The sequence below is a fragment of the Amborella trichopoda genome, chromosome 10 (assembly GCF_054954075.1).
Source record: "Amborella trichopoda isolate Santa Cruz 75 chromosome 10, AtrichopodaSantaCruz75HAP2 v2.0, whole genome shotgun sequence".
Lineage (NCBI taxonomy): Eukaryota > Viridiplantae > Streptophyta > Magnoliopsida > Amborellales > Amborellaceae > Amborella > Amborella trichopoda.
In genome coordinates this window covers 41,857,847-41,929,354 of record NC_142345.1, presented here as the reverse complement: position 1 = coordinate 41,929,354, position 71,508 = coordinate 41,857,847, and the positions used below count along the sequence as shown (strand labels likewise).

At 36.5% G+C, this 71,508-nt stretch overlaps 6 protein-coding genes and 2 pseudogenes across 16 annotated transcripts in view; 6 read left to right on the top strand and 2 right to left on the bottom strand.

Moving 5' to 3' along the window:
- LOC18447637 (Pentatricopeptide repeat (PPR) superfamily protein) overlaps positions 1-8,249 on the bottom strand; it is an 11,806-nt gene extending 3,557 nt beyond the window's left edge. For 4 of the 9 annotated variants that reach the window (XM_088849041.1, XM_088849043.1, XM_020675469.2 and 1 more), the window contains exons 1-4: positions 8,145-8,249; positions 7,772-7,835; positions 3,273-4,870; positions 3,077-3,122 (exon numbers count right to left, since the gene is read on the bottom strand). In XM_088849041.1, coding sequence (XP_088705167.1) covers positions 3,388-4,818 — 1,431 coding nt within the window. In that variant the 5' untranslated portion in view covers positions 4,819-4,870; positions 7,772-7,835; positions 8,145-8,249 and the 3' untranslated portion in view covers positions 3,077-3,122; positions 3,273-3,387. Of the gene's footprint in view, positions 1-3,076; positions 4,871-7,771; positions 7,836-8,144 lie in introns of all 9 variants that reach the window. The other 5 variants (XM_088849042.1, XM_088849044.1, XM_020675470.2 and 2 more) reach the window with 3 other exon arrangements.
- Positions 8,250-13,457: 5,208 nt separating this feature from the next.
- On the top strand, positions 13,458-14,943 carry LOC18447638 (senescence-specific cysteine protease SAG39). Its single transcript, XM_006857732.4, has 2 exons — positions 13,458-13,952; positions 14,108-14,943. The coding sequence occupies exons 1-2, from the start codon at positions 13,508-13,510 to the stop codon at positions 14,689-14,691; spliced, it is 1,029 nt and encodes a 342-aa protein (XP_006857794.1). The 5' UTR covers positions 13,458-13,507; the 3' UTR covers positions 14,692-14,943.
- A 7,451-nt stretch (positions 14,944-22,394) lies between these two features.
- Positions 22,395-23,762, top strand: LOC18447639 (senescence-specific cysteine protease SAG39). Its single transcript, XM_006857733.2, has 2 exons — positions 22,395-22,886; positions 23,055-23,762. Exons 1-2 carry the CDS (start codon positions 22,442-22,444, stop codon positions 23,636-23,638), a joined length of 1,029 nt encoding a protein of 342 aa, XP_006857795.1. The 5' UTR covers positions 22,395-22,441; the 3' UTR covers positions 23,639-23,762.
- Positions 23,763-28,158: 4,396 nt separating this feature from the next.
- Positions 28,159-29,538, top strand: LOC18447640 (senescence-specific cysteine protease SAG39). The gene is made up of 2 exons (XM_006857734.3): positions 28,159-28,662; positions 28,831-29,538. Exons 1-2 carry the CDS (start codon positions 28,161-28,163, stop codon positions 29,412-29,414), a joined length of 1,086 nt encoding a protein of 361 aa, XP_006857796.3. The 5' UTR covers positions 28,159-28,160; the 3' UTR covers positions 29,415-29,538.
- A 4,294-nt stretch (positions 29,539-33,832) lies between these two features.
- On the top strand, positions 33,833-35,514 carry LOC18447641 (senescence-specific cysteine protease SAG39). The gene is made up of 2 exons (XM_006857735.4): positions 33,833-34,292; positions 34,885-35,514. Exons 1-2 carry the CDS (start codon positions 33,842-33,844, stop codon positions 35,475-35,477), a joined length of 1,044 nt encoding a protein of 347 aa, XP_006857797.3. The 5' UTR covers positions 33,833-33,841; the 3' UTR covers positions 35,478-35,514.
- A 2,772-nt stretch (positions 35,515-38,286) lies between these two features.
- Positions 38,287-40,060, top strand: LOC18447643 (senescence-specific cysteine protease SAG39-like; annotated as a pseudogene).
- A 5,014-nt stretch (positions 40,061-45,074) lies between these two features.
- On the top strand, positions 45,075-47,473 carry LOC18447644 (senescence-specific cysteine protease SAG39 pseudogene; annotated as a pseudogene).
- Positions 47,474-50,996: 3,523 nt separating this feature from the next.
- WYR (inner centromere protein, ARK-binding region protein) lies at positions 50,997-62,145 on the bottom strand. Of its 3 annotated transcripts, none has more exons than XR_016042179.1 (9): positions 61,805-62,145; positions 57,577-59,960; positions 55,759-56,812; positions 53,810-54,159; positions 53,461-53,661; positions 52,756-52,931; positions 52,022-52,113; positions 51,504-51,650; positions 50,997-51,171 (listed from the first exon to the last, which is right to left on the bottom strand). XR_016042179.1 is itself a non-coding variant. In XM_088849040.1 (8 exons), exons 1-8 carry the CDS (start codon positions 61,986-61,988, stop codon positions 51,583-51,585), a joined length of 4,509 nt encoding a protein of 1,502 aa, XP_088705166.1. In that variant the 5' UTR covers positions 61,989-62,145; the 3' UTR covers positions 51,337-51,582. The 3 variants fall into 3 exon arrangements, 1 of the variants encoding a protein (XP_088705166.1); XR_016042180.1 differs by having other exon boundaries at positions 51,532-51,650; XM_088849040.1 differs by lacking the exon at positions 50,997-51,171 and having other exon boundaries at positions 51,337-51,650.
- Between the last annotated feature and the right edge of the window lie 9,363 nt (positions 62,146-71,508).

Below are 71,508 nucleotides of genomic sequence, written 5' to 3'. Positions count from 1 at the left end.
CAGTCTATAAGCAATTCTAAAGACAAGTAGATGGGAGGCACTACAAAAAGTACATTCCACTACCAACTTAAGATTATGATGCACAATACTTGAGATAAATGCAATGCATGCAAGAGTAATGAGAATATGAGATCACTGAAGACAACAAGAAGGCGGAATATATAACATACATGCATAGTTACCGGGATCTCCCAACTCAGTGGTGATCCTAGCAATCCTACCCTCCTGGTGCTGGACCTTCGGTGCATATCCCTTCCAAATGGGGGGAACATGATCTCAATCCCTTAAGGATCAGTCGATATGAATCACGCTCATGCTAGATTGATCTTTATTAGAAACAAGTCTTAAATGCATGCCTATTAAAAAGAGAAAGAAATTATGTTGCAAAAACATGTTCCGTATATTTCTCAAAGAGAAAAGAGGTACTTTTACGATATTGGTCTCTAATCTTTAGAATTTATCATGTGTTCCCAGAAAGTTGGAATCTAGCTCCCCAATATGTTGGGATCGAGACCCCTAAAATTCAAAGTGTAAAAGACAATTATCCCGACCATAGGGAGCTTCTAGCCTATCATGATCCCACCCAATCCCACTCCCACTCCCACTCCCACTCCCACTCCAGATCTCACTCCCAATTCCAACAACAATGACATGAACAGGGTTTAAGGGTTACATTAGAATCTATTGAAGAGATAGATGGCATTCTAAGACGCTGAATCAATCACAGGCTCCGATAGTGCTCCACAAACACAGCAGAGACCCAGGATCATTAATATGAGAGCCTATAACATGCTTCATGTGCAACTGTAAGGCTAAATATATCCAGGGTAACTGATTTGAGTTCCAAGTTCTAACATTTTATGCCCACTGTTACCCAGCTAAAGAACAAACCATCTCTCTGCAATGTGGGCTTTGGTTTTAGACGAAAGCAAAGCCCCAGACAAACCTTTCTCTTTCACAGATTTACACAATGCGAGCTATAGTTTACATATGGAATACAAGCAGGAGAAACATAGTAAGGGGGTTAAGGTAACAGATGGTTCCTCTAAACTGTAGTCAATTTGGAAGGGCGTAAATCCTGAAAGAATAGATTTTAGGAGATAGTTAAGTTTAAGTGAGTTGATGAAGAAAGGATAAGGGTTTGAGTAGACATCAAATGCGAGGAAGCCTCATGCAGATTTAGGGAAACATGTTTTGATTCGAAAGCCTGGTTCAGGGATCACTTGATCATTTGAGAGAGAGAGTAGCAAGGTGCTCAGTTGTCCCTATTTTAGGACGGATCTTGGGGATGGGGAGTTTGCTTGGTTGCCAGGTGTTCGATTGTCCCTATTTTAGGAGGGATCTTGGGGATGGGGAGTTTGCTAGCATGTGTCAACTTTTCAGCAGTCACAACTCATTTTATAATTCCACATGGTAAATCCAATAGAAATGTTTTTTCTTGAGAAGTTGAGATAGCAATAATTTATTCTTAGATCCTTCTATAGTTTTTTTTGGCATATGGATCATGGGAAATCCCCTTATATCATTTCTTTTGAGCAGTTTATTTTTACATCATTTCAAGTGTCCCTGCTTAATCAAGAGCTCATGTTTTCCATGTGAAGCAACAATTGATAGGGCCTTATTTCTAACCATCTTTAGCATGACAAGGTCCAAGTCTTTAACATTTGTTATATGTTTTAGGTTTAGAAGAAATCATAGACTGACCCATCTATCTCCTTCTTCGATGTCCTTTTGCCGGATGTTGGGGGATTTCTGTTAGAAATCTTTAAGGTGAGATGGGTGATGCGATCTTCAAGCTCCTCTTTGGCAACAGAAATCCTCCCATACCTTACTGCTGAGGACATGAACAATGGATTATCTGTTTCTTTATTATCATCCACGACATCCGAAAGGAGTAAAGCTACATGTTATTTCAACTTGATAGAAAGGGAATTCAACTTGTGCTTACTTCTTAGCCTCTAGCATTGTATGATTTCTAACGACTTAGAGCTCGGGACCTCATCAGACTTTGGGGGATGGTGAAGAACTTGGACTATTAGATTGTGTTCACCAGGAGACATATTCGGCCAACTTTCTGAAGCTCAATTTTTTTGATGATAGCTTTCTCAAGGATCATAGAGCAGGTGAGTTTGGAGGCATCAAAGATCGTTAGAGGACACAATGAAGAACAAAACATACAATACGATGATGATGGAGGCAATAGCACTATTTACTAGTTTGAGAGTTCTCATAAGTATGTGTTCTGTACACTATTGTTGGTATAAAGCACTACCCAGTGTCAATAAATAAGTCCAAAAATAATCCACATGTCCCTGAATACTGGTTGACTTTTGGAGGGGAACAACTAACTCAGCAGCTCCAGCAGGATTACCTTCCACATGTTCTCGAAGATACTAATGACGCTACTTCTTGGATAGCCAAGAAAAGGTGCAGTTAAAGCTCTTCGCTTGAGTTTCCTTTCTGTTGGCTAAAATAGGTCTCTTGTTCCATTTATTTTCAAGCTTTTTTATTTTCCTTTGTTTTGCACTCAATCTATATGTCTCTATCACCACACACCTTTACTTCTTTGTACAAATTCATCCATACAGAAACAAAAAATTATGATGCAAGTCTGTCAAGCATCTATTTCTAATAATCATGAGAGTTCCCCAAAGATATTATCGCTGCTAAATAGTAGAGAGACTGTCAATATCAAATACCGATCGAACATAATATTGCCTCTGATATAATATCAATGATCCACCCCTTTAATGCAAAGAAAACCATCTCAATTAGGAATGATATAATTCGAGAAAAAAATAAGTACATAAGACAAATGAGAGGAAAAAAAGGCCCATGGAGTTAAGAAATACACACCTTGAATACAAACGATAATCTTCTAGATCATTAAAAAACATTATATAAAAAAAAAAAACGATTAAATGATTTATAATTCAAAACAATAAAAAAAAAAAGTGAAGAAACAATCTTATTTAAGAACATATCACATATATCTTAAGTTCAAGTTGACTTGTTATAATTCTATCCAAAACTTAAAACTCTAAAATAATAAGCGAAAATGATTTTCTTCTCTTACCTTATTGTTGGATGTATATCACATAAATTCTTGCAACTGGAAAATGCTATAAAAAAAGTAAGAAATAGGATTAGAGCTCAACATCGAATTACTCAACAGACGCCATTAGTATGCCAATGCATACAGGATGGATGTTTGCATCCATAGAAAATAAAATACATGATCGAAAATGAAATTTTCATGCTATAGCTCTCACCACGACTATTCAGCCATGAACTATGATGGTGCATCTCTCATCTCATCCAGCACAGGTTATATCCTTAAATAATACCACCATTAATGGATTGTCCCTCTCTCAACAGAATTTCCACTTAAGTAACCATAACAGGTTTCACCTTTTTCACATATTCGTATCTTTTACGAATCCCTTCTTCAATCCTCATACAGAGTTCACTAGGCATGAAAGCATCTTCACTAGCCAAGAGAAGTGCATCCCTTACCAACTTGTACGTATAAGCTCTAGGAATAGATCCTCTCTCAACCATTTCAACAAGAAAATCACGAGCTTCAAGAACCCTTCCTCCTTCACATAACGCATGAATAATTGGGGTATATGAACTCGATGTGGGTACACCATGATCCCTTGAAATCATATCACGAAGCATCTTAATGGACTTATCAATATCATTGACTGCACTGTAAAACCTAATGAATGAGTTGTAAGTAATTTTATTTGGGGAACATTTTTGAAGCATGTCATTGAGAAGCTCAAGTGCCCTACCTATCCGATATGTTTTGCAGAGGCCATCGATCAAGCAATTGTAGGTCACGACATCTGGTTTAAACCCTTTGAACACCATTAAACGAAAGAGATGGTTAGCTTCCCAAAGCCGCCTCCTAATAGCTTTGCTACAACCAGTTTGCATTGCATATTTACAGTAGAAATTGATCATGATTGTGTAAGTGAATGTATCTGGTGGGCACCTAGATCCAGGCAATTCCATTTGACCCATCAAAAACTTAGCTTTTTTGAAATTGCACACCCTACAAAGCACACATATGATGGCATTATAAGCTACTACATCAGGCTTGCAGTGAAATTGCTTCATCCTATAAAATGCACCCAATGCCTCATTAACAAGCCCCTCTTCTCCAAGAATTTTGATAACACAAGTCACTGTTACAGTGTTAACAAGCCCGGCCCCCTTTCGATGCATTTCGTGGAGAAATTTCCACAATATCTTCAAACTGTTCCCTTTTGCTAAAGTGCAGGCCATCTCTCTACAAGTGATCTCAGTATGTTGAAATCCACCTTCTGATTCTAGCCAAAAGAAGAATGCCAAAGCTTTATTGACACCTTCTTCAACCTTTTTAGGGTTTCGATAAGCTGCAGGTCCTCTAATGCGAAGACCTAGTTTCGAATCTTCAGTTTCTTGGTATAGATTCCTCTGTCTCAAAGGAGCTCTTCTTCTAAAACCCTTTTGACAACCCAGGGACCTCTCACTCTGAAAGAAATACCTAGGAATGGCTCTCAGTACCTCAGAAACAAGGTCCACACTCCATTGATTCAGACGTAGAGCATCAAGGCCCTGATTCTGAACAAGGACTTCTATTACAGGTGCAACAATGCCTGGCAAAGTGGAGAGAGGCTCTGTGAATTCGGACTGAGTTGAAGGAGTTACAAAGTGATAGGAGCTTGTGAATCGAGAAAGGGCTATGGAGTTCAGAGAGACGGGGAGGTCCCATGAAACCCTAAATTTTGATCGACTGCAGCTCCATATAAAAGTTATGTTACCCATCATGAATATGAGTTTTTAACAGTCAAGTTTCCCATTCAAGACGATGAGCATTCACCTGTGAAGACATTGAAATTTCTTCATGAAATTGACCAGAACACCATGAATGATGCATCCATTTCTAAGATGAAAATAGAGAAAATAGAACATGAAAATCTTAGCAGCAGGTCAAAAACAAGCATTCGCTGATTTTCTCAGAGGAGAGGACACCAGTAAAAACAAATAAGGATTCAACCTAGTAGTGGTTTTTGGGTCTAAAAAAGATCCTGGTTAAAATCTAAAATAGAGATTATGCACTGAAAATGTGAAATACAGTGGACGTTTTTTTACCTATGAGTTGAGAAGTACACGAACTTCATGATATGCAGCCGACATGCATTAAAGAAGGAAAAATAATGCAAATTGGACATAATTCAGGAAAATGTATTCTCCCTACTTATTGTAGTAGGGACGCAGCTCTCAGCACCATCCAAATGGATGGATGGTGCTGATTTGGCACACATTTTGAACATGGAAACCAGGGCTTACATGTGCCCAGTTGCCCTTCTATCTTCTTCTCTGTCTCTCTAGCTTATCTCTCACTTTATTCCTCTCTCTACGATGCCATCAACCCACATTTTTTCTCTGCGCTGGGATCGAATCAATTGGGTCAATCTGGTAAGCAGTGAGCTTCTAGGTAAAGCTTGAGTTCAGAGGGCAAACTACGAGTTCAAAGATTTAGGTTTCAAAGCCAATGAGAAGGGGTTTAATGAGAAGGTAAGGAGAAAGATTTAGAGAGAGAAGGGTTTGTTGGGAGAAGACAAAGACGGTCGTGGCTTTTGAATCTGGCGGTGCCGAACCCATTGCTAGATAGAGAGAGGAGTATAATTTGCAAGAGGGTTTAGAGTGAGAAGGTTTGCATTAAGTGGAGGGACTCTATGAGATATGTGAGAAATGGGGGAAGTCCAAATCTGTTAAGAGATTTAAAGTTTAGAGAGTAAAGAAGAAGAAGAAAAAGAGAAAAATCTAGAAAGACAAATTGCTTAGCCTGAAACTTTCACGACTCCTTTGTTGTGATGCTTTGAAATCTATAGAAAGAGGAAGAAGAACAAGAGACAGAAAGCCGCTTTGAAATCTACTGCGAGGAACAAGAATGATAGAAAAACTTATTAGCCTGAAATTTCACTGATATTTTCCAAGAAAAACCTAATTTTCTTGTTCTAACAAGTTTCTTTTTCTTAACAAATTTTAAAATCCTGTATTTCTTAACTTTCTATGTACAAACCAAAAATCAAACAATTGAAGCTTCCAGAGCAATCCACAAGCATTAAAAGATAAATCTCTTTCATTTAGCAGAGAACCATAAAGGTAAATCTTGACCAGCACATCTCTCTCTCTCTCTTACTAGAGAGATAATCCCTCCATGGAAGCAGTAGAAATCAGCGATTTGGGAGCTAGAACATTGCCCAAAAGCGTGAATTTGCCCATTTTCCATGACTCCTTTCTCTTTGATGGTGAAGCCATTCCTCAACTTGGTGCGCCAATTTCGAGAGATAGAACCGGTGGGTTTTGGCTCTCCTTTATCTCTGCAAGCCTTTGGCCCTCTTTGTTTCTTCATCGAACAGAAGTAATGTCCACCATCTCTCTCTCTAGAACAAAGTCTCTCTCAGCGAGTCTCTCTCTATGGGCTCGTTGGGCTCGTTTGGTTCATGCATAATAATCAAATAGAGGGACTCACACAATATACTAATTAACTCATAAGAAAGCCCTAAATTACATGAATCAAACTCAATGAAAACAATTAAACACCCAACCGTCTTTGGCTACCTCTTTTTTTCTTCATAGAACAGAAGTAATGCCCACCATCTCTCTCTAGAATGAAGTCTCTCTCAGGGAGTCTCTCTCTATGGGTTTGTTAGGCTCGTTTGGTTCATGCGTAATAATCAACTAGAGAGAATTACACAATATACTAAATAACTCATAAATACTAAATAACTCATAAAAAAGCCCCAAATTACATGAATCAAACTCAATGAAAACAATTAAACACCCAACCGTCTTTGGCTAAGACTACAATGATTACCCACAAAACAAATCAACCAACAAGACGTAAAATCAATGCCCTAAACCTCCAAAAACCAGATATCCCGCACTGTGAAGACTCAACCATTTAGGGACATAAAGATAAAAACCCAAACCACCAAAACCCAATTAACTTGACTTGATATGTCACCACCAAAACCAACAAAAAAGTCAAACAGGACGCCTGCCAAGGGCGAGCACCAACCCAACCTAATTAACAAAAACCAGTTGGAATTGGACGAACTGAATATTTTGAGCAACTTGACTTGATATGTCACTACAAAGAAATGTGGAATCATCTTTGTTGAATATATTTGCAGTCAAACAGATTATATACTTTAGTTGTTTCAAGAAATTATTCTTTGAAACAAAAAAAAACAAAAATCTTAATGAGTATTCACCAAACATTCTTAAAGTTATAGAGGCTGACACTCTGGCCTAGATTGGGAGGCCAAAACAATTTTTACAGCAAATCAGAGCGAGAGAAAACATCACATGGATAGGATGTATTGTGTACAGAAACAAAAGCACTAGTCTTAAAAGAAACAAAACTGTTATTTTATACACTTCTCAAAAATGCTTATAGACAAATCTTCAAGATAATGAAACAGAGGAATCACTAGCATGACAAATCTACCCGCAAACTAACATGTTTATACGTTAACAATCTAGAAGAAATAAAAACAGAAAACAATACTTCAAACAAAGATAGGTAACATATGCTCAAACATATTGAACCAAATCATCCTCAAACAATAATCAATTAAAATGTCAAGAAAACACAGTCAAACGAAGACTAAATGAGGGCAAATGGCATGGATCTGGGACTGATACAGCAGGGTAAAAATTACAATTCAAAGGGTAAGAAAATGCGATGAATCCCTAATTACAAACTTACTTGTGTGCAAAGAGATTGAACAAGCCAACTTAGTGTGTATATGTCCAAAAAAACATACAAAACCCTGTAAAAATTAAAAGAGAGATAATGGGGAACAGTAAGAGAGATAGCTGAGTAAAACCCAGAATGAGAGAGCCGGGGCTTAGAGAGAGGGAGGCGTTTGGTTAGAGAGAGAATGGGAGGGAGAAGCGATCGTGGGCTTAGAGAGAGAGAGAGAGTTTGTGGTATGAGAGAGAGGGCTAATAGAGAGCATAGGCCGTGGCCTGGTTAGAGAGAGAATGGGAGGGAGAAGAGATCGTGGGCCTAGAGAGAGAGACTGGTATAAGGGAGAGGGTTTAGTGAGAGAGGGACCATGGCCTGAAGAAGTGGTTACCTTGCTAGAGAGAGCACGGGCGTATGAAGGAATGGGTTAGAGAGAGAGAGAGAGAGAGAGAGAGATTTTGTAGGCTATGAATTTAAAACGAGCGACGGAGTTTTTGCTGGGTGGAAAATAGACAGTGGAAATGGAAAAAATTAATTTTTTTTTTTGAGGAAATGGGATCATAGAAATGCAAGTCACATTTTGATGATTTTGATTTTGTTGGTTTTAGATATCTGAGTAGATTTGGGTAATATCTAAGATGTTATAAATCCATGCCCCAAAATCTCTAAGAAGCCTTAAAGAGTGTGGTTTAGCTTAAACAATCCAACTAAGATACACTTTCAAATTTTATCATAAAATATAATTTTGGTGAAAAAAGTTCTAATCTATTTCCATATCTAATTATAAAATTTTAAAATTTAAAAATAGTTAAAATCAAGTAGATATATAAACATATGGAAATCTTGAAAATGAACGGTCTAGAAAATGTATTGCACGATGCACTATTTTTAGAATTCAAAATCTTTTTCTTTGTCATATTTATACATCTCGATGATCAATTAGAAGTTTTTCCAACATTAAAGCAATATTTTCCGATGGATTTTTAGATGCATCTGTAATTCTACATTTTAAGTTGGCAGCGTTATATAAATTCTTCACTTATTTAAAATTGGGATTGTATAGTATGATACTATTTATTTATATTATAAGGAGGTCACAATCGGTACTAGCCATTAGATATTAAAATTAGATGGCTTGGATTGTATCACAAAGGTCAAATTTTTTTTTTTAAAATTAAATTTTAGTCAATAATACACTTACATCTATTTGATTTGAAATCAGATGGACAAAAATAATTGTGAACTCCTTGTATTAAAAAATAAACAATCTCTTTATATACTTTTCCTTTAGAATTTTACAGCCACACACTCTCTCTCTTATTGCCTAAAATGGTAATGAGTCACGTGCCTCTGTTTTCCTCCCTTATATGTGGTGTTGAGTTATTTGTGCTCTTTTATTTCCTATCATGGTAACGAGCCACGTGAAATGAAATTGACTCCCATGCGGCCCCTAGGCAACCTGAATTCTTCTTTCATTAAATAACTTAAATCACGAACCATAAGGCGCACTTTCAGAAAGTATTGAAAAATATTATTTCAGTACCGAAAATAATGACCTAAAAAATTATTTTTATCTCTAATTGTAAAATTCAAATCTTTAAAAATAGTGTAGATAAAGTACATCTGAGAAAATTGAAAAATATTGAAAATTGACCATCTAAATAATACATTACAAGATACACTATTTCTAAGATTTAAAGTACTTTTTTTTTATTTTTATTTTTACTTTTTATGTTTATGTATCTCAAGGTCAAGATGATCGGATTTAAGAGTTTTTCCAGCACCGAAACAACTTCTTCTGGTGAATTTATGAGGTACCTTAATTTGATTGTTTAGATATCAACCTTATATAAACATTTTTCATAATTAAAATAAAATAGAATATAAATTAAAAATATACATAATATAGAGAGAGACAATTAGTGACTTACATGCCCATTATAATTATAACAGATCTCTTTATTAAGCACATTCACATTTATTTATGGGAAAGTATAGAATGAGACCATTTACCTTTGGTACAAGGTGTTCATATTAATCTTGACTTGGATGTAAAATTGGGTGGTTGTAATTATTCCATTGACCAAGCTTAAACTTCGAAAGAAATTTTCTCGAACTTTGTGAACATAAGAGCCATCAAATTTCACATTGGATAGTTGTAAGTAATTGTGACAATCTTGTTTCAAAGGTAAACGATATCATTGTATACCATCCCTTTATTTATTTCAAGAGTTAATTGCGGACGGACCCTAAAAATGTAAGAAAATATAGGATGGTCCCATTTTAGCCAAAAATTATCACAAAAGTTGGTCAACGCATGGGTTTTCTCCCAAGTTTGCCCCTATGGTCCGATGCTGAAATTATTATACCGCTGTTTTTTTTTAAAACTTAAGTTGCGGTCCGAGGTTGAAATTCTCAGACCACTTTATTTTTTCAAAAACTTAAGTTGCGGTCCGAGGCTCAAATTCTCGAACTGCTTCATTTTATTCTTAGACTGATTTTTTTTTTTCAAAAGTTAAGTTGTGGTCCAATGTTCATATTCCTAGAGTACTTTAAAAACTTAAGTTGCAACAAATCTAAGCCTTATTCTCACTCATGGAAGAGGTCCGAGAATTTGACATGCATATACGGATGTTTTTTTCGTGAGCAGCCCTTGGTGCCCGCCTTCTTCTGGTTTTCTGAGGTGGTGTTTGATTTGTCTCGTTAGGCTTGTGAACAGCCCTGGCTTGGCGACCTACTTATCGTCTTAAGGACTTGAGTTTGTTTCGGCCGTGGTGGACTATCCATGGCTGGGAAGTCGAGGGTTCTGCAGAGTCTGAGTCATTGATAGGAAGGTCCTCCTTTGGGAGATCCTCTTGTAACGATGGAGCAGTGACTTGGAGATTACTTATTAGGATGTTGTAAAATTCTTGATATTCCCGTATTTTCTTTTATAATACATCATGAAAACTGGTGCATTCTGACAGGTAATGGCCAGAGAGAGAAAGAGGGGAGGAGTGAGAAAGAGGAAGAGGAGAGAGAAAAGGGGAATGAGAGAGAAAGCGGGGAGGAGAGAGAGTAGGGAGAAGACAAAATTACCTTACTGAGGGGTACCGATCCTTTTCTTCTCTTTCCTATCTCTCTCTTCAAGACACCCCCACGAACTTAAGCAGGAAATTGAAGTTTTATTCAATGGTCGAAGGTTGAACCGAAAGGTCCAATACAATTTAGCTTTTCATGTTTATATAGAATTGGGCCCAAACATCGATGGACGCCCAAAAATACCTAAAATTAAAGATAATTACAATTTAATTGAATTAAAAAAAATTCTAAAAATAGGTGCAAAAAGATTGTTTTGCCCCACTAAGCCTTATTCAAATTACCAGAAAGAATGAAATGCATTCCATTTGTGAGAACATGCATGACACAAGGTCTTGACAAAAAAAGTGGATCGAGAATTTGAACCTCGAACTGCAAGTCAACTTCGAAAAAAAAACGCTCTGAGAATTCGAAGCTTGGACCAAAACTTAAGTTTTGAAAAAATGAAACGGTCCGAGAATTTGAACCTCGGACCGCAACTTAAGTTTTTGAAAAAATAAAGTAGTATGAGCATTTGAACATGTGACTGCAACTTAAGTTTTTCAAAAAATAAAGTAGTCTAGGAATTTAAAACTTGGACCGTAACTTAAGTTTTGAAAAAATAAAGCGGTCTTAGAATTTCAACCTTGGATCGCAACTTGAGTTTTGAAAAAAAATTAAGGCGGTCTGATAATTTCAACCGTGGACCGCAAGGTTTTGAAAAAATAATACGGTCCGAGAATTCAACCTTGGACCGCTGGGGCAAACTTGGAAGAAAAAAAAAAAACCGCACATTGACCGTCCTTTCTAGTAATTTTTGGCTAAAAAGTGAGCATTCCGTATTTTCCTTTTTTTAGGATCCGTACGTAATTTCAAATTGTAACGAATAAGAGAGGAAGCAGACTGGGTGAAAGAGAGTATGACATGCCTACTTTTAGAGAGATGAATAAGTCATCCACATTTATTATTTTTAATCGCTACAGCTCTTAAGGGAAATGCTCAAATTTATTATTTCGTTTCAGGGCATTAAAAGGAATTCAAATATTGCATAAATAACATGATGCTAAGAAAGTTCAAATATTGCATAAATAACTTGATGCTCAGAATTTATGATACATTGAATCTCTCATTTTTTTTGAACGGTACATGGAATCTCTTGTTTTTTTTGAACAGTGCATTCAATCTCTTATTTTAAAGTTACTAATGTTATGGATGCTGATATGGCTTCAGAAATTAGAATGTCTTTGCAGGAGTATAAAGGAGATAGGGTAAAGGAACAATAAAAATCCATGAAATAAAGCCATTAAAGATAAATCTAATTAACCTGGCTAAAAATATTGCAAATATGAAAATTTGGTTGTAGAAAGACAAACAAAAACGGCGACCAAATAAAAATTTAATGGAAAATACTTGCGCCTGAAGAAAAACAACATTTAAAAGTACGCAAGTGATTTGAACCCTAGATATGGTCAAAATGAGTCTATTTAACTGTGAATCTAGATCATTTATTTAGTGAATTTCAAGATCTTAACCTTTACAAATTCAAAATCATTTTTTTTCCTTTTTAACATTGTTCATCTAATGATAATAAAATCATCTAAAAAAATTGGAAAAAAAAAAAATCCTTCTAAGATCTAGATCTACGCATTTTATCAAAATAGATGACCTAATGTAGAGCTACGGATGCACCTCAAAAATCCATCGGAAAAGGTAGTTTTAATGTTGACAAGCCCTTTGATTGATCATCTCGACATCGATATGTATGACCATGAAAAATAAAAAGATTTTAAGTCTAAAAAATAGTGCATTTTAAAACATATTATCTACACCATCCATTTTCAAGATTTTCATATGTTTATATATCTACTTGATTTTAACTATTTTTTAAATTTAAAATTCTATAATTAGATATAAAAATAGATTTTGAGATAATCCTAAGAACATTTTACATCAAAATTATATACGATGATAAAATTTGAAGGTGGACCTTACCTCTACAGCTACAAATGCATCTGTATGCCAACTGCACCCTATAATACTTAAAAATAGAATGTTTATATAACTTGTTACAATTTCAACTTTGTCTGATGTTCCAAACATCAGACTGCTTGTTAATTTTTATTTTTGTTATTTTTAATATTCATAAGGCCATCTAATATCGTAGAGCTGTTTGATATTTGAAACATTGATACTATTTAGAGGTATATACCTTAGTTTGATTGTTTGGGGCCATTTGTTTGAAAACACACTAGAAAGTAGCACAATTAACATTGCATGAAAGGCGCAGCTGAGTGTGGCATGCCCACAAATAATCGTCTAGAATGATACTACATAAGAGAGACAAAGAAACAATGTTAAAAGGGCAGCATGTTAAGCTAAAAAAATTAGCATAAATCAGGCACACTAGAGGCCAAATTTGTGGTAAGATGCACCAGAAACCAAGTACTATAACGAGATGCAGGCCAAACGGATTAACGTAAACGGGGGAGAGAATAGTGAGACAAAGTGAATGGAACAGAGAGAGAGAGAGAGGGTATGTCACAATCTTTAAGGTAGTTGTGTTGGGACGCAGCCGGTGAGTTTTAATGGACTGTAGGAAGTTATCTATGCATATATAAGCACAACAGATTAGGCTGACGCTTCATTGATTGAATACACGTTGCCTGATCACTTCAGAAAGAAAGACATTCACTAGCAATGGCTCCTAGAGTTGCTTCACCACTCTCTTGCTTGTGCTTGGCCTTGTTTCTCATGGGCCTCTGGCTGCCGTCCGCAACTCCTCGCAGGCTAGAGGAGGAATCCTTATCGTCAATGTCGGCGAGGTTTGAGCAATGGATGGCTCTTCATGGCCGCCTGTACAAGGATGCCCAAGAGAAGGAGCAACGCTCCCAGATATTCGAGGAAAATCTCAAATTCATAGACTCTGTGAATGCGGAGGGGCGACTGTACAAACTGAGCACGAACAAGTTTGCAGACCTCACCAACGATGAATTCAAGGCCATGCATATGGGCTTCAAGGGTCATGAATGTGCCACGAGGGAATCTGATGCTCCCTTCATGTATGCCAATGTTTCGGCCCCGGCCAGCATGGATTGGAGGAAGAAAGGCGCTGTCACTCCTGTCAAAGATCAAGGCCAATGCGGTTAACTATTAATTTCCTTATTAGCTTTATCTTTCTTCTTTGGCATGCTTTGACAGATTAGCATAATGGTGTAGCTAAACTATTTAGTCAAGAAGCTTAATTTTTCAATTTCCAGTGTTACAACATGTAATTGTATGTCTCCTTCATGGACTCAGGTTGTTGTTGGGCGTTTTCGGCTGTTGCCGCCATGGAGGGCATACATGAAATCAAAACCGGCAAGCTGGTGTCTCTATCCGAACAAGAAGTAGTAGACTGCGACACTAAAGGAGAAGATCAGGGCTGCAATGGGGGTCTCATGGATGATGCATTCAAATTCATCATTAACAACCACGGCCTCACCACCGAGGCTAAATACCCTTACAAGGCTGTTGATGGCACGTGCAAGAAAGCATCCTCGATCGCTGCTACTATCACAGGTTACGAGGATGTTCCCACAAACAATGAGAAGGCCCTGCTCAAGGCTGTTGCCAGCCAGCCCGTCTCAGTTGCCATCGACGCCAGTGGGTATGAATTCCAGTTCTACTCTAGGGGTGTCTTCACCGGCAACTGTGGTACAGAACTAGACCATGGCGTGACAGCCGTGGGCTATGGAACCTCTGGTGGGACTAAATATTGGCTAGTGAAGAACTCATGGGGCAAGCAATGGGGGGAGGCAGGGTACATAATGATGCAGCGCGATGTTGCTTCAAAAGAGGGCCTCTGTGGTATAGCAATGCAAGCATCCTACCCCACAGCCTAATGTGAACTTCTCCTTCCATTATCTATAATATTTGTATATGTTCTGTTCATTTTCCCTTTCTTGTTACAATCAAGAGGATGTGTACTCTAATGTGGATGATGTAGTTTTCCCTGCAAGTACTTGAATTGTCTGCATGTAACTCAGTTCATTCCATGAAGAACAATACAATATAGTCGCTGTTTGTCTGCCATCGAGTCCACATTATCTTGCACATATTAAGCGATGAGTTTTTCGATTTTTGTCCATAATTTAGTTTGTAACTCCTGTATTAATGCGAGCACTGGTTAGTTTAATCCAGCGTTCGAAAAGTCGGCCCAGTAGTTTCTACTCAGCCATGTTATTCAGGCTCGGGCCCTTGCCGAGTCTGAGTTGTCCTTATTTGGAGGTCTAATTCGGAGATCTTAAAACAAATTTAAAATATTATAAAAGTCTCAACAAATAAGAAATATATTTGTGACGTGTTTATGTTTTCTATCATTTTGACAACCCAATTTTTTGAAATTTTTTGAAAAATGCCCCTGTCACAAACTTATTTTTTAAAATCTATTTTTTTCAATTTTTTTAAGCACAATGGGGTTTTCGATAGGCAGTGGCCTTGCAAGACACGACCCTCTCCTTATGCAATATGCAACTTTAAGCTCATCCATATATCTTTCAAATGATGGTGATTTAACGGCTTTTGGGTATCGTTTGATAGGTCAAAATCTCGGTGCAAAACAGGTGACAATTGCTGAAACTTTCAGTCAACTTTATTCATTTTCGAAACTGATTTTGCCAAAAAATGTCCCTAAAGGCCTGAAAATTGTAGTTTTCTCTTATATAGTCTCCATTAACTCATTATACCTCCTCATAGCCATGGTTTGCTTCATAAGAAAGGGTTCAACATACTCTCTCTCTCAAGTTTATCATAAATCTCGATTTTCGTGCGAATCACACGTGTTGAGTTGAGCGGGACTATACTATCCATATCACCAATACGTGTATTGTTGCTAATTTACCACAAATAGATTGTGAAAATATATTGTATTTTTTTAAATTTTACTTTTAATGCAGTTTTCCTAATTTTTTGGCTTTTTTTATATTTTTTTATTTTTCTAATAATTTTCAGCTGCTACATTCCTCAGCCCTACTCGGACTGACTTACTTGGACTTAGGCAAGCACTCAGCTGGGGCATTTGGAAATTAATTGGCCCGAGTTGAATTTTTTAACACTGTTCGAATCCAGGACTTCCTATGGGATTCGGCCAGTGTCCAGAGCGGCTCTGTTTGGTGAGATCCAAGTGGACTTGCCAAGCCCTGTCCGAGTTCCCCAGAAGGAGTACATAATCCCGAGAATTCTAACACTAACTGAAAAAAAGGCAGGAAAAAATTCAGAAACACTCATGAAATTATACACATATTATGAACAATGCAGTTAATTTTCATATATATTCATATTGTTGGTGTGATATGCTTGGCATACACTCGCTTATATGATCATCTAGTGCAACAGTGGATGGTTCCATAATGTCTATTGCAAATTCATATGACTCCCATCAATTTTCAGGTTCCCAATTCATATTAAAGATAAACAATAAGAAATTCAAATTCCACATCTACCAACAAGAAAGACAATATGGTGGTAGAGTCACAGGCTCACAACCACAGAGTCTCAAAGACAGACTAGAGACATAATGCCAAAGTGTTAGCCTACCATCCTTAGGAATATATTGGAAGGTCACAATCATTTTAGCTGTTACACTAGCCGGTCTACAACCACGAGTCGAACAGCCCTTGTCAAAGTCTCCAACGTGAGTTACCATGTATGTCTCATCATTTTTATGGATATGGAGAATACAATTTACTCCAAAAGAATACAATCACATAGCCAATATAAAATAAAGTAGACTAATTCTAGTATAGTACAATACTATATGTGCTATAAATGAAAAGATTTTGAAAGTTATAGTTAACCTCACTCTTGCAGTAGATGACAGGTTCTCGTGAGATTTGACCTAAAACTATCTGTGCATCCCTATGTACAGCGCATTAGGATACCAAAAGTAATTTTCATTTTACAAGCACATTAAGCTAAAGTACATCATTTTTTTATAGAAAAAGTTTATATAGAGCTGCGGCCCAAATATTTCACTAGAAGAGGTTATTTTGATGCCCAAATATTATCAAATTGATCATCACGACATCAAGATGCATGGACATGAGAAAAAAATGGATTTCAAAATTTGGAAATAGTGCATCTTGTAATACATTTTTTGAATGTCAATTTTCAAGATTTTCAAGTTTTTATAGGTCTGCTTGATCTACACTATTTTTGAAGCTTTAAAATTTATAATTAGAGATGAAAATTTATTTTAAGGCTATCACAAAGATTTTCAGTATTGAAACCATAGTTCTTAATATTATTTGAAGGTGCGTTTTAATTTGATTTTTTAGAGCTTCGGCTCTATACAAACCACACTCTTTTTTATTTTTATTTTTGTAATTTAAATGGGAAAGACCCCAAACTATAGTAAAAATGAACCTTAAAACGTCATGTTATGGTACCCAATATGCTGACCACGCCTTGAGCCCATCTTGATGCAACGACACAACGTCAGGAGTCCCGACAAACCACCATCACCCAGAGCAACATGTTACGCAACGAGGCGTGCCTTCATTCGCTGCTAAAGTACATCATTGGTTGATATTTTTGAGTTATAACATATTAAATAAATAACTTTTCAAAGCTTTGATTTGGGTCACTTAACCCTTTTCATGATCTCAGAATATTGCTTCCCAATCCGATCTATAATATTTAGTTGGGTTAGAAAAAGAAACTTGAATATATTTAGGAATTCCTACATGACCATAGAAGCAAAGCCACACAAGACACATAATTCAAAAAGTAAACTATAATTTTGTACTAAATAAAATTATAATTATATACTAAACGTGATATTAATTATCCATTGCAAGCTGGGTTATATACATCCTGATCCACCTGTACCTGAATATATCTTGATCCACATGTATTTGAATTATCATTCTAACCAAATTATATACTAAAATTTGGATATGAATTTCACTAGAAGAAGTTGTTTTAATGCCCAATACATATATAGGGAATGGATGTTGTCCACATGCTATATTCCCACATATATAAATAGTGCATTAGTAGAAATATATTTTTATGCCTCAAAAAATGGAAAATGTTACTTTATTGAATTTTTAGAGATATTCGAAGCAAGCTAGGGAGGCAAAGAAACCCATAAAAAAAATATAACTGGCATCATCGAATAAAAAATGAGAAAAAAAAAAGAAAACCAAAAAATGATTTTCACATAAATACATGCTACTAATATATTTGTATACATAAAAATATTAAAGCAAAATGAATCTTATTGATTTTATTGAGAGAACGCAACATAAATACAATATTGATTGAGGTAACCATCGTATACCAATTTCCAAAGGATGCCATATTAATTTATTGTTGCTAACTTGACATTGCTTTGCAAGTATCAATAATAATAGTAAAAAAGATCGGTGAGGTGGATTTGAAAGTTCGATAGTGTGATCTAGCACGATGTATATACTTTTTTTTTTTTTTTCTCACTGACTAGATCATTTATAATGGTTCAAGTAAAATAAAACTATCTTAAAAATAAGCAAATAAACAAATAAAAGTGGTTCTCACTTGCTACCACTAAATACAAACTTCTTTATTTAATAAAAGAAATCAACACAATGCTGTGGGAATAAAGAGACATAAAAAAAAATATTGCAAAAGCGCATAGTAAAGATGCCGGAGATAATTTCAACCACGTTTAGTACACCCCACACAGAATCTCCTCCTTGAATAGCCCACAGGATCTATAATGACCAAGGACTAAGGCCACTTCTCTTAAACTATGGCGCGAGGTGAGGCGTGGCCCCTTAAGATATTATGAGAGAGAGAAATAATCTCTTTAGAGAGAGAGAGAAAACCCCAGGCCGTCGTGTGCCACCCTAGGTAAAGAGAGAGTAGAGAGAGGAAAAAAAGTGTAGAGAATACGAGGGAGGTGAAAGTTAGACTATGCGATAGAGCACGATATATATAAATTTAAATTTGTAGGGTGAGAGATGTGAATCATCTATTTCTTAGATCCACCATCAAGATTTAAAAGAATGTGTTAGAACCTTATCTTCTATTTTCTAAACTTATTCCCATCAAATATTCAAATAATAAAATATTATTCATACTTTCTCTTTTATGAATATTCATTCCTTATTCACATAATCTTTAAATAGTCAAATATCTTGATTCACAATATATATTATAAGTCATTATATTGATTCTTAATCTAAGAAGGCTTCAACACAAAATAGAAAGGCTACTTACATGGAAGCCTCTCTTACAAAATTAGTAAGAGAAGGTTCCTATGGGTGAGGAGTGCCACCCTAGGTGGTGCTTCATGGGCCCCACCCAAACCTATTATGTAGGTAAATTACCTCATATGATATAGAGGGTCCCACATCTTTTTAAAATTATTTGTAATGATATTCAAAATTTTAAAATAGAATTTATTTCTCTTAGATTATTTAAAACATTATAAATTGATTTTCTCTTATTTAATAAATCCAAATGATGAAAATAAAATATAGAGAGAATCACAAAAATTCAACTAATCATTCTAAACAATCATATATCATAAAATTAATTAATTTTAATGGGAATAATATCTGTATAGATCTAGGAATTATCAATCTACTAGAGTATTCCACCTTCAACTTTGGATCACAATCCACACTAGCTTTCTCATACTGACCCAGCGGTTCCTATGACCTACAATCTACTGCAGGGGTTCATGGTTGGGTCATTAAAGTTAGCCAATACGTTAGAGGATGTAATCCCAATCTATGGAATTTTAAGTTCTCCCTTAAGGACAAATACATGGTCCTCCAGACTATGATGCAACATGGCTTCTTGGTGCGTAGGGGTAATCTCACACATATACACTCTTTCCCCTCAATGGTGAATTGCTATCTCGATATGGCTATCTATGTACATGTCGTGTGACGGTACTATGATGATGTTTTAGCCTTGTCTATAAAGGTCAACTATCACATACAATGGCCGTATAGTCCCTCGGCTCATTCATCCCGGCAAACGCCGATCTCATCGAAGGCTGACCCATTGAACCCTCATTGATTTAACTCTATGCCTAGGTCCTTTGAGCTTTCCAACTCGACTGGCTTAACACATTGAGCCAAGTTTGAGTATCGACAAATAACATTGCCTAGTGTAGTCCACAAGATGACCACACTCCCACGGAGTTTATGTTTCATTATATAAAATACTTGTACAAGCTCTCATGAGGACGGAGTTTATGTTTCATTATATAAAATGCTTATACAAGCTCTCATGAGGCCTTTAATGGTCACATAAATTCAACAAAAGAGGATCTCTATTTATATATTTTTCATAGGCTAGGGTTTCCTTAGGTTTAGTAATTCTTAGTGAGATTAAATCTAGATCATTGATCATAGGACACTTGTAGGGTGAAAGATATGGGTCATCCATTCTTTAGATCAATCATCATGATTCAAAAGATGACATGGAACTTTATCCTTCAGTTTCTTAAACCCATTCCCATCAAGTATTGTAATATGAAAAATATTCTCAACTATATTATATTTTTCATAAATTTCTTACACATGATTTATTTGATTGAAATCATGCTTCCTTAATTTCAAATCATACCAAAAATTTCTATTTTGATTTGCAACCCATGTTTGCTTGGCCAACTTTTTAATTAGTATCAGTGGGGTGTGCCACCCTTGGTGGCCTTATGTTGCTCACTCAAATTTGTCAAGTGCAAAATACATTAAAATGGTAAGAGGGAGGGTTTCCTATGGTGGTGTGTACGACCCTTAGCTGGCCACATGTGGCCCCCACTCAAATTCCCCAATGTGATATTATATTATGGGGGGTTCATGTTCCATGATGGGCCCCCATGTGTTAATTGATTAATAAAAGGATTTTTTTAAAAGAGTAACATATACATGCTTCATCTTGAAAGGTGATATGCTCTCCTGATATGAGTATCATATGTACATGCCATGTGATGATTTGGGGATGAGGCTTTGTCCCTCGTCTCTGAAGGCTAACCATCACACACAAGAGTCACACAGTCCCTCAACTTACTCATCCAGTAACTCCGACCTCATCAAGAGATGACCCATCAGTTTCGCTCCATGCCTAGGTAGGAGACACAATCGCAGTCTATAGATTACAGGTTCTCTTTTAGAGATGAATTCAAATAGAACATGGCCATTTCAAATTCCTAAAATACACCATAAACAACTAGCGAAGAAGAAGAAATGTTGTCGTGAGGGTCACCAAACAAACGTAAGTTGAAGGACTGTGCGGTGATTAAGAGGTAGTGACAACCCCTAACATGACATGAGTTTTGTGATCCAACCATTGGATTAGGTTGTGACCATCATGTCCGCATCGCCCTTGCTGTCATGAGGATTATAATATCCTTCCCTAAATTGAGAGGTAAAATAAGTGTGAGATGGTAGGACTAGGACTCCCTATCAATGACAGTAACAACATTTTCTACAGTATTATAACGCCACCCAGGCCATCAATCGTCAAGAACGGATGGGTGCAATATTTTCTCCTCCACTAAAATACATGTAAAGAAAAATACTCAGCTGTCCAAGTCAATGTTCGACAAATCAAACCGGCCTCGGGAAATGGCCAAGGGCCGGGTATGAGTAACCGGTAAACCGGCCAGTTCATCCGGCCTAACAAAATAGGTCCCAGTTAGTCAAAAAGTGTTAAAAATAAATAAAAAATCTAATAAATATGAATAATATATTTAAAACATGATTAAACAAAGCATATCCAGTTGAAAAGTAGTAAAAAAAATAAATTTAAAAACAGAAATTGTGCTGATGGGTATTCTAAATTTTTTTTAAAAAAGTTGGAAAAATGTAAAAAGTAAGTTCTTATGACCAAAACCACTTTTCAATTGTTGTCAAAATGATAAAAAATATTCCAAAATACATTAAAAAAATAATTTTTTAGGATTTCATATAAATTCTTTTGTATTTTTTTTTAAATACCTGTCTGGACCACCAAAACCGATCAAAAGCAAATTGGGCAGCACCCAATTTTGGTTTGACTGGCCGGTTCCAAGTTGGACCGGCCAAGTTTGTGAACCCTGGTCCACAGTCAACACCAAAGAGCTCCGATGTTAAAACACTGTTTCGTTGCGCAAAACCCATAGTATACTCCTGAGGGAGCATAGTTATAAGCACTTTAGTTATAACTGGAGACAAACGGGGAAAGAAGTGCCGAGGGTGACAAACCCGCAAAATAATCAACTTAAATGAATCAAACAACAGATGATGTCATGTGGAATGACATTATGCTGAGAGACTGATAAGGAGGAGTTAAAAAGACAGAGTGTTTTAGCAAATAGAGAATCATTAAGGCAAAGTATCGTACAAAATTGTGGTAAGATGCAACAGACACTAACTGCCTGTTGTTAGATCCAAGCCAAACGAATTAGCGTACACGAAACTGAGAATGGTGACACAAACTGAAGGGAAGAGAGAGAGAGAGAGGATGTCACAATCCTTTGTAGTTGTGTTGGGACGCAGCCGGTGAATTTTGATGGATAATAGGAAGTTATGTGTGTATATAAATGCAATAGGCCAATGTATCACTCCATAGATTGTCTAATTAAGCATTTCGGAAAGAAAAATATTAAGTCCAATGGCTGCTAGAGGTCTTTCACCATTCTCTTGCTTGTGCTTGGCTTTGTTTCTACTGGGTCTCTGGCTACCTTTTGCTACTCCTCGCATACTCGAGGAGGAAACCCCGTCGTCGTTGTTAGTGAGGTTTGAGCAATGGATGGCTCTTCATGGCCGCCAATACATGGATGCCCAAGAGAAGGAGCAACGCTTCCAGATATTCCAGGAAAATCTCAAATTCATAGACTCTGTGAATGCGGAGGGGCGACCTTACAAACTGACTGCAAACAAGTTTGCAGACCTCACCAACGATGAATTCAGGGTTACACGCATGGGTTTCAAGGGTCATGAATGCGCTGCGAGGGCATCTGATGCTCCCTTCATGTATGCCAATGTTTCAGCGCCGACCAGCATGGATTGGAGGAAGAAAGGGGCTGTTACTCCTGTCAAGGATCAAGGCCAATGCGGTTAACTATTTATTTCCTTACACTTTCTAATGAACTATATTTATGTTTCTTCTTTGGCCTGCTTTAACATATTAGCATATTGGTGTAGCTAAATGTTTAGTCAAGAAGCTTAATTTTTCAATTTCCAGTGTTACAACATGTAATTGTATGTCTCCTTCATGGACTCAGGTTGTTGTTGGGCGTTTTCGGCTGTTGCCGCCATGGAGGGCATACACCAAATCAAAACCGGCAAGCTGGTGTCTCTATCCGAACAAGAAGTAGTAGACTGCGACACTAAAGGAGAAGATCAGGGCTGCAATGGGGGTTTCATGGATGATGCATTCAAATTCATCATTAACAACCACGGCCTCACCACCGAGGCTAAATACCCTTACAAGGCTGTTGATGGCTCGTGCAAGAAAGCTTCCTCTCTCGCTGCTACTATCACAGGTTACGAGGATGTTCCCACAAACAATGAGAAGGCTCTGCTCAAAGCCGTCACCAGCCAGCCCGTCTCAGTTGCCATCGATGCGAGTGGGTATGAATTCCAGTTCTACTCTGGGGGCGTCTTCACCGGCAACTGTGGTACAGAACTAGACCATGGCGTGACAGCCGTGGGCTATGGAACCTCTGGTGGGACTAAATATTGGCTAGTGAAGAACTCATGGGGCAAGCAATGGGGGGAGGCAGGGTACATTAGGATGCAGCGCGATGTTGCTTCAAAAGAGGGCCTCTGTGGTATAGCAATGCAACCATCCTACCCCACTGCATAAACGCCCTTCTGCATCCTCTCATGAGCTTGTATATATTATGCTTGTCATGCGTTTATTGTTGACACCAAATGGATATATGCCAAACAAGCTATTTATAAATAATTTTATGTGAATGCATTACTGATATGCATGTGTTTCTAAATTCACTCTTTAGAGTAAATAGAGCTCACAAAGCATTAGTGCCCTTCCAAAGTGATCAACATAGTGTGTAGGTAACAACACACACATAGGAGTCTATTGTGGTTGAGTTCGGGGCTAGCAAGAAAGGGGTTGGGTTTGTGGTGGTAGTACCTCGACACCCTAGTCATCACGTTGTGGTTTTCATTCCCACAGACACTACGCCACTAAAACCTTCAAGAAACTAATTCTTAAACTATTTGAAAAAACAGCTAGGGGCTGTCTTCCCCATTAAAGTATCCAAAAAAAAAAAACCATTGAATTATCCAAAAAAAAAAAGGTTTAAAGCTAGTCAAAATCATTACTTCTATGTGTTTCTAGAAAAATTGAAAGTATTATGGCCTTCGGGTAAAATCAGAAGGGGTTTCATGAAGAGAAACTAGGAAACCCTAATGAAATTTTTATATGTAGATCAAGGAGATGTAACACCCATCCTATTTGGAGTTACCCATATGGTTATGGGAATTTTTTGCATAGAGAGAGAAAGAGAGAGAAAGTGAGTCGAAGCACTTCTTGTAGTGAGGAGAGAGAGCGAGGAATAAATACCCTTATACTATGTAGAATAAAAAAGACACATATCTCTAGGAAAGAAAAGGTGAAGATAAACGCTAGTTACTTTACCACGCCTTTCTCTTAACGTTAGGAAAAGCTTGACATTGAGCTTGTTGAATTCATTGCATCTTTCACAGGATTCTTATGAACTGGTTGTTAATCTTGCCATTCACTGGGGTACTTTTTCTGTTCAAATAAATCAATTAATGAAACACTTGATGTACAACACTCTATTATCAAGCATAACCTTGATTTCTTATTGGAGCTCAAAGAGCTCTATTATACGAGATATAGGCGGCGTATCTTCTCTGTGTGATCATGAAGAATTATCAGAATTTACGGTACACAATATATTTAAATATATTGTGTAATTATCAGAATTTATCAGAATTTATGGTACACAATATATTTAAATATCTTCTCTGTGTGATCATGAAGATTCAGATTTCATGTCGATTTCTTCAATTCGGGGCACCTCTTGCTTTGGCACTGGCATTTTCTAATCATTAAAACTGCAGATCTATTTGGCTGATCTAGAAGTAAATATTTCTTGCCATGATATATGATCATTATTTGATGATTCATAGTCTCCAATCTGCAATGTATCCATCATCTCAAAAGTATGCTTTGATTGTGTTGAATTGATCTTCCGATGCGTCTTGGATATCATTGCGAAATGTTGTAATATAAATTGGAGCACAGTGGTCTAAGGATTCCCCACTATTCTTTCACATTGTAAGGAAACTTGAAGTCCCTCAGTTTAAACCCTTAGCTAAAAGCGTGAATGCGTATTTGAGACAACTCTTAACACTGGGATAAGCGAATGGTTTCAAAAGAGAATTAAAATGATTTTTGGTCCCTAAAACCATAGACCTACGTTTTATCGTCCCTCAAATGGCTGGGCTACTTTTTAGAGACTAAATGATTCTCATTGTTTTTCTCTGAATCCCCTTGTTTTATTTTTGGAAAACAGATGTGTATCTAATTTCCTAGAATTATAAATTCAAATAAACCATCATGTCTATGTAAAGTGTATAGACCCTCTCCAATTTAAATGAAAATAATGTTTAACCCATTCCTACCTTTTTATTGTCTATATTACAATATTTATCCTTGTTCCCTTTTCCAATGATCCCTCATCTCAATTTAAAAAAAGTAACCCTCTCTTTGCATCACTTGCAGACCCCTTCCTCCTCCTCCTTTTTCTCTCTCTCCTCACAAGTAGTTTAAACTTTAAACATGGTGTCCCAAATTCCATTTGGATGATGGGGTCGTTATTAAAAAAAAAAGAAAAAGAAAAAGAAAAAAAAAGGATAAACATTAAAATTTGCACAATAAAACTGTTGGGAATGGTTTAATGTATTTTCTTCTAACTTGAAGGGAGTTTATGGGTTATTTGGGATTACAGTTATAGAAAGGTTGGTATATGTTTTTTTTTGTTCTTTTAATCCTTGCCATTTTCAGAGATAAGTAAAAAGATACTAATATTATCATATAGTAAAATCCAAGATCCCCTTAGCTATAGAGTGGTCTTGCAACATAACGAAGTTGTTTCTTCTCCCTAATAAGCAAGGATCAGTTGAAATTTCAAAGTGGTCATGCAAGATCACCTAGCATTTTCTTCTAACTAAAGGAAATGGGTGATTCAAATTTCAATAATAAGAATGAGAAAACCTTCCGAACACGTAGCCTCTATAGTGAACAGTAATATAGATGAAATTCTAGCCGTTAGATCTTCATCGTGTAGTTCAGAATGCATATCATTATATAAATTTTAATATTTTTTTAAAAATAGGATCATAATTAAATTGTAGACATGTACTAAAAAAAGAGGACGCACAATTAAAAAATATATCTCAAAATATAAAATGATCGAAATACCCCTAAAAAATAACGGGGGTAATTTGGCAATTTTAAATATTGAAAATAAATTTTTTATATCTTTATATGGTGCGAAATTGTGTTAGGTATATACACCCAAAATTTCTTCTTAATCAAACTTATAGAAAAAAATTAAAATTAAAATAGTGATATGTATTTTGATCTACTCGATGAAGATTTGACGTTTGAGATTCCACCTCTATTACTATTCATTATAGCTGCCTAGTGTTTGTTAGCTTTTTCTAATAAATATACAACAGATGACCATAGAAGAAATGAAATAATGTTCTCATGGGTAACACAAACATCAATTCAAAGGATGGGTGGTGATTGAGAGGAACCACCAAAATGATATGGGACCCCGACCCGAATGGACCCAAAACCACCATACCTGGACCAAAAAATATAGTGTAGGATCCGAAATTGGATTCAGACCCAACCTAAAAATTAAAATATCGATGTATTTAACTATGTTTCAATATATTTCATATATTGAGACCCAAAAAACAGTACCGGATTCAAATCCAGACCTGAACCCAAACAACCTAACTTGACCCAGACCCGAATAGTGTTCGGGTCCAAGATTTGAACCCAGACACTTGCCGGGTTCAATGTTTGGACCCTACCCGGTACCAGTTTACCCATTTGGTCCAAGGTCGGGTCCATCGCCACCCCTAGACCAAAGCTTGTCTTGAGTTTGGTAAGGTTGTCCCACCCTCCATCTTCACGACCAGTGACCACAATGAGATTTACTACAGTAGTATAACACCACCCTCGCTATCGGATGTCAAACTGAATGGTTGCTTTGTGCTTTTCCCACTCTCAAATACCTAAACAAATTTTGAATGGAGGCGCCACAGTGCCTAGAAATTTTAAAAAATTAGAGCCTACCTCCAATTAGTGTCGAGAAATATGGTTTCAATACACGAAATATTTGTAATACCCTTAAAATATATTTTCTTCTTTATTTATAAAGTTTAAAGCTTAAAAAATAATGTAGACCAATAGATCTATGAAATTTAGAAAATCTTGAAAATTGACGGTCCAAAACTGTGTTACAAAATATACTATTTCTAAATCTTGAGATCCTTTTTTTTTTAAATTCCATGCCTCATGATATTGAGATGATCAATTTGAGGATATTTAGGTATCAAAACAACCTGTTACATTACATCGTAGGAGGTCCGAGGTCTCCATTTTGAGACTACCTATAATGTGGTCGAACACCACAATGTGGGCAGTCTGGGGATAGGGATGTCGGACTACTAAATTGATTGAGCCTAAATGAGCAGGCTGAGGTCTCCATCCTCTGGACCACCTAAGCATACCACCACAATCTAAGCAGTCCAAGGATGGGTACCTCGGGCCAGACGCCAAATATCCTAAAACATATAATACAATGAAGAAACCTAAAAATAATAATGAAATATTAAAACCGTTCGGGGACGGTATCCTCGGACCGAGAGGCATTTTAAAAAAAAAATTAAAAATTGAATAGTAACCAACCTTGTGATTTATAAGTCATTTTGATTCATTTTGCATTTTACTTTTTTTTGGTTATATCTAAATGGGTCTAAATAATATTACCCAAGAGAGACCTTGAGAAAAAGATAAAAGGGACAATATTTTAAGGAGAGGGGAAAAAAACAAATTAAAGATCAAAGTATGTTGCAACATTAAATGTAGAAAAAAAGGATCAAAATTGTAGCAAGATGCACTCGAAACCAAAAGGATGATCTTCGTGGGATCCAAGCTAAACAGATTAACGTAAACGGTGGAGAACATTGCTACAGAAAGTGAAGAGAGCGAAGTATGTCACAATCGTTTGGGTGTTCGTGTTGGGACGCAGCCGGTGAGTTCTAATGGAGACTAGGAAGTTATGTATGTTTATATAGCTCAATACAATAGCCAAATGCTTCATTGCAAATACATTAAGCATTCCAAAAAGAAAAACATACTCGCAATGGCTGCTAGAGTTGCTTCACCACTCTCCTGCTTGTGCTTGTGCTTGGCCTTGTTTCTCATCAGCCTTTGGCTACCGTTCGCAACTCCTCGCAGGCTGGAAGAGGAATCCTCATCGTCAATGTCGGCGAGGTTTGAGCAATGGATGGCTCTTCATGGGCGCCAGTACATGGATGCAAGGGAGAAGGAGCAACGCTCCCAGATATTCGAGGAAAATCTGAAATTCATAGACTCTGTGAATGCGGAGGGGCGACCTTACAAACTGAGTGCAAACAAGTTTGCAGACCTCACCAACGATGAATTCAGGGTTACACGCATGGGTTTCAAGGGTCATGAATGCGCTGCGAGGGCATCTGATGCTCCCTTCATGTATGCCAATGTTTCAGCGCCGACCAGCATGGATTGGAGGAAGAAAGGGGCTGTTACTCCTGTCAAGGATCAAGGCCAATGCGGTTAACTATTTATTTCCTTACACTTTCTAATGAACTATATTTATGTTTCTTCTTTGGCCTGCTTTAACATATTAGCATATTGGTGTAGCTAAATGTTTAGTCAAGAAGCTTAATTTTTCAATTTCCAGTGTTACAACATGTAATTGTATGTCTCCTTCATGGACTCAGGTTGTTGTTGGGCGTTTTCGGCTGTTGCCGCCATGGAGGGCATACACCAAATCAAAACCGGCAAGCTGGTGTCTCTATCCGAACAAGAAGTAGTAGACTGCGACACTAAAGGAGAAGATCAGGGCTGCAATGGGGGTCTCATGGATGATGCATTCAAATTCATCATTAACAACCACGGCCTCACCACCGAGGCTAAATACCCTTACAAGGCTGTTGATGGCACGTGCAAGAAAGCATCCTCGATCGCTGCTACTATCACAGGTTACGAGGATGTTCCCACAAACAATGAGAAGGCCCTGCTCAAGGCCGTCACCAGCCAGCCCGTCTCAGTTGCCATTGATGCGAGTGGGTATGAATTCCAGTTCTACTCTGGGGGCATCTTCACCGGCAACTGTGGTACAGAACTAGACCATGGCGTGACAGCCGTGGGCTATGGAACCTCTGGTGGGACTAAATATTGGCTAGTGAAGAACTCATGGGGCGAGCAATGGGGGGAGGCAGGGTACATTAGGATGCAGCGCGATGTTGCTTCAAAAGAGGGCCTCTGTGGTATAGCAATGCAACCATCCTACCCCACTGCATAAACGCCCTTCTGCATCCTCTCATGAGCTTGTATATATTATGCTCGTCATGCGTTTATTGTTGACACCAAATGGATATATGCCAAACAAGCTATTTATAAATAATTTTATGTGAATGCATTACTGATGTGCATGTGTTTCTAAATTCACCCTTTAGAGTAAATAGAGCTCATAAAGCATTAGTGCCCTTCCAAAGTGCTCAACAAAGTGTGTAGGTAACAACACACACATAGGAGTCTATTGTGGTTGAGTTCGGGGCTAGCAAGAAAGGGGCTGGGTTTGTGGTGGTAGTACCTCGACACCCTAGTCATCACGTTGTGGTTTTCATTCCCATAGACACCACGCTACTAACACCTTCAAGAAACTAATGCTTAAACTATTTGGAAAAACAGGTAGGGGCTGTCTTCCTTATTGAATTATCCAAAAAATAAAATAAAATTTAGAGCTATTCAAAATCATTACTTCTATGTGTTTCTATAAAAATTGGAAGTATTATGGCCTTCGGGTAAAATCAGAAGGGGTTTCTTGAAGAGATACTAGGAAACCCTAATGAAATTTTTATATGGAGATCAAGGAGATGTAACACGCATCCTGTTTGGAGTTACCCTGTTATGGTTATGGGAATTTTTTGCATAGAGAGAGAAAGTGAGTAGAAGGACCTCTTGTAGTGAGGAGAGAGAGCGAGGAATAAATACCCTTATACTATGTAGAATAAAAAATACACAAATATCTCTAGGAAAGAAAAGGCGAAGATAAACTCTAGTTACTTTACCACGTCTTTTTCTTAACGTTAGGAAAAGCTTGACATTGAGCTTGTTGAATTCATTGCATCTTTCACAGGATTCTTATGAACTGGTTGTTAATCTTGCCATTCACTGGGGTACTTTTTCCGCTCGAATAAATCAATTAATGAAACACTTGATGTACAACACTATTATCAAGCATAACCTTGATTTCTTATTGGAGCTCAAAGAGCTCTATTATACAAGATATAGGCGGCGTATCTTCCTCTTTACAGTTAATTATCAAAATTTGTGGTACACAATATATCTAAATATCTTCTCTGTGTGATCATGAAGATTCAGATTTCATGTCGATTTCTTCGATTAGGGGCACCTCTTGCTTGGGCACTGGCATTTTCTAATCATTAAAACTGCTGATCTATTTGCCTGATCTAGAAGTAAATATTTCTTGCCATGATATATGATCTTTATTTGATGATTCATAGTCTCCAATCTGCAATGTATCCAACATCTCAAAAGTATGATTTGATTGTGATGAATTGATCTTCCGATGGGTCTTGGATATCATTGCGAAATGTTGTAATATAAATTGGAGTACATTGTTCTAAGGATTCCCCACTATTCTTTCACATTGTAAGGAAACTTGAAGTCCCTCATTTTAAACCCTTAGCTAAAAGCATGAATGCGTATTTGAGACAACTCTTAACACTAGGATAGGCGAATGGTTTCAAAAGAGAATTAAAATGATTTTGGGTCCCTAAAACCATAGACCTACGTTTGATCGTCCCTGATTCCCCTTGTTTTATTTTTGGAAAACAGATTTGTATCTAATTTCCTAGAATTATAAATTCAAATAAACCATCAGGTCTATGTAAAGTGTATAGACCTCACCAATTTAAATGAAAATGATGTTTAACCCATTCCTACCTTTTTATTGTCTATATTACAATATTTATCCTTGTTTCCTTTTCCAATGATACCTCATCTCAATTTAGAAAAGGTAACCCTCCCTTTTCATCACTTGCAGACCCCTTCCTCCTCCTCCGTTCTCTTTCTCTCCTCACAAGTAGTTTAAACTTTAAACATGGTATCCCAAATTCCATTTGGACGATGGGGTCGTTATTAACAAAAAAAAAAAAAAAGGATAAACATTAAAATTGCACAATAAAACTGTTGGAAATGGTTTAATGTCTTTTACTTCTTACTTGGAGGGAGTTTATGGGTTATTTGGGATTACAGTTATAGAAAGGTTGGTATATGCTTTTTTTTGTTCTTTTATTCCTTGCCATTTTCAGAGATAAGTAAAAAGATACCAATATTATCATATAGTAAAATCCAAGATCCCCTTAGCTATAGAGTGGTCTTGCAACATAACGAAGTTGTTTCTTCTCCCTAATAAGCAAGGATCAGTTGAAATTTCAAAGTGCTCTGCAAGATCACCTAGCATTTTCTTATGACTAAAGGAAATGGGTGATTCAAATTTCAATAATAAGTTGAGAAAACCTTCCGAATAGGTAGTCGCTATAATGAATAGTAATATAGATGAAATTATAGCCGTCAGATCTTCATCGTATAGTTCAGAATGCATATCATTATATAAATTTTAATATTTTTTTTAGAAATGAGATCATAATTAAATTTTAGACGTGTACTAAAAAAAGAGGGTGCACAATTAAAAAATATTTAAAAAATATATCTCGAAATATAAAATGATCGAAATACCCCTAAAAAATAACGGGGGCAATTTGGCTATTTTAAATATTGAAAATAATTTTTTTATATCTTTATATGGTGCGAAATTGTGTTAGGTATATACACCCAAAATTTCATCTTAATCAGATTTATAGAAAAAAATTAAAATTAAAATAGTGATATGTATTTTGATCTACTCGATGAAGATTTGACGTCTGGGATTCCACCTATATTACTATTCATTATAGCTGCCAAGTATTTGTTAGCTTTTTCCAATAAATATACAACAGATGACCATAGAAGAAATGAAGGAATGTTCTCATGGGTAACACAAACATCAATTCAAAGGATGGGTGGATTGAGAGGAACCACCAAAATGATATGGGATCCCGATCCGAATGGACCCAAAACCATCATACCTGGACCAAAAAAATATAGTGTGGGATCCGAACTTGGACTCGGACCCGACTTAAAAATTATAATATCAATGTATTTAACTATGTTTCAATATATTTCATATATTGAGACCCAAAAAACAGTACCGGATTCTAATTCAGACTTGGACCCAAACAACCTAACTGGACCCAAACCCGAATAGTGTTCGGGTCCATGATTTGAACCCAGACACTTGCCGGGTTCAATGTTTGGACCCTACCCGGTACCGGTTTACCCATTTGGTCCCAGGTCGGGTCCATCGCCACCCCTAGACCAAAGCTTGTCACGACTTTGGTAAGTTTGTCCCACCCTCCATCTTCACAACCGGTGACCACAATGAGATATACTACAGTAGTATAACACCACCCTCGCTTTCGGATGTCAAAACTGAATGGTTGCGTTGTGCTTTTCCCACTCTCAAATACCTCAACAAATTTTGAATGGAGGCGCCACAGTTCCTAAAAATTTTAAAAAATTAGAGCTTACCTCCAAATAGAGTCGAGAAATATGGTTTCAATACAGGAAATATTTGTAACAGCCTTAAAATATATTTTCTTCTTTATTTATAAAGTTTAAAGCTTAAAAAATAATGTAGACCAATAGATCTATGAAAACTAGAAAATCTTGAAAATTGAAAGTCCAAAACTGTGTTACAAAATATATTATTTCTAAATCTTGAGATCCTTTTTTTTTTCATTTCCATGCATCATGATATTGAGATGATCAATTTAAGGATATTTGGGCATCAAAACAACCGGTTACATTACATCATTGGAGGTCCGAGGTCTCCATCCTCGGACGGCCTATAATGTGGTTGAACACCACAATGTGGGCAATCTAGGGATGGGGACGTCGGACTGCTAAATTGATTGAGCCTAAATGAGCAGGCTGAGATTTCCATCCTCTGGACCACCTAAGCATACCACCACAATCTAAGCAGTCCAAGGATGGGTACCTCGGGCCAGACGCCAAATATCCTAAAACATAGAATACAATGAAGAAACCTAAAAAAAAAAATGAAATATTAAAACCGTTCGGGGACGGTATCCTCGGACCGAGAGGCATTTTAAAAAATAAAATAAAAATTGTATAGTAACCAACCTTGTGATTTATAACTCATTTTGATTCATTTTGCATTTTACTTTTTTTTGGTTATATCTAAATGGGTCTAAATAATATTACCCTAGAGAGACCTTGAGAAAAAGATAAAAGGGACAATATTTTAAGGAGAGGGGAAAAAAGCAAATTAAAGATCAAAGTATGTTGTAACATTAAATTTAGAAAAAAAGGATCAAAATTGTAGCGAGATGCACTCGAAACCAAAAGGATGATCTTCGTGGGATACAAGCTAAACAGATTAACGTAAACGGTGGAGAGCATTGCTACAGAAAGTGAAGAGAGCGAAGTATGTCACAATCGTTTGGGTGTTTGTGTTGGGACGCAGCGGGTGAGTTCTAATGGAGATTAGGAAGTTATGTATGTATATATAGCTCAATACACTAGCCAAATGCTTCATTGTAAATACATTAAGCATTCCAAAATGAAAAACATTCAGTCGCAATGGCTGCTAGAGTTGCTTCACCACTTTCTTGTTTGTGCTTGTGTTTGGCCTTGTTTCTCATCAGCCTTTGGCTACCGTTTGCAACTCCTCGCAGGCTGGAAGAGGAATCCTCATCGTCAATGTCGGCGAGGTTTGAGCAATGGATGGCTCTTCATGGCCGCCAGTACATGGATGCACAAGAGAAGGAGCAACGCTCCCAGATATTCGAGGAAAATCTGAAATTCATAGACTCTGTGAATGCGGGGGGCCGACCTTACAAACTGAGCGCGAACAAGTTTGCAGACCTCACCAACGATGAATTCAGGGCCATGCACATGGGCTTCAAGGGTCATGAATGCCCCACGAGGGCATCTGATGCTCCCTTCATGTATGCCAATGTTTCAGCACCGGCCAGCATGGATTGGAGGAAAAAAGGGGCTGTTACTCAAGTCAAGGATCAAGGCCAATGTGGTAAACCATTAATTTCTTTATACTTTCTAAGGCCCTACCATGACTCGACCCAGACTGGTGTAAGCAAATCCAAGTTCTCCCGAGTTAGGTGTACAACTCGATGATTAAAAAGCTAACAAAATTTAAAAAATGTTAGCTTGTTTTACAAAATTCTAAAAATTCTCAATCTATCCCGCAAAGATTGGCGTGTGTTTTTATCATAATTAATATTTTTATAGTTTTCTCTTTTTTAGGAATTTTTAAAATGTCCGAAACTGTATATCAGTTTTTTAAATCTATTTTTTCTCTGTTTTAGAGCATGTTTTAACTTTTAAGAGTTGTTTTAGGTTTCAGTTTACTTTTAGTACAAGATTTTTATTTTGTCAATTTTTTTAAAGCCAAAAGGCCTTGGATTCAGCCGAGTAACTCGCCTTGGCCAAGCGAGTCATTTTTGATGAACTATCTTTTCCTTTCTTCTTTGGCTTTCTTGGATAGATTAACACTGTCGTGTATCCTTCATGTTCTAACAATTTAACCAAGGAATTGAACCTTAAATTAAGAATTAATTACCAATGTTATAGACTGTAATGCTTTTTCTTCTTTATGGACGTAGGTTGTTGTTGGGCATTTTCTGCTGTTGCTGCCGTGGAGGGCATAACCCAAATCAAGACTGGGAAGTTGGTATCTCTATCTGAGCAAGAAGTGGTAGACTGTGACACCAAAGGAGAAGATCAGGGCTGCAATGGAGGCTTCATGGATGATGCATTCGAGTTTATCATAAACAACCACGGCCTGACCACCGAGGCTAAATACCCCTACAAGGCAGTTGATGGTACGTGCAACACCAAAAAGGCATCCTCCGGTGCTGCTAAAATCACAGGATATGAGGATGTTCCTACAAACAATGAGAAGGCACTGGTCAAGGCCGTTGCCAACCAGCCCGTCTCCGTCGCCATTGACGCGAGTGGGTATGAATTCCAGTTCTACTCTGGGGGTGTCTTCAATGGCGATTGTGGTACAGAGCTAGACCATGGTGTAACTGCAGTAGGGTATGGAGTTTCTAGTGATGGGACTAAATATTGGCTAGTGAAAAATTCATGGGGCGAGGAATGGGGAGAGAAAGGATACATAAGGATGCAGCGGGATGTTGCCTCAAAAGAGGGCCTTTGTGGCATAGCGATGGAAGCGTCCTACCCTACTGCATAACTGCCCTTTTACATCTTGTTGTTTATATTATGTTTGTGATGCTTGTGTTGTGAGGTTGCATGCCAAACAGGCTATTTCAATAGTTTTATGAAGATACTTCTCATATGCATGTGTGTTGTTTATGGTGACCGCAACGACATTAATAACTTTCCAAAAAGCACACTCGTAGCAGGTAGGGTGTACAATCATGCACTTATTGCTAAGTGTCTTTTTATAAAAGAGCGCGAATACTCTGCTCCTTCATCTCATAGTTCAGTTCTACTCCCCAAGGCAGATGACCTACTTGAAAGGATTTTTTCGATTTGAAATTTTGGGAATTATTTATGATTCACTAGATGATTATTCTTGGAAACAATATATATTGAAATTTAAGTTTTTTAACATTTAGATCTCGCCCTCCCAAAACTTGTCTATTCTAAATTGAGACATTTATTTTTAAAGTTTTTAGAGGTTGCAATTAGAAAATCTCTTTTATTGATGACTATGTACTAAAAAGGTTATATCTCCAAATTTTGAGGGCCTAAATGTTATCACCATCAGAACTTGTCTCAACTATTTTAGTCGGCTACACAAATCTTTGTCTGTCATTCCGCTCTATCAAAGGTCATACCCTCAATAAGGCCATAAGTCTTCATATCTTTTCTTACTACTTTCAACTATGTCATTTTGGGCTTACCTTTTCCCTGTTTGAGCCTTCCACTTGAACCAACTCACAACTCCTCACAGGTACTATACTGAGAATATGGTGCATATGGCTAACCCAGTTAAGTCTACTTTATCTTATCTTATCACCTATTGGAGCAACATCTAAGTTCTCTCGAATGTATGTATTTTAAATTTTATACCTTCTTGTTTTGTCACTCATCTCAACATCATCATCTCAGCTACACTCATCCTATGGGTATTTTGATTATTGACCGCCTAATATTTCGTGCAATAAAGCAAAGGTGGTCTCATAGCAATCCTATGGAACTTCTCTTTCAGCTTCATTGGTATACAACGATCACATAAAATTACGCTTGTACATCTCCACTTCACCCACCTAACTCTATATGAAACGTTTTCTTTAATATCTCTATTTTCAAGGATTATCGACCCATGATATAAAAAAAGCGCTTTTTTGGTATTTCATAGCCGTCAATCTTAATTACTTTCTCACATCTACTCCTACTTGCATTCTATATATTATGATTTAGTCAGACTAATATTGAAACTTTTAGATTCTAGAGCACCCCTCCAAAGTTCTAATTTTGTATTGACTCTGCTTTGGGTCTCATTGATCAAAACAACTTCATCAGCAGCAACATACACCACAGTACCTCGTCTTGTAAGTATGTCGGTAAGTCATATGTAATTAAGATAAAGAGGTATCGGCTCAACACTAATGCCTAATGTAAACCTATGGTCACTTAAAACTTAGTCTTCTCTTACTAATTGTACACATATTAATTAGAACTCCCTCGTAAATATCTCTCACCAAGTCGATATAGATAGTCATTTCTTTTCCAACACGTATCAAATTAAATCTCGAAGTACTTTATCGTGAGCTTCTCTAGATCAATAAAAACCATGTATAAGTTTTTTTATTTGCTCTAAACTTCTCAATCAGTTGTCCAAGCAGAAAAATAGTTTCAATTGTTGCTCTCCCCGTATGATCTATATAATGTCTAACACTTTTACGGTTCCAATATATTAACTGATTTTAAAGAAATTTTATTTCATAATAAATAATTCATACATTGAATCTATAATTATCCAATAAATTCCAATTAAAGAAACAAACATTATAATATCTCGATAAAACTTCCCGCCAATAATATCCCTATAATGACAATTGCTACCGTGGTATGAGACGGCAAAGAGTCTCTAGGGATGAACGATATGAAATTTCCTGCAGTATTATAACACCTCCCTGGTCATCAGACATTAAAAATAGATGGCTGCAGTCCGTTTTCCCATGCCCAAAAAAAAAAAAAAAACAAAAACCAAAAAACAAAAGAAAAATGGTTTGATAGGGCTATAGCTCTATAAAAACAAGTAAAGCCTCACCACATAACTCATCAAAAATTGCAATTCAAGCATTAGAAAACCTTTACATCGACCATCTTGGCTTGAACATTATGGTTGTGAAAAGAAAAAGGATTTCAAGCTCCAAAAATTGTGTATATTGTAACAAATTATCCAAACCATTCATTTCGCCCTAAAAGTAAATGTTCATAAATCCGCAAGATCTGTACCATTTTTTGAGTTTTGAATTTCATTGTTGATGATAAAAATTGATTTTAGAGCATCATAGTGATTTTGGTTCCCCAAAGTTCTTTCCAAATAACAATTTGTGGTGAGGCTTTATTTAATTTTCATAAATCCTAGGTCATATAAAAACCTCATCCAAAGCAAAATAAATAAAATAAATAAATAGAGAATTTGACAATTTTTTAGAGAAATGAACACAACCCAGCCGTCTGCCATTGAAATTCAGCAGCTTGGGTGATGTCAAAGTGACCTAGGGAAGTCCACTGTGCACAGACCGATTGGCATTGCATGTAACGGGAGACTCGTTGAAAACACTAATCACAATGGAATATGCCCACAAAACAACAGTCATACAAAAAATTGATAATACAGGAGAAATCTAGAGATACAGATAGAATCGACAGCATATTAAGAGATAGAGGGAGAATGAGGGAATAGAGAGAGAGAGGAAGAGAGAGAATAGAGAGAGAATATGTCACAATGGTTTGGATGGTTATGTGGGGATGTAGCCGGCGAGTTCTAACGGAGAGTAGGAAGTTATGTATGTATATATATGCTCAATACAATAGCCAAATGCTTCATTGCAAACACATTGTTTAATTAAGCATTCCAAAAGGAATAACATTTACTCACAATGGCTGCTAGAATTACTTCACCACTCTCTTGTTTGTGCTTGGCCTTGTTTCTTATGAGCCTCTGGCTACCTTTCTCCACTCCTCGAAAGACTGGAGGAGGACACCTCGTCGTCGAGGTTCGAGCAATGGATGAGTCTTCACGGCCGCCAGTACATGGATGCCGAAGAGAAGGAGCAACGTTTCCAGATATTTCCGGATAATCTGAAATTCATAGGCTCTGTGAATGCTGAGGGGCGACCTTACAAACTGAGCGAAAACAAGTTTGCAGACCTCACAAATGATGAATTCAGGTCTACGCACATGGGCTTCAACGCTCATGCACGCGCCACAAAGGTTTCCGGTGCTCCCTTTAAGTATGCTAATGTTTCAGTACCAGCCACCATGGATTGGAGGCAGAAAGGGGCCGTTACTCCAGTCAAGGATCAAGGCCGATGCGGTAAACTATTAACTTCCTTAAGGCCTACCCTCAACCGAGTAGACTCGAACTCGTGAGAGCAACTCCGAGTTTCCCTTGGATGTGCAACTCGGGGGTACCCAAAAAAAAAAAAAAAAAAAAGTTTTAAAATATGTTAGTTTGTTATAAAAATTCTAATTTTTTTTTGACGTATCTGGCAGAGATTGGTGAGTATTTTTTTGTCCTAATCACTATTTCTATAGTAGGCTCTCTTTTTTAGTAATTTTTAAAAATGTCCCAAACTGTAAATCAGTTTTTAAAATCTATATTTTCTTTACATTTTTAAGCTTGTTTTAACTTTTAAAAGTTGTTTTAGGTTTCAATTTACTTTTTACTACAAGATTTTTATTTTTCCAATTTCTTTTATTTTTTGAACTTTTTTAAGGCCAAAAGGCCTTGTGTTGGATTCAGCAGAGTCATTCGCCTTGGCCAAGGGGCGGGCGTGTCCCAGCACACTGCTTTGTAATGAATATCTCATCCTTTCTAGTTTTGTCTTGCTTGGAAGAATCAGCACTGTGGTGTTTCCTTCATGCTATAACAATTGGAGTTGAACCTTACAATTAAGATGGATTGCAAATGTTATAGACTGTAGTGTTTTTCCTTCTTCATGGACGTAGGTAGTTGTTGGGCATTTTCTGCTGTTGCTGCCATGGAGGGCATAACCCAAATCAAGACTGGGAGGTTGGTGTCTCTATCCGAGCAAGAACTGGTAGACTGTGATACCCATGGAGAAGATGAGGGATGCCATGGCGGCCTCTTGGACGAGGCATTCAAATTCATCATTCACAACCAGGAATGCGTTGCAACATCAGGAATGCGTCCTCCCCTGCTGCTACAATCACAGGATATGAGGATGTTCCTACAAACAATGAGACGGCACTGCTCCAGGCCGTCGCCAGCCAGCCCGTCTCTGTTGCCATTGATGCGAGTGGGTTCCAGTTCTACTCTGGGGGTATCTTCACTGGCGAATGTGGTACAGAACTAGACCATGGGGTAACTGCTGTAGGGTATGGAACTTCTGATGATGGGGCTAAGTATTGGCTGCTGAAAAACTCATGGGGCGGGCGAGGAATGGGGGGAGGAAGGATACATAAGGATGCAGCGCAACTTTGCCTCAGAAGAGGGCCTCTGTGGGATAGCGATGGCTGCATCCTACCCTACCCCACTTATTTTTGGTTAAATTCCTTCCCCACTGCATAAGCCTCCTTCTACATCCTCTCATGCACTTCTTCTGTACATTTTCCTCCTCTTGCATAACCACTTGTAAAATACGCTCAACACACATTCATGCCCAAAGGTATATAATAAGATTGTTTAGAAAGGTTTATAATAAGATTGTTTATTTTTAGGACTATTTAGAGGAAAGAGTAGGTCACGATTACTCTTTACCAGTGTTTAAAAAAACGCTGAGTCGTCCGGTTCGATTCGGGAATCGCTATGGACGGATCGAATCGGTGAAAAAAACGGGAAGCGTCCGGTTTTAGAGAGAACCGGACGATTCTGTACAGTGACTCGCCGATTCACGGTACGAAATCGGCGAGTCCCGTACGGATTTATTTATTTATTTTATTTATTTATTTATTTTTATTTTTTTTTTTATTTTTGTTTTTATTTTTATTTTTATTTTTATTTTTTTTTTTTTTGTAATCCATGATAGATTTTTTTGTAATATTTGATCGATTTTTTTGTAATACTTGATCGATTTTTTTGTAATACTTGATCGATTTTTTTGTAATCCATGATCGAATTGTTTTTTTTTTTTTTTTAATAATCCATGATCGAATTTTATGTAATCCATGATCGAATTTTATGTAATCCATGATCGAATTTTATGTAATCCATGATCGAATTTTTTGTAATCCATGATAGAATTTTTTGTAATCCATGATCGAATTTTTTGTTATCCATGATCGAAATGTTTGTTTTTTTTTCTTGTAATCCATGATCGATTTTTTTTTTTTTTTTTTGTAACCCATGATAGAATTTTTTGTAATCCATGATTGAATTTTTTTTAATCCATGATCGAATTGTTTTTTTCTTTTTTTGTAATCCACGATGGAATTTTTTGTTTTTTTATGCTTTTTTTTTTTTTTGTAATCCATGATCGAATTTTATGTAATCCATGATCGAATTTTATGTAATCCATGATCGAATTTTTTGTAATCCATGATCGAATTTTTTGTAATCCATGATCGAATTTTTTGTAATCCATGATCGAATTTTTTGTAATCCATGATCGAAATGTTTGTTTTTTTTTCTTGTAATCCATGATCGATTTTTTTTTTTTTTTTTTGTAACCCATGATAGAATTTTTTGTAATCCATGATTGAATTTTTTTTAATCCATGATCGAATTGTTTTTTTCTTTTTTTGTAATCCACGATGGAATTTTTTGTTTTTTTATGCTTTTTTTTTTTTTTGTAATCCATGATCGAATTTTATATAATCCATGATCGAATTTTATGTAATCCATGATCGAATTTTATGTAATCCATGATCGAATTGTTTGTAATCCATGATCGAATTGTTTGTAATCCATGATCGAATTTTTTGTAATCCATGATTGAATTTTTTGAAAATTTGTGATTTTTTTTTTTTAATCCATGATCGAATTTTTTTTTGTAATCCATGATAGATTTTTTTTGAAAATTTATGATTTTTTTTTTTAATCCATGATCGAATTTTTTTTTGTAATCCATGATAGAATTTTTTGAAAATTTGTGATTTTTTTTTTTAAATCCATGATCGATTTTTTTGAAAATTTGTTAATTTTTTTTTAATCCATATTATTCAAAGAGAAAATGGGAGAGATGATGATTCTGAGGCCACCCTTTCCCAGCAATATTATTCACATATCGAGTCCTAACAACAACAGTGTAGGGATGAGCACGACAATGCAGGTGAGCATGAAGGATGGACAAGCTTCGGGGATTTTAGATTGGAAACACAACAAAACACTAACACTCAGGGATTTGGGAATAGTCAGACGCCTGCTAGTATCGATGATTCGTTTTTAGATTGAATCAATGAATTGTTAAACGAATTCAATCAATGGCACCAGCGTGACCAAGAAGAACAATAACGTCGTCTATCATTTTATTTTTAGATCATATGTTACTAATTTTATACTTTATTGTAGTCCATGTATGTTGATATACTTATTTCATGATAATTCTATGTTTATCCTTTTGTGTGATGTAAATTAAATGCTGAATGGCGGTTCAAGCAGGGAAAGAACATATCAATATTCGCATATTCATTCAAAAACATGAAAATTCTTAATAGAGTACCCTCATTTCTTATTGAATTCCTAAAAAACAATATTTATAATAAATTTTAATAATTTTTTCGGATTTTTTTTAAGCTTTATTCTGACCGATTCACCCGATTTTCGATCCGAATTGCCGATTCGCCGATCCAGATCGGTTTTTTGGTTGTCCTATCCGGGTCACCGATCCGTTTTTTAAACCATTGCTCTTGACTATTAGATCTCAAATCGGGTCGGGTGGTTGGCGGTGCATCACAGACTAGGCTCAAAATCCCAATTTTTCCTGACCATTGTCATACACCTCAGATTGCTATGCTTGTGATGCTTATGTTGTGGACACCAAAAAGGATGTTTGCCCGACAAGGAATTCAAATAGGTTTATGTGAAAGGTACTTCTGATCTGCATGCGTTTCATATTCGTTGTTTAAGTACAAATAGCGATTGGAAAACATTAATACCTTTTCAAAGAGCGCGTATACTATGCTCCTTCGAGAGCATGGTTCAGTTCTACTCCCTCAGGCAGATGACCACTTGAGAGGATTTTTTCGATTTGAAATTTTGGAGACCTTCTATGAATCACTAGATGATTGGTCTCAATAGAAAAAGAAAATTGAAATTTAAGTTTTTTAACACTTAGATCTCATTTTCCAAAAATTGGATGGTTTCTGTTCTATTTTGAGAAATAGTTTTTTTTTTCAAATGTTTAAACGTTGCAATAAGAAAATCTTTTTTATTAAGGAGTATTTCTAAAGAGGCTATATCTCAAAATTTTGGGGGCCTAAATGTTATCACCATCATTATCATCATCATAACTTTTTCCCACCCATTTTGCCTAGCTACACAGATTCTAGTATGTCATTATGCTCTATCAAAAGGTATACCCTCAGTAAGTATGTAAGTCTCCATATCTTTTCTTACTACTTCTAACTATATTATTATGGGCCTGCCCCTTGCCATTTGTTAGCATTCTACTTGAACTAACTCGCACTTCCAAACAGGTATTATACTAGAAATACGTTGCACATGGCCAGCCTAACTAAATCTCTTTTTTCTCATCTTATCACCAATTGGAGTTGCATCTAAGTTTTTCTGAATGTATTCATTTCAAATTCTATCCCTTCTTATTTTATCACCAATCTCAATATCATCATCTCAGCGACATTCATTCTATGGGTATGTTGTTTCTTGACCGCCCAACATTCCGCCCCATAAAGCAAAGGTGGTCTCATAGCTGTCCTATAGAACTTCCTCTTGAGCTTCATTGGTATGTCGTGATCACATAAAATTTCGATTGCATATCTCCACTTTGCCCATCTAGCTCGAATTTTATATACAACATATTCCTCATCTCACTATGTTTCAAGATTATCGACCCAGGATATCGAAAGTGTATTTTTTGTTTTATTTTCTAGCCGTCAATATTAACTATTTTCTTTCATCTACTCCAACTTGCTTTCTAATACTCTAACTTGGTCCGACTTATTTTAAAACCTTTAGATTTTAGAGCATCCTTCTGAAGTTCTAATTTTGTATTGACTCTGCTTTGGGTCACATTGAAAATTTTGTATTGACTCTGCTTTGGGTCACACTGACCAAAATGTAATTCACGAACAACATAAACCACAATACCTCATCTTGTAAGTGTATAGGTAAATCTATAATTAAGACAAAGAGGTATAGTCTCAACACTAACTCTTGATATAAACCTATTGTTACTAAAAACTCAATTATCTCTCCACCAGTTGCTCACACATTAGTCAGCATTCCCTCATAAATATCTCTTAGCAAGTCGATATAGTATCTTAAAATTCCTTTCTTTTCCAACATGCACGAAATTAAATCTCGAGGTGGTATATTATAAGCTTTATCTAAATCTTTAAAGACCATGTGAAGGTCTTTTACCTTCGCTCTAAACTTCTCAATCGCATGTCCAAGTAAGAAAATATCATCAATTGTTGACCTTCCTGTATGATAATACATATATTGATTATATAATTTCCCAAAAGAGTCTCTAGCGACGAGCGCATTGAAATTTCCAACGGTAGTGTAACACCACCTTGGTCATTAGACATTAAGGGGTTGTTTGGTTTGTATGAAAACTTGCATTATGAGAGTGATCATATGTGAAATGTGCACGGTTGGTTCGTGCATAGAGTCAATGAAAAGTTGTCCGATATAAAAGATTTTACCACCAAGGAGCAAATCGTGTAAAAATAAATCCCCACCCCACAAGGTGGGGAGTAAGTTACGGGATCCATTACTGGGACAGACCCAAAATAATATTTTATTTGGGTTTACTGCACAAAAAAAAAGAGAAAGAAAATCTCTTCGTCACACCTCTCTCTCCTTGTCCTCTCTCAAACGAAAAATGGAAAAAAATAAAATAATAATAATAACAAAAAAAAAAAAGAAGAAGAAGGAAGAAGAAAAAGAAATTGATGAGTTTTTAGCAGACGAGCAACACAACCTAGCCGTCTGCCATTGACACTAAGCAGATGGCATGATGTCAAAGTAGCCTCCAATGCGTTCACTGTTCAGAGTCCGATTGGCATTGCATGTAACGGGAGGCTACTTGAAAACACTAAATCACAATGACATATGCCCACAAAACAATAATAGTGTACAAAACAATGGCAAAAATAAGAGCACCAATCAGATCAAAATTTTGGAAAGATGCACTACAAACCAACAGGATGGTACAAACAGATTCACGTAAACCAAGGAGAGAAAAGTGAGAGAGAGAGAGAGAGAGGGGGGAGGCAGCCGGCGAGTTGTAATGGAAAGTTATTAGCTCAATACAATTGCCAAATGCTTCATTTGCAAATACATTGTCTAATTAAGCATTCCAAAAGGAAAAACATTCGCTCACAATGGCCGCAAGAGTTGCTTGACCACCATCTTGTTTGTTTGTGCTTGGCCTTGTTTCTTATGAGCTTCTGGCTACCCTTCCTCACTCTTCGAAGGCTAGAGGAGGACACCTCATCTTCGATGTCATCGAGGTTCGAGAAATGGATAGCTCTTCATGGCCTGCAGTGCATGGATGCCGAAGAGGAGGAGCAACGGTTCCAGATATTTCGGGACAATCTCCAATTCATAGACACTCTGAACTCTGAGGGGGGACCTTACAAACAGAGCCCAAACAAGTTTGCAGACCTCACCAATGATGAATTCCGGGCTACGCACATGGGCTTCAAGGCTTTTGCACGCGCCACAATGGTTTCTGGTGCTCCCTTTGTGTATGCTAATGTTTCAGCGCCGGCCAGCATGGATTTGAGGGCGAAAGGGGCTGTTACTCCACTCGAGAATCAAGGCCTCTGTGATAAACTATTTAACTTCCCTATACTGTCTATGGCTTGCCGTGACTCAACTGAGCCGACTCGTGCGAGGAACTCCGAGTTTCCCCAAGTTGGGTCTACAACTGGAGGACAAAAAGAACAGAAAAGTTTTAAAAAAGGGTAGCTTGTTTTACAGATTTCTAAACGTTTTCTATGTATTTGGCAAAGAATAGTGAGTTTGGTTTTTCGGTGTTAAACAATAAAAGTAAAGCCTATCTTCAAATAGTATTGAGAAATGTGGTTTCAATACTGAAAATCTTTGTGATTGCCTTAAAATATGTGTTCATCTTGAGTTATAAAATTTAAAGCTTCAAAAATAGTGAAGATCGAGCAAATCTACGAAAACTTGAAAATCTTGAAAATTGACAGTCCAAAAATGCGTCATAAGATGCACTATTTTCAAAACTTGAAATCCATTGTTTCTCATGTCCGTGCATCTTGATGTCGAGATGATCAATTTGAAGATATTTGGGCATAAAAACACCCTCTTCTAGTGAAATTTTTGATGTGGACTCTAATTTGATTGTTTGGAGCCTCGGCTTTATATAAACTTGTTCCTTTCTTTTTCTTTTTTTTTCCTCGCCATAATCACTATTTTTATAGTTTCCTCTTTTTTTAGGAATTTTCAAATGTCTAAACAGTAAATCAGTTTTTTAAAAAGGATTATATACAATGAGACCGTTTTTCCTTTTGTACAGGAAAGTCACAATTACTTACAACCATCTGATGTGAAATCTAATAGCTTGAGTGTGTCACAAAGTTCGACAAAAATTCTTTTGAACTTTGAGCTTGGTCAATGAACTGAATGCAACAACCCTATTTTACGTCCAATGGTCAAGAACAATTGTGACTACCTTGTACTAAAGGTAAATCACCTCATTATATATATATATATATTTTTTAAATCTATTGTTCTTTGTGTTTTTAAACTTGTTTTAACTTTTAAAAGTTGTTTTAGGTTTCGATTTACTTTATACAATTTTTATTTTTTCAGCTTTTTATTCTTAATAAATTTTTTAGGCCAAAATGACTTGAGTTGGATTCAGCCAAATAACTCACCTTGGCCAAGGGGCTAGTCCGAGGTGAGTCTCGGCTAATGAGTGTCTCTTCCTTTCTATTTTGTCTTGCTTGGGTAGATTAGCACTGTAGTGTATCTATCATGTTCTAACAATTTAGCCAAGAAGATGAACCTTACAATTAAGAATTAATCGGCAATGTTATAGACTGTAGTGCTTTTTCTTCTTCATTAACATAGGTAGTTGTTGGGCATTTTCTGTTGTTGCTGCCATTGAGGGCAAAACCCAAATAAAAACTGGCAAGTTGGTGTCTCCATCTGAGCAAGAACTGGTAGACTGTGATACCCATGGAAGAAATCAGGGATGCACTTAGGGCTACCTGAATGATGCATTTAAATTCGTCATTAACAACCAAGGACTTAGCACTGAGGCTACATACCCCTACAAGGCTGTTGTTGGCACGTGCAACACTAAGAATGTGTCCGCCCATGCTGCTACAATCACAGGATACAGGGATGTTCCTACAAACAATGAGACGGCACTGCTCAAGGCTGCCGCCAGCCAGCCAGCTCGTCTCTGTTTGCATCGACGCGATTGGGAATGAATTCCAGTTCTACTCTGGTGGTGTCTTCACAGGAGATTGTGGTACAGAAACGGACCATTGCCTAACTGCCATAGGCTATGGAACTTCTGATGATGGGACTAAATATTGGCTACTGAAAAACTCGTGGGGCGAGGAATGGGGGGAGAAAGGATATGTAAGGATGCAGCGCGATTCATCTGTGGTATAGCAACGCAAGCATCCTACCCCACTGCATCAGAGCCCTTCTACATCCTCTCATGCGCTTGTGTATATATGCTCTTGTTGTTGACACCAAAAGGGAACCTATTTATGAATAGTTTTATGTGGAAGTTGTGTGTTTTGCCAAATTTGTTCTTTACAATATATGATTCTTCGAGTATTTGGTTGGAAAGGATCAAGTCCCTACTTATTTTTATCAGTGAAAGCTTGCACAAAACAACTTTTAAATATTAGGAGCAAAGTAAGGAAAGAGAGCGTTTTGTTTTTCCTGCTGTATTGTCACTTCATTAGATAGAATCCCCATTACAGTGAACCATGCACATTAATTTTGTTACACCTGAACACTAGCTTGTACCCATAGGGGAAACCCAAGCACTTGTAAAATACACTCAACGCATATTGATTAAGTGAAATGCAGGAGAGGCATATAATAAGACTCTTTACTTTTAATACTGTTTACAGGAAATGTATTCTTTCTTTGAGCTTTATTAGTTATGACACTCCAAATTGTAAATTTCGCATCTAATGGATAGAAGTGCCTATAGCCTATAGCAAATATAATTGGTCGGTATAAAAATCCCAGTTTAAAATAAATCGCCCCTTTACAGCCAGCTAATACTTAAATTTATGAGAGATAAACTAAAAAACAACCCAAAAAGACAATTTTAGCATTATATTTAACAATCCACTCTAATGGAAAGATTTCTAACCCCAATTATTTATCTGACGTGAGCAAACTCCTCTTGCAAAAATGATTTTTTGAAAATGCTACAAGTTACAATGGGCCATCGCAATTCATCTTTTATTACTGGATCTCGGATTAAGTGGTACAAGATTTTTATTGTAGTTCTTCCATGAAGCATCAGTTCATTTGAAATTGCAACAGTGGGATGTTTATGACAATAGATTGTGGTAATATTTTACTGCTCAAGCTTCATATCTTGTAAGATTATGTTGGTTTCCTTGATACAATTGGCAAATGCTTCATTGCAAATACACTGTCTAATTAAGCATTCCAAAAGGGCAAAAAACCCATTCTCATAATGGCTACTAGAGTTACTTCACCACTCTTGTTTGTGCTTGGCCTTGTTTCTTATGGGCCTCTGGCTACCCTTCTCCACTCAGAAAAGGAAACCTCCTCGTCGATGTCGGTGAGGTTCGAGCAATGGATGGCTCTTCATGGCCGCCAGTACATGGATGCCAAAGAGAGGGAGCAACGCTTCCAGATATTTCAAGACAAATCTCAAATTCAGAGACTCCGTGAATGCTGAGGGGCGACCTTACAATCTCAAAATCATCATTTGCAAATACGGCCTTAACACTGAGGCTACATACTCCTACCATGCTGCTGATGGCACGTGCAACAACAAGAATACGCTGCTACAGTCACAGGATATGAGGATGTTCATACAAACAATGAGACGGCACTGCTCCATGCCGTCGTAGCCAGCCAGCCAGGCCGCCCGCCTGCCCGTCTGTCTCTGTTTCCATTGACACGAGTCGGTTCCAGTTCTACTTTGGGGGTGTCTTCACTCGAGATTGTGGTACTGAGCTAGACCATGGCGTAACAACCGTAGGCTATGAAACTTCTGATGGTGGCTACTGAAAAACTCTATTGGGGGGGATAAAGGATACGTAGGGATGCAGCACGACGTTGCCTCAAAAGAGGGCCTCTGGATTCATCCTACCCCACTTTTTTTTTTGGGTAAATTCCTATCCCACTGCATAAGCGTCCTTACTACATCCTCAACTGTATATACTTTGCTTGTGTAGCCTTTGTTGTTGAGCAAAAGGATTTATACCAAACAAACAGTTTTATGTGGAAGTTGTGTTTCGAAATTCGTTTTTTATAATATATAATTCCTGGAAATCACTAATACCCTTCTATAAACTAGTGTGCAACGTACACCATCACAAACAAAGGCTTCGAGTAAGGACCAAGTCCCTATTTATTTTCATCAGTGAAAGCTTGCACACAACTTTTAAAATGGACACCGTTAGCATGGGGCCAAGCCCGCACATGTAGAAATGCGGGCTTGGCAATAAATAAAATTTGAGACTAATTTTTTGAGAATATATAATCTTAAAAATGGAGATCATGGATATGAAAAAAAAAAATTGAAAACCAAAAATAATAATTATATAAAGAAAACATTTGGACCATTAATTACGATTATTTTTAGATGGACCACATATTTGCATCCATGGACCTCTGGACCGCATTTTGTTTTTCTTACTCGATTGTCACTTCATTGGATAGAATCCCCGCTTCTTCTCATTGTTACAGTTAAGCATGTACATTATTGTTTGTTACACCTGAACACTAGCTTGCACCCATAGAGGAAAGCTAAGTACTTCTAAAATGCGCTCGGCACACATTAAGTGAGATGCAAGAAATGTATATAATAAAACTGTTTCCATTAATATGTGAAATCGGGTGATTGGGCGTGTATCATAGACCATGCTCAAAATTTCTATTTTTTCTTTTGAGATTTGTGGCACACCCCAGATTGTTAAATTTCACATCTAAAAGTGCCTTTAGCCTATTTGTATCAAATATAATTGGTCAGTATAAAATCCCATTTTAAAATCTCTCGTAAGGCTTATGTTTACGAGAGAGAAACAACATAATAAAACAACACAATTTTTGGCATTATATTTGACAATCCTCTTTAATGGCAAAATTTCTAATCCCAATTATTCATCTAAAGTGAGCAAACTCCTCTTCCAACAATGGTTTTGTGAAAACGCTACAAGATAATTCATTCGTAATCTACTGGATGTGGGATAAAGTGATACAAGATTTTAAATGTATCTTGTTCTTCCATAAAATATCAGTTTCTTTCTCATTGCAATAGTGGGATGTTGATGACAATAGACTCAGGTTATATTTTATTGCTCATGCTTCATATCTTGCAAGATTCTTTTGGTTTTATTTAAAATACGTAGCTGCTACTACAATGTTATAATACTCTTTTAAGTTTCAAAAAACACAAGGAATAACTCAATATACACAAGATAAAGCGACAGAGACAGAGACAACGACAAAGGTTAAAGTGAAGATGTTATAGCTCAAAGGCTTATGCACACTCTTTAGATTAGCTTGTGCCTATTTATAGGTTTTACAAACGGTTTACGAACCACCCATTGGAAAATAACTATTGTCCAGTTTAAAATAACTTTCCACTAATAATAACTATCCACATACATTACATTTAGAGAGAGAATAAAAGATAACTACTATCATTAATCCATAATTAACATGACTTCACTTAGAGAGAGAGAGGGAGAAAGAACTACACACTCCTAATTATTCTTCCAAGTCCTCTCCATATTTCAACTTAAAGATAGATTTTGGATCCAAAGTTTAAACGTTGGTAGTCTAGACAATGAAGATCATAAATATGAAAAAGATTTGATAAATTTAAAAATAATCATTTTTCCTTCACTAGGATCATTTGATTATTTTTTATTTTTATATGCATTTTTAAAAATTATTTAACTGGTCAGACCATCGGTCGAACCAGTTTGAATCGGACCAACGTCTTCACTAGTTCAATTGCCGGTCTCATCCTGATGAGGTTGATTCATACAATATTGTCATTAATATTATAACTTAAATAAAAAACCCATACAAACCACATAGCTAAAACTTCACCGGGAGTCTTTTTGGATTTGATGCCACAAAACTAGAAAACCGTAACCGAAAGTGCTCAATAAGATATTGTTATGGAGTAAGTGGAACCCTTAATAGCTCTTTGAGTGACAAACAAGGGCCAGCTTTGCCATTAATGGAAATTTTAATAACAGTAACAGATTTACAAAACTGACCTGACATTCTGCGCAAGATAATATTACCAAGGGAAATACAACGATCAGTCTTCAAGCCCTCATCTTGCTAGTACAAAAAAGCTTGCTTATCAACGAAATTCCTACAAATTAAGAAGAATATCAACAAAAATAATTTCATACATGATAATTATCGGTGTTGTAAACTGGACTGGACTGGACTAAATAAATTTGATGGCCCCCCCCATAACTTTTTAAAGTATATCATTTGCAGCACCATGCACCAGCAATCTTAGGTTTCCCTGATATTTATCCTTTTAATCCATGGTAGCATCTTCCATTAAATCCCCATATTTTTTTCAGTTTATTCTTACATATCTGATAATTAGTAGTCATCAGTTCTTTCATTCAATCTTGAAATAAAACAAATGACAAAATAAAGCCAATACAACACAAAATCCTCTCAATAGGTTACCTACGATAGGCCAAAAATGGCATATTACCCAGCATTGTCAACTTGCATCATGAACTTTTATAACTGCTCTTGCTTCTGCTCAGTAATCACCATCTTCATCATGATCACTGAATTCACTCCAAGTGCTGATCCGACGACTCCCATAAACTACAAATGAAAATGAAGACATTCATCTGCTAATTTATGTGGCCATTTGAATAGAATCAAGACAAACCTTAGAAACATAAGAATGTAATATAAATGCAATAACAAAAGAAAACCATTGTTCATTGGGGTTATCACCACATTAAAATAGTGGATGGTCATGAAAAGAGAGGGACCAAACTTTGGGCCACATCCTTTTCTGATGGTTCTCACTCACTCTTTATAAATGTCCATCAAGGTTATGGCGATAATGGATTATGAGTTTACCTCAATAACTAGTCAATTGGATTATAATATACTACCACCAAATAAATTCCGGACACAAGAAGCCGCAGATTTCTTTAGTAGGAAATTAAAAATCAAATAGAAATTACCTTCACTCAAATCCCCACATTTAGCACGAAGAAATATTTTATCTGGGTCTGTATTCTGCTGTTTGATAACCATCAGATTCACGTTCTCTTTCCTGCCATACCAGGGTAACATTCTCAATCAATATAAACACCAAACACCATACCCAAAGCACTATATATTAGCAAGAGGCAGGTGCCATGCACGTCTCTTTACGGGGATTACAATCTCCAGATTGTAAAAGCATATATAAATAATTTATTTCCCAAAAACAGAATGCCTCAAATTTGGTAACAAAGGATGATTTTTCCAACGAAGATAATTACCTTGGTAATAGGAGATAATTATCCTTCAAAGAAGAGTTTCCTTTACAGTTAGAATTCTTATTACATATTTCAATTACTTATTTCTTATTACTTATTACAATTAGAGTTTCCTTTAGTATATAAAGGGATAGGGATTAAATTGGATTAGGAGGTACATTGCTCTAAATTCCCACTTGGTGAGTTGGAGAGGTCCTTTTAATAGGTAGCCTACCCTAAAGCCTATCTCTCCCTAAGGCCCAGGTCTACTTGAATGCCACATGTCCCTGGCTTCAACTGTGATTTGGCATATGTAGAAGATATACCAAGAATTTCAAATAAGCTTGAAAATAGCCACCTCTCTCTCCCCCTCTCAACCCCCAAAAAAACCCCAAAAAAGAAAAAAAAAACACCCAAAAAAAGGAAAAAAGAAAAGGGATGATCCTATTCTTCACCTGGCCCAAGAGGGTATATGTTTCCTTGGATAATTGTCTTCTTCTTCTTCATCATCTTCTTCACAGTCTGAGTCCTTGTAAGGTGTGATCTCATATGACGCGGAAACATTCAGTTCTTCTTTGTTAAAAGTGTCATCCTTACTCGTAGTACCTAAACCATTTAAAGTAGTTGCGATCTGGACAGAAATGACAAGCCAGTCAATACAGGCGATCCCAAAGTTGCCCATCAAGAGAAGTTTATAGCAGTTTGTCTGAAATTAATATTTGCAGTAGTGCCTTAGAAATATGACTTGGTATGAATTGGGCAAACTAAGAAGTTTCCAACCAGCTTATGTTAATAAGATGATTGGCAGATATCACGAATAACACAACTTAGAAGTCTCAAAACTTTTTCAAAACTAAGTTATTCTCTGAGTTGCTAAAAAAAAACGGAAAATGTCCTTCAACATAAGCCATATACCTCAAACAAAATCTCTGAATTTATCAATAGAAAATGAAACAAAGTTATATGATATTAGCTACCACAATTAAATTTTTACAACCAAGAGACAATTTTAATTTTCAAGCACAGGAAAGAAGTGTTTCACAAACATAGTTACTACTTAGCGTAAATGCCTTAAGCATTAGGGGGTCACAGATTTAGTTAAAGCTTCATAAGGTAACACATTCACGGTTTTAGTTCGGGTTTAGACAACAATATGTTACCTCTCCAATGCCAGGCGGCTCAAGGAAAAAGTTGAGATTCCCAGATACACTACTTGTATGCCTGCTGTCTACTTTTGAAGTCTTTCTACCCTTAGTTTCCAGTTCCCTCTTCTTGCGAGCGGTCATTTCTCTTTCCTTTTCCATCCTCTGTCGTTTCTTTGCCCCTGCAGCCAATTCTTTTCTTTTGTGTTCCTTCTCTTCCTACACAAAACAAGTATTTTAATCATAAAATTATTATTTTTGATAATTTCATATCGACAAATTTATTACCAAAAGATTTTACCAAAATCACATATATTACAGAAAGTTTGCAATATAAAATCCTTTCTGGAAAGAATAAAAGAAATACCATAGCTTTGCGTTTTTGCTCCTTGTCCTCTTTTTCTAACCGCAACCTCTCTTCAAATTCTCTCCTCTGCCTCTGAGCATCTTCAATGCACTTCCGTTTTCTCTCTCTTTCTCTCCTTTCATCTTCTTCTCTCTGTCGTTTTTTGGCAGCTGCTTCAGCTTCCCTCCTCTTCCTATCCTCCTCAAGCTTCTTCAGTTTCTCCTCCTTTGTTTTGAGATTCTCCTGCTCAATCTTTGTCCTTTCTAGCCTAGCAGCTTCTTTCCTCAATTTACGCTCATTCTCCTTCTGTTCTTCCAACCTTTTTGCAGCCTCAGCAGCCTCTAGAGCCTTCACTTTAATGTCCCTCTTACCTGATAATAAAACCAATGCAAACCTCTCATACAATCAAGGGTTGGTTGAGGCGAGGACACCCCCCTTTCTCATAAGCATTTATCAACCGTTTCATCAGTGCTTTGTTTCTTTCCTTTGCCTTTCTCATATAATTTTTGTCTTTTGTTTCTACACTTCTTCTGATTTTAATCAGACAATGAGTTCTTCGTAAAGCATTTCAGTATTATAGTTCTCTAACTCTTTTTTTTTTTGGTAGGGTATTTCAGTTGTAGGAATCAAACTTGAGATGTAGTGTCACTAATATCAACTACCAATCTCTCAAACCCAAGCCCAATTCCTAGTTCTCAACTTCATTAAACACACATGTAAGAGCCTCATTCTAGCCTAACAAATTGGCATTCTTGATATAAATGGGCTGAGCAAGGATAAAGCAAATGATAACCATAAATTTCAGAATATTTTTATTTTACTTATAAAATTTAATCTTGATGATTAAAAAATTTAAGAAAATAAAACTTCACAATAATTCCCTCAAACCACATAAAGCTTGTAATTTCTGTTATCTTCTTATGGTCCCCTGACAAGAACAATTTCTTCAGGTCTCATCTATCAACATTAAAATTATTGACTTTACACAGTCATTTCCATTATTTAGTGATAATCCTTGGATGCTTTGTATCCAATCCCACCTCTAGTAACATCAAGTTTTGCCACACAAGTATAGATTGATTGGTAAAGGAAAGCTGTGCAATAAATGAGTTAATCCGCAATTTCCCTATTTCGCCAATGCTGCCCTACCGCCAATGGCAAATCCTGTTTGCCAGGCCCTTACAGCATAACGAGAATCTTTAAAAGGGTGCGGTTTGTATAAATTGTCAACCTTAGAAAATCAAAATAAGGTGAACCTCTAAATCTTGCTAAAAGATGTAATTTGAATGCTGAAAACTCTTATGGTGGCCTAAAAATCAATGTTCACCCCTAATTATGGAATTTAAAGATCCAAAAATGATGTAGATCAAGCAGATCTATAAACATTTAAAAACTATGAAAATGGAGAGTCCAGATATTGTATTTCAAGTTGCACTATTTTTAAGAAATAAAATCCTTTTTTTCGATACCATACGTCTTGATATTGTATTTCAAGTTGCACTATTTTTAAGACATAAAATCCTATTTGTTTGATACCATACATCTCAAGGTCGAGATGATGAGATGTCGAGATGATAAGTTATAGGGTTTTCCAATGTCGTAACAACCTTTTCTGATGGATCCTTGAGGTGAACCTTATTCTACAGTATAAGGTTCACACCTTAAATAAACTTTTCCCACGTTTAAAATGCCGCTTTTTGAACCTCCTTTACAATTAAGAAGATGGGGGGAAGGAAAAAAAGAAAAAGAAAAAAATAACTCTTTCCAAAAATATTGGCCAAAACCAAGTAAAGGGGTAATCCTATTCGAAACTAAAATTATGGGATAACATTGTTAACCTGTTGCAAGCAGAGAGTTAGGTACAAAAATTAACAAAACAATATCACCAAGGCCACAAACAAATATATAATCACATCGCAGAGAAGAAATAAACTACCCCATTCATCAAAATAAAAAAGAAATCAACTTACCTGTCAAAATTGCAGGTGCTGTTTGCTTTTGCTGGACAAGTGGAATAAACGAGGAGATGCTTGATACAATATTGTTACGCTTACTATGCTTTTCTTGTAAAATCTCACTTCCTATTCCTTCACTTGAGCGAGTTGCCAATTTTGACTTACCAGACTCATTTTGCAAGATGCTTGAGGAATTCCGTGTGCTATATCTATGTTGCAAAGAGTTTGTGTTCTCCTTGTCTGCTATAGAGATTTTCTTATGACCGTCTTTACCCTTCCTGAGCTCTTGGTTCTCCTCCATTTGCTGCCCAATAAAGTTAGATCCCCTATCAACAAAGTCCACACAAAATCTGCCAAAACACTTCGCTGCCGGGGTCAAAATTGAAGAATTACAAGATATTGATGTAATATCTTGAAGTGGCTTACGATCACTTGAATCCTTTCTCTCTCTTGACTTAATCCGTTTATGGGTTCTCTCCGAATCCTCAACAACTTGAACATCCTGTTCACCAGTACTGGTTTCTTCTTCAATTCTAAAACACGTAGAAGGTTTCATACCAACTATTCTTTCTGCGCTTTTACTTATGGACATAGAAAGGTCTTTACTAGAAATTCTTCCAACTGAAGGAGTGGAAGAAGCTGGGCTCTTGACATTCCACCCGAATCGTGAACTTGAAGATGAAATACGATAAGGATCAGACCTACCCAATGAGGTGGACCTTGCTGCACATGGTTTACTGTCAAGCATCACCTCATCAGTTTCACAAACTTGCTCGTCACAGTTATACAAATGGGCATATCCATTTCTTAAGTACATGTGCTCCAAAAGCCCATTAGGTAAGGACTGGCAAACCTCTGGTGTATGAGATTTAGGCAATGGGGTAAGGAAGCTGGTAGAATTACGCAGCTCGATAGAACTAATTCGTGCTCTTTTAGAGTTCGGCATTTCAAACTCTCCATTTTCCAGGGGCTCCACAAAGCTGAACCCTTCAAGCTCGGGTATGGCCTCATCAGCATCAAGGGAACCATTTTCACACTGTGGGGAACTCCTTTCCTCCAAATCGCTTTCCTGGAAAGATATAGCACCTTAAAATTGTTAGATATAAGATAACTTTGTGCATCCATGTGTGCTTTTTCACAGGTTGATGTAAGGAAAATACAATGAAATGATGGCTGGAGATGCTGAGAGTAGTACCCATCGTTACAGCCATGTCCTTTACTGGAGGATCCTTCCCCCCACCATCTCGATCCATTGTTTCAATGGACACTAATAACCCAATATGGGTTTTACCTACTCCTCTGAGTATATGACCAATGAAATCATTTACATTTTTGGCTTAACCTTTAGTCAAAGTAAAATAGAAGAAAGAATCCTTTCCACATGCATAACGAACAAATGGCCTACATATGTTTCAAACAACCAAACTGCAATGAGATAAAGGAAAATAGAAAGTATACAAATGAGATAAAGGAAATTAGAAAGTATACACTTTTTGCTTTTCTTTAAAGAAAAGCACTAAAGCAAGTAATACATCATTAGGAAACTATTAAAGAATTGTTTAGAGGAAAAAGACCTACATAGTCCTTAGTGCACCTAATTCATTCAACCCCACAAAAAAGAACTAAAAAAAAACACAGCTTGGCAACTTCAACCATAAAATGGAAAATCTAATTCAAACTTCCAAAAGAAAAAATAAAACAAGAAATATTGAGCGGTATCGCCAAAACATAAATAAAAAATTTAATAATATGAAACAAAAATACACATGAAAAGAAAAGTGAAGCAAATATAAAAGGAAAGCATAAAAGAAAAAAATAAAGAGAAAAACTTACAGCTTTAGCTGGAAAGTTCAAGCAAGCTGACTGCAACTGTGAAAAAACTCTCCCTCTAGACCTTCTCAATCTTGGTGAAGTTATAAAGCCCTTCATTCGCTCTTTCTCTCTCTTCCTTCTCTTATACTGAGGCCATGATGCTTCATTGTCTACTAAAATTTGAGCAGAACAAGAAGTTCTCTTCAGTGTTTCAGATAATTTACCCTCTTCTGATGTGGCAGAAACATTCAAGGACAGGACCCCTTTGAGTCCAACAGATTTGGGTAACAATTCAGACAGAACTTTTTTGGAAGACCCCATGGTTTCAGTTCTCTGTAATCCGATCATTTGATCCTCTTCTAAAAACTTCCTCTTTAAAGATCCCACATTCACAAACTCTTGCTCCCAACCTTCTGAGAAGGAGCCTGCCTGGTTCAAACAAGAAGCTTCCAAGCCCCCATATATCTGTTGTTCATGCTCAGCCAAGGAATCAGGTCTATGCCCAGTTGCTTCATTTGAAGTAAATAAATTCCAACCATAAATCTCATCTCCTTTATCTTGAAGGACTGCTTTTTCCTTCAGTTCAAACCCGGAACGCAAAGTTCTAAAACCCGCTGGTTCGGGAACTACAAGTTTTGCTCTCGGAGAACTAGCAGAAGCTGCAGAAAAACGTTTCTTTCTACTATTTGAAATGTTCTCCGATGTAACTAAAACCTCAAACTTAAGATCCGATGGAGCAGTAGCACAAGTTTGAACATTACCAGGCGCTTTCTTCTTGGACTCAAATACTTTTTGATCCGCCGGTGTGGCAGCAACATCAATGGACAGGGCTCCTTGGACTTCAACAGTTTTGGATAATGCTTCAGACTGTTCTTTCTGTGGAACTCCCCAGGATTCTGCTCTTTGTAGCCCAATCGTCTGCATCTCTTCTGGAACCTTCCTGTTTGGAGTTCCCAACTGCAAAATCTCTGGCGCACTGCCCTCTGAGAAAGAGCAATTCTGGTTCAAACTGCACTCGTGCAAGTCAGCACAAGCCAGTTGTTTAGATTCAGCTGAGAAGTCTGCATTATTACGAGTTCGTTCATTTGGGTTTGATATATTCCTCCATGAACCCTCTGACCCATTAGCTTGAAATTTTGAATTTTTCTTCAGCTCATGCCCAGACTCACAGAAATTTCTCCATTCTACTGGTTTTGGAACCTTAGATTTTTCTTCATCATTGGCATTACTAGAGGAATGGGTTTCTTTTCCAGCACTTGAAGTGCTCTTGACACTGAATGTAACTGAAGCCTCAAGCTTAATCTCTTCATCCCGGCCCTCTAATCGAATGCCAGCCTGGCTCAAACTGCATTCCGCCAAGTCATCAAATACCAATTGTTTAGGTTCAACCAGGTAATCCAGTCCACAGACAATTGGTTCACTTGAGTTGGATAGACTCCTCCTCGAAACCTCTTCTCCTTGGGCTTGAAGCTCTGGTTCATTCTTCAGTTCAGGCCTAGAAAGTGAAGCTCCACATCCCATTTGTTTCATTACCTCAAACTTTGTTCCATGATCAGCATTAATAGAACAATCATGATGGGTCTTCTGTTTGGATTTTAAAGAGTTACTCACATGTGAAAGTGAGACCCCCTTTTTAAGCTCTGGTGGTTGAATGGCCAATTGGGTTTCTGTTGCTGCTAGACTTGCTATTTTATCCTCGCATTCTATCTTCTGCAGAGCTGATCTATACCGAGTCATCCTACCAGTGTATCCCATTGTGCCAGTAGAAGAAACACTGGTTTGATTCTTGGATTTAGCTTTCACACTGTTTCTAATCTCCAGGGCACGTTGCCTTGATCTAGACCTTGTGATCCTTCCCTCTTTAGGCTCAGGTAGTTGAATGGCCAATTGGGTCTCTGTTGCTGCTAAACTTGCTCTCTTATCCTGGCCTTCTATCTTCTGCAGAGCTGATCTATACCTAGTCATCCTACTTGTGTATCCCGTTGTGCCTATAGAAGCCACACTGGTTCGATTCTTAGATTTAGCATTCACACTGTTTCTAATCTCCAGTGCCCGTTGCCTTGATCTAGACCTTGTGATCCTTTCCAGTGGGGTTTCAGGTATCACACAACTGTCAAAAGTTGGGTCTTTCATGATCTGAAAAGGAGAATTCCTAGGGTTTTTAGGACCACTTCTTGAGAGTTCTTGTAAATTTTCACTTTCTGGTAGTTGAGTTCTGGCATCCACTTGGCTTTGTTTGATATTTGAGCCACCTCTATTTGAATCGCAAGTTTCTGTAAATTGCCCATGGTCTGCCATGCTAAATGGCCTGCTTTGATAGGCATAATGGTTCATGGATGGAAAGAACACATTGGGCTTTGGAGGTGGGAAAAGAAGGCCTGGTATCAGATCTTCACTGTTTAACTCTGACAAATTTTCAGAATAATCAGAAAAGAAAAACAACACAACAATTGAGTTTCCAACTTATCCAAGTGAAAAAAGAAATAATTCTTTGGCAAACTAAGAAGTGTTCTTAAGATAATAAAGCCACAAACAACTTTTAATTTGAAGTTAACAAAAGAATGTGGGTCTGCAAAATCAAACATGCTAGGTCATAGAGTTATACAACTGGAAGGTTCACAGAATTAGTAAAGATAGACTAGAAACAGGATACAATGTGACAATAAATGGTTTGGATATACCAGTTTAACAACGACTATTTTTACTTATATTCTAATAGTCTCTTTCTCAAAAAAAAAAAGTTGCTGACATATGCTTTTGAATGAAAATACAGGAACTAAGAGAAAGAGTGTCAATTTTTTCAAAGAAATGCAAAAGAAGTAAACTGGAGAGATAAAAATACAACATAGAGACAAAGGGAGAGAGAAAATAGAAGGTTCAGATATTTGAGTTCTATATTGCAAATTAATTCTTACGGAATAAATTTTCTTTGAGAATGTTAACTTAATTCTTACAGAATAAATTCATAGTAGGTCAATTAAAGATCTAGTTTTGAACTGCTCAATCTAGGAAATGGAATTCCATCTGTAAATTAATTTGACCATACAAATGTCCTGGATAGCCACAATGCAAGAAGACTAAGACAATGAAGGGCATTGAACAACTAGATGGTGGAATGAATCAAGTTGATAAAATTTAATTTACTTCATGGTTTATAGTTGCATATTACAGAAAATAACCATAATTCAGAAACTTCAATGAGGAAAAGGAAATACAATATCACAAGGAACTCAAGGTGGCATATGGCTGAATAAAATCCCGAAGTTCCCTGAATAATTTGGCATTTTCCATGCAAGATCATTTATGATCTTTAGTTCGCTTGTACAGTAATATAGTGTAAAACAACAAGGACTGCCTGAAGAATTTTAGACAGAGAAAGGATACTGCCATGAAAATGAAGAATAGCAGATAAAAAAATCGTGGATCAACTGCCATGGCTACATTTCTTCAATACCGTCGAAAATTCAGCAACTAGCAGGACTATAGAAAAATATAAAATAATGATTTATATCGTGAAAAACTGATAAACAATAGAATTCAGAGAAATCAGAGGAAAAATCTCAGAAATGGCTCAAGCCCCAACGACTTTCATTTTGGAAATGTATAGAGCCGCAAATTCCATGAAACCCTAGAAACCATAAAAAATGATTGAAAACATCAATAATTGCTGTTCAGAGAAATCAGAGCAAAAATCTCAGAAATGGCTCAAGCCCCAACGACTTTCATTTTGGAAATGTATAGAGCCGCAAATTCCATGAAACCCTAGAAACCATAAAAAATGATCGAAAACATCAATAATTGCTGTTCAGAGAAATCAGAGAAAAAATCTCAGAAATGGCTCAAGCCCCAACGACTTTCATTTTGGAAATGTATACAGCCGCAAATTCCATGAAACCCTAGAAACCATAAAAAATGATCGAAAACATCAATAATTGCCGCAAACCCCTTAACATTTCAGCGAAATTGAAAGCTAATCAATTTAAAAAACTTCGAAACCTTATGGTGTCTCAAGAAATCCCAACAAACACAGAATACCAATGATCCAGAGCAATACCCAAAAACCCTAAAAGTTTTCAGAAAAAATGGCCAAAATTCCCCAAGCATGTCCATAATAATCTGGAGAAAACCAAATAGAAATGCTTATAAACCCACTTTTTCTCTAACCATGCAAAGCTGTAACGAGAACCCACCATGAAAAAACTGAAAAACAAAGTACAAAGAAACAAAGAAAAATGGGAAACAGAAATACCTTTTGGATCTTTATTGGCAGTCCATGATTCACCATTAAGAAGCCAAGAAGGTGGCTTAATCCCCTTGAGAAACAAAGAGGAGGCCATAGCTTGAGTGAACAGTTTCTGCTGCTGCTCAAGCTGAGATAGTAGCCATTTTTCCCTCTCAAAGATCTGATACAACAACAACTCAACATTCGCCATCTCTGCATCAAATTAGCCCCAAAAATGGCCTTCAAAAATCTCCTCTCTCACTCTCACTCCCCTTTTTATCGCTCCCTTTTTTAAGCCATGAATTTAAGTTAGAACCAAACCGTTGCTGAGGAGAGAACCGAGTGAGAGAATTTCGAACTCTTAAAACAGATACATGAAAGGATCTCTGCATTGGATTTATATCATTATTACCAAATGGTCCCGTTTCCAAGATAATTTCGGTAATACCCTTTAATCCAGATTCAAACATGGATACGATCGCACGTGAATCCCAACTTTACTAATCCACCCGTCTTTTTAATTCTTCCACGTGGTGAATTTTTTTTTTTGTTTTTTAAAAGTCAGGTTTTTTTCTGAGTTCCTAAACCCTAAACCACACTATTCTAATAAAAAAAAACTAAACTATAGTCCACACCTAAACCATAGTCCAGCCGTATATATATCATAGAACCTGTAAGAAACTGGAACCCAAATAAATCGGTCCTGAAGGATAGAAAATATTACAAACTACTTAACGAGAAACTTAAACGGATTTGTTCTCATAAAATCTCACCAAATCAAGAATCCTAAAAACTATTGCATATGTTTGGACCAATAAGGGCCTGGACCACAATAATCCGGATCGACCAAAATACTTCGGTTTGATGATATGGCAACTTTTTGGCTTATAAAAGTCCTACAAGAAAAATCCTAGGCAAAACCTCCCCATAGTTTCATGATAATCCTAGATCGGGGAAACTTTTCTCCTTATTATTTGCTCTTCTTTTCCCTAAAAGCGTTTCAAATGGCCTCCTCTTGTTTTCCCTAATTTGTAAACATTTATTTTGGTTTTATGCGGATCTAAGCTGAGTCGGCTAACAAAAATTTGAAGAAAAGATTTTTTTTGAGACAAATTTTCCATAAAAATTTAAATTGAAAATTTAGATATAAATCAAGAAACGGTGGGTTTTAAGTAGTCAGATTCGTCTCAAATTTCAAATTCTATATGTAAACATGCATTTTAACAACAAAAAAATTCATCAACTATGATAAATATGAAATTCAAGATGTGATATTGTGGCACCCCGCCGCTCTGACCACCTTGTCGTAAACCCATTTTTAACATAATTGACATACCACCCATATTTGTTGTTTACCTATGTGTCTGTGCACTAGGCAACTTCTAGAGAGATAGTTAGCACCAAAGGTGATAGTAGAGATGGTGAAAAAATGAGAGAGGGGTGAACACAATAGAAAGAGGGATGGGATATAGAGAACCTTGTGTTTGTTTTGCGGACACCGTATCTATAATATTTTTTATGCTTGTTGGTGTGAAGTGCAATGTTATTTTAGAGGTAACCTGAAGTAATGGCTTCAAAATAACATTAATTGATATCGTTTGGAAGCCGTAACTTTTTAATTATATTTGTCGGCTGTAAATTGAATTTACCATGATTTTTCCACAATAAAAGTAAGGGTTATCCCGATAAATTTAATTTATCTCGATAATATGGGTCTAGAAGATATTATTTATATAATAATAATATATAGCATTGGAAATTATTATGAAAACGATCAACTAAAAAATAAACTTTTTAATTTGTAAAGTATCACTTGCCTTCTCCTAATTGTTATCATTTTTTAAAGGTATAAATTTGGAAGAACCCCAAAAATTGCATAGACTATTTTAATTTTAGAAAATAAGAAATCAATAACTAAGAATTGTCTAAATTTTGAATTTTGGAACAACGTCTTGTTGAAATGGCTAGCGATTGTTTTCCTGCAATATTTATTCGCATACTAACTAATAAACAGAAAGAGACTTGCAAAATCAAAGCAAATGCCAGTTCCTGACAGATTGACAAATTGCTACCTGATCAGATAAAGAGAGTTTTTGAAATCCTCACTATTACTCGCTATTCACAAATTACGCAAATCTTCATAGAGCTAGATTTAAAGAACTTGTTAAAGAATAATGTAAGTACATATTTTTCATAATAATATTTAATTTCAATAAATTTAATGTTAGATAGAGTTTTGATAAATACCCAAAAAAAAGGAACAACCAATAATATCCCGGTAAAATTGTCAACAATAAATATCACGATAATGATAATTGTCACTAGAGCTAACTTATTGTATAGCCGTTGGCTTCCATAGTATGTGGAAGAAGAGTTTTTATTAGCCTCTCGACCACAAAAATAAACACACATCAAAGTCACTCATGAAAAATAAAGAAAAATCTAAAAACTATGGACTAACATCCTAAACAAGGAATATATATATATTTATGTGCTCATTGGGGAGCATGTTTTGTTGGAAAAATTACAAAAAAAAAAAAACCCTAAAAAGAGACTTTCTAAGCAATTTACCCCCAACCTAACTTTCTTAGCAACTTCCCCCAAAAAACGATATTTCCTAGCAAATATCCCAAATACAAAAGGTTTATTTTTTTGACGAAAATACCCTTCCCTTACATAACAAATCATTTTCATTTGAGAGGGCTGTCAACCGTTTAGAAGAGACGGTCCTGCTATTATTTTGCTGGAATGGGTGGTCCGGTGCTTAATTGTGACAGTCTGAGGATTATTTTATTGGAGAAATGAGCATTCCGACGTTTGCAGTCTGAAATTTTGAAGGGACAGTCCGGCGTTTTAAAGTGGCGGTACGCATTTTGAAGGGGCAGTCCGACATTTTAAAGTGGCCGTCCAGAGTTTTGGAGTGAGGCAGCCTGGCGTTTTACAAATGCGGTCTGGCGTTTCCTTTTATTGAGATCTGAAAATGATTTGTTACGTATGGGAATGGTACTTTCGTCAAAGAAAAATGAACTTTTTGTATTGGGGGTATTTTCGACATTTACTGTCCAACATTTTAAAGGGACAGTTTGACGTTTTAAATTGGCGATACGTATTTTGAAGGTGCAGTCCGACATTTTAAAGTGGCGGTCCGGTGTTTTGGAGCGGTCTGCCGTTTTGGAGTGAGGCAATCCCGCGTTTTACAAATGCGGTCTGGCGAAAATGATTTGTTATATATGGGAATGGTACTTTCGTAAAAAGAAAATGAACTTTTTGTATTGGGGGTATTTCTGACGTTTACGTTCCGATATTTTGAAGGGACAGTCCGGTGTTTTAAAGTGGTGGTACGCATTTTGAAGGGGCAGTCTGACATTTTAAAGTGGCGGTCCGGCGTTTTGGAGTGAGGCAGTCATGCATTTTACAAATATGGTGTGGCGTTTCCTTTTATTGGGATCCGAAAATGATTTGTTATGTATGGGAATAGTACTTTCGTAAAAAAAAAATAAACTTTTTATATTGGGGGTATTTGCTACAAAACATAGCTTTTGAAAAAGTTACTAGGAAAAGTTAGGTTGAGGGTAAATTGATTAGAAAATCCATAGGTTTTATGCAATTTTCCCTATTTTGTTTTAACAGTTCAAACCAAAGTTCGAGCAGGGGACTAATAGGAGAACGACCCAATCGTCCTACGGAAGTAGGAATTATCTCATGTTTTAGAGATAATGGCCAAGAAATGAAGAATAAGTAAAGAGTGTTGGGTTTATGTGGCCTTTAAAGGCCTTATGAGTGCTTGTAAAATGAAATGATATAGTGGAACATGAACTCAGTGGGAGTGTGGTCCCTCGTGGACCATACTAAGCAAACAATGGTTTGTTGATACCGATTTGTGCTTAACGATTTAGGCCAGTCGGTTGAGAAAAACCCATGTTACTTGGGCATGAAGAACAAACCGATGAGGGTTTATGGGTTAGCCCTTGATGAAGTTGGAGAACATGCCCGAATGAATGAGCCGAGAGACTGTGTGACCATTGTGTGTGATGGTGGCCTACTAAAACGGGGGCCAAAATCTCATCCATGTTCTATCACACGGCATGCATATTGATAGATCGTTCGGGAAAGCCAGATATCCACCTTTGGGTGAAGCGTATGCATGTGCGAGAGATACCCATATGCGCCATAGAGCTGTGGTCGCATCAGGTCGTGGTGACATTGACTCGTATCTAGGGCAGGACCTGTAATCGACAGACTGGGATTGCGACCCCTTGATTCAGCGACCTGACTTTGGTGACCCGCTAATGAGCCCTGCCTGGACTGTGGGTCATGGGAAACACTGGGTCGGTTCGATAAATCTAGTGTGGTCTGTAGTCCACAGTTGAAGGTAGAGTACCCCGTTATTACAGATTGGATTCCTAAAACCATATGGGTCTTTTTCCCATCATATTAATTTAATTGTGTTCATTTTATTATTGAAATGATTTTAGTTTTATTATTTGAATTTTTATGAATCTCTCAAGATTTATTTGTGATTTTTGGACTTATAAAAATACAGCTATTGTTTTTACAAAGTTATACAAATTCAAATATATATTTTATAGTGTTTTATTCAATTTTAATAATATATATATATTTTATAATATTTCATGGGGGCTCATAGTGCACATAGGCCCACCATGTGGCTTGTGGGGTGGGGGCCCACATGTGCCACAAAAGGGTGACACGTCCCACCCTATTTGGATTCTCTTGTTTGCTTTTAAGATAATGTTAATTTGATTTGTGGCATGTAGTCAAATCTTGGAAGGGATATATTGACTATAGCTTTATCTATTTTGTAGCAAGTTTGTTTTCAAGAGATATGGTCCATTTGAATTGATATAGATATTATCTTATTTATATTTGGTATTATTTATCTACTTGATATTATTTGACATATCCTTATGAAATATGTGACATGGATCGTGTAATTTTATAGAATGCATGATATTTATTTTATTTAAATATATTGATGGAAAAATGGTTTAGGAAATGGAGATAATGGTTCATGTACTTTCCATAATGTTGATGGCCCATTTATGGAATGGATGACTCAGATCTCACCGCACAAGTCACCATTGATCGACGGTTTATGTTCATTCTCACAATAAGAGGTAAGCTAAGGAAAATCCTAAGAAACCCTAATCTTATTCAAAACCTATAAAAATGGATTGTCTCTACCAAAAAATCTCTACACCTTATCTCTTGTACCTAATTCTCATCTTTCTCTCTCATATCCCAAAAATGAGTGTTTGATCTTTTTCTCTCACATTGTGAAAGAACTTAAGAGTGTAGGTCATGGAGTTTATCTCTCCTATCTCTCAAATATGGATTTACGGAGGGTTTAACAAAAAGAGAATCCATCTCTCTCAAACTAGGTTGCTAAGAGAATTCACCTAAGTTTGTGATCAAAGGGGTTCATGTTCCATTTGTGAGGCTTGGCCGAAATTTGTTTTCTCGGTTCGAGATTGAAGCTAGACCGTTAATCCCCTGCCATCGGATGGTGGTGACTCGGTGTGGGGTGTAATAAGCCCGGTTGAGATAATATCCGGCACTCTTCTTTTTCTTTTTTTTTGAAATCTTATCTTTTATTCTCAAGCATAGTGCATAGTTGTTTCAATGACATCAAGTTGTTTAGATCTTGGTTTTATTGTTATGTTGATTTTATTTTGAAATTTATCTTATTATAATAAAAACTACCTGTAAGTGATCTTTTGTCAAAAGAAAGGGGTGAAAAAAAAAAAATGTATCCCCCGATAAAAGATCACATATGTCTTTCTTTCAAAAAGTTTGTCTATAATTAACAACCACAGTTAAAGGTATGTTTCCTTGATCTAGAAAATATTAACATGTATAAATTGTGTTTCATACGTTTGTTCGGTACAACAACCTAGGTTAAAGGTACTTTTGGTTCATGCACAAATGTTTCCCATAAAATATTAACATTTGTAAATTATGTTTCATGTGTTTGTTCGATGCGTAATGTATATGCAAATAAATCCCATGGTAAAAAAAATTTACCATGAAATTGTTTAATTCATGGTAAAACAAAACCGCAGCTCTGGAGATTGCGATGCATGCTTTTAATACAAAAAATGTTACGGTCTATGGGTAACATTGTAATTAAGTAATAACATATTTGCAATTTATACAAAAGTACAGTTACATTTAGAAGAACCAAAATTTTATTAGTATAAATTATCTTCTGTCGATAATTGCACATGTACTTTCAACAAATGTGAAAGTTACTCCACAAAAACATTTTTTTAAAAAAAAGACAACAAATTTAGTAACCTTATTATTCCGAGGGACGGGTCTTATGGTCGTACTTCGAGCCGGTGGCACACTGGATCGGCCGGGTGATTCGCTTTTCAGATATCTTGTTTGGATCGACTAAATACTATTTAGATCACTTAGCACAATGGATTCTCCAATGTGAGAATTGGTCCAACAAATAAATAAATATTTTATTTTGAAAAAGAGTAATAATCCTACGAGACATTTTATGTGCATGTGTGTAGGACTTCAAAAAATCACCGTTAAATTTGGCACAGATTTCTAAAAAGTTATCACAAGGGTGTGAGACTTGACTTTTTTAGAGATATGTATCAAATTTAATAGTGATCCATTGAGGTCCTACATACAGAGACGGGGGAGGGTCTCACAAAATCATTTCTCTTTGGAAAATACAACTTTGAAAAGCTAAAAAACATACAATAGGTAGGATTACACAATTTACACACTCCAATCAACCGATTACCCGATACACTTGCCTAGTTTTTGATAGAACTAGGCAAGCCTATGGAAATCGAACCAACTCCTAGTTCCAACTAGGTACCCGGCCAGTCCCTACTAATTCCTAGTCCAGCTTGGTGCATCCTAAGGCTACAATTTTGAACAATCCTGCAAACAATTGGAAGGTAGAATTACAAATATGCCCCTATCTCATTCAGACATTGCTAATTGACTTTTAAGTTAAAGGCATGTTTATTTCTCCTGAAAACATTTCTCAAGATTGATGTGAAAATATTTTCACACTTAACTATATGGGAGAATTTTTTTCATCTGAAAATATCTCCTAATAAATATTTCTTGCGAACCAAACATGCCCTAAATCTGCACGCTTGGACCTCGAGTCCTGGACATTACTAAAATTTTCGCAAATACTCATATTTCAAGTCAAATCGGTAATATATTTGTTTCTAAGCAAATGTTTGTGATTGCACCACTTATAGTATTTTATTTTGTATTTTATTCTATAAATCATTTTGCAGTAATTCAGGGTGTATGAACCTCTCACCTAATAAAAATAAAAAAAACATTTCTCATAAAAAATGACCAAACCAAAGTAACCTTTTTAACTTGCATGGGTTTTTTGTTTTTTTAATAACTCTTTTTTGCTAGGTGTGCTCCAACAAGGTGAGGGCACAATCTTAATTTCATGAAAAAATTGTTCAGTTAAAAATTTTACAAAATAAAATTGTGTTTATGTGTAATATTTTGACTTCCCATCCATTAATGTCAGGTGACTAGGAACAAATAGGCTTTGGGCCGGGGCTAGTTTGGGCTAGGTTCGTGCCGGGTATTGGTAGGCCTAGTGTATTTTCAGTCGTGCCGGCGCTAGCCTCAGCCCGGCCCGGTCCAAACCAAAATTTCTCATAAGCTTTTTAAAATAAAACACTTTCCTACACTTATAAAACGCCCAGCCCAGCCCAATTTTTTAGTTTAGGCGTCATTGGCCAGATTTTGTGCCAGAGCCAAAATTTAATATTTGGGGCCTGGACTGGGCCGGCCCCCTTGCAAGAATTTGCACCAGGTCATGCCCGGCCCAATTTTTTGGTTTGGGCCTCATATTTTGTGCAAGGCCCAAAATTTAATATTTGAGGCCCGGATTGGGCTGGCCTTCCTAGCAAGAATTTGGGGCAGGACATGCCCGGCCCAATCCCGCGCCATTAACATCCGTGGGTGCATAGGCACGTCAAATTCACTTGTTTGGACATTAATTATGTGTGGGGTGCTAATAAACTTAGATGCAACGTACGCTAACTTAAAGATGAGTTTGTGAACTTCAAATGAATTAGGGAAGGAAGCATGCAAATAGAAACATGACAATGGGAAATCAAACTAGAAGATAAATAAAGTGCAACTATAAACACATAAGTGCAAAATGCATATTTGTTTTAAGAACACAAAGCAATAGAATGCTCATACTTAAATACCACTAAATCGAGACTCTCCTCTTCAATATAGGAAAAAACCCACTCCTCTCTCAGGAAACAATGCCAATAAAATCACACAAAACATTAAGCTATTTTGAAAATTGAAAATATTAGAAAAACCACACAAAACATTAAGACTTTTTGATATAAACCAAATATTTTACAAGACCAAAAAATCTAAAATTACAAAAAAATGTACTTTTCATCACATAGAATTATGAAGAAAATGAACAAAATAACCACACTCTAGAAAAAATTCCCACAGATCAGAAAAGTAAGTGCAACAAATGAACATGAAACACAAGTCAATCTCTCCCTCTAGAAACATAAAGCCCAAATCATGTACTCTTCCCCAATAGTTCTGAAAATAATTGAAAGCATATAGAAAGATACAAATAAAACAGGATAATATTTCCTTAAAAGAAAAGAAGTTCAAGGATTAAGAATAACAAGAGACAAAAGTTTGGGTGCTTTGATATATTGCGAAAGGGGTTTCCCTCAGTGCCATCATGTGGTGCACGAAGGAACAGAAGGCACGATGGAGACTCAGATAGATTTGGTTGGAATTCTTGATCTTTGTTAAAACATGGAGGTTTCCTTTGGTTACGTTACAGGGATGCCGATGAAGCGGATCAGTTGGCCAAAGGAGTTCACCAAGATTTGCTTTATATTGTTTAGTTCGCTGTTGCTGTTACTGCTTTGATCCTTTATAAGGTTCTGATTAGTTCAAAAAAATTTATTACTTTCATAAATAAATAAATAAATAAGGCAATATTGCAATATTTCCTGTAGGGTTTGTTTTACTTTTTTTCACCTTTCTGAGTTTAGAATCCCTTTTTTATTTTAGGGAAATGATTTTATAGATCTATTGGATAGATGTTCTATACTTCCCCCATCCAGTTGTTCAATTTAGATCAAATAAACTTTTTCACATTTCTGAATTTAGAATCCTTTTTTATTTTAGGGAAACGATTTTATACATCTCCTATTGTATAGAAGTTCTATACTTCCCCCCATGCAGTGTTTAATTTTAGATCAAATAAGCCTTTGATCGTTTGATCTAGATCCAATGTCTTGGAATATTTTATTTTCAATTTTTATTTTAGAAATTATATAAATATGAAATTTGGTACATGCCATAATCTCAATAGGGCGCACCTAAATTTTTTTTTAAAAAATATCCAATAAAAATAAAATGACCAAAAATGCCATTGAATCTTTTAGGGGTATTTTGGTTCTCTTATTTATTTGGGAATATTGATTTATATTCTTTGCAAATGCGAGTTTAAGAGAGGTGTGGACGTCCAAAATTTGGTTTCAAAATGTTCTATAGAAAAAATTTAAAAATAAAATAGTATAACGGCGTGACATTGGAATTAGATCCATCTCAGCCATTGATTCAAATCTGACGGTTAGATAAGGAGAAGTATATAACTACTATACATTGGGGGAAGTATAGAAAGCTTGCTCTTTATTTTAAGAAAAACG

Excerpts from the sequence above, each read along its gene's own strand:
- LOC18447641 (XM_006857735.4), top strand. The coding sequence starts at position 33,842 with ATGGCTGCTAGAGTTGCTTCACCACTTTCTTGTTTGTGCTTGTGTTTG. Across the intron at positions 34,293-34,884 it reads CAAGGATCAAGGCCAATGTG|GTTGTTGTTGGGCATTTTCT; the intron begins GTAAACCATTAA and ends TTATGGACGTAG.
- LOC18447639 (XM_006857733.2), top strand. The coding sequence starts at position 22,442 with ATGGCTGCTAGAGGTCTTTCACCATTCTCTTGCTTGTGCTTGGCTTTG. Across the intron at positions 22,887-23,054 it reads CAAGGATCAAGGCCAATGCG|GTTGTTGTTGGGCGTTTTCG; the intron begins GTTAACTATTTA and ends TCATGGACTCAG.
- LOC18447638 (XM_006857732.4), top strand. The coding sequence starts at position 13,508 with ATGGCTCCTAGAGTTGCTTCACCACTCTCTTGCTTGTGCTTGGCCTTG. Across the intron at positions 13,953-14,107 it reads CAAAGATCAAGGCCAATGCG|GTTGTTGTTGGGCGTTTTCG; the intron begins GTTAACTATTAA and ends TCATGGACTCAG.
- LOC18447640 (XM_006857734.3), top strand. The coding sequence starts at position 28,161 with ATGCTTCATTGCAAATACATTAAGCATTCCAAAAAGAAAAACATACTC. Across the intron at positions 28,663-28,830 it reads CAAGGATCAAGGCCAATGCG|GTTGTTGTTGGGCGTTTTCG; the intron begins GTTAACTATTTA and ends TCATGGACTCAG.
- WYR (XM_088849040.1), bottom strand. The coding sequence starts at position 61,988 with ATGGCGAATGTTGAGTTGTTGTTGTATCAGATCTTTGAGAGGGAAAAA. Across the intron at positions 53,662-53,809 it reads AGCAAAAACGCAAAGCTATG|GAAGAGAAGGAACACAAAAG; the intron begins GTATTTCTTTTA and ends TGTTTTGTGTAG. Across the intron at positions 51,651-52,021 it reads ATGTGGGGATTTGAGTGAAG|TTTATGGGAGTCGTCGGATC; the intron begins GTAATTTCTATT and ends TTTCATTTGTAG.